The sequence below is a fragment of the Arvicola amphibius genome, chromosome 6 (assembly GCF_903992535.2).
Source record: "Arvicola amphibius chromosome 6, mArvAmp1.2, whole genome shotgun sequence".
Lineage (NCBI taxonomy): Eukaryota > Metazoa > Chordata > Mammalia > Rodentia > Cricetidae > Arvicola > Arvicola amphibius.
Window position 1 is genome coordinate 126,838,896 of NC_052052.2, and position 72,089 is coordinate 126,910,984.

The 72,089-nt window shown below is 38.4% G+C and overlaps 1 long non-coding RNA gene across 1 annotated transcript; it reads right to left on the bottom strand.

Annotated features, from left to right (window-relative positions):
- Positions 1–19,693: 19,693 nt before the first annotated feature.
- Positions 19,694–31,166, bottom strand: LOC119817933. Its single transcript, XR_005285966.1, has 3 exons — positions 31,091–31,166; positions 28,329–28,623; positions 19,694–20,438 (listed from the first exon to the last, which is right to left on the bottom strand). It is a non-coding gene; the product is annotated as an uncharacterized LOC119817933 (long non-coding RNA).
- Between the last annotated feature and the right edge of the window lie 40,923 nt (positions 31,167–72,089).

Below are 72,089 nucleotides of genomic sequence, written 5' to 3' on the forward strand. Positions count from 1 at the left end.
TAAGGGTTTCTTTAATTCCTTTTCAGTGATTCAAAACTTAGCTCTTTCCCTGAGGTAACAACCTTCTGTATTCCATTTCTTAACCTGTGTATATCCTTGAACACAGGATTTAGTTCTATTCCACTCTCTGGTACCCCTTTACTGAATATGTACATTTTGAATTTTTATTTGCTCAGCTTGATCCTTTTCATTATAAATCTTTATCAGAGTTAACACTAAAAACCACACAAGAAAGTCTATACTAGCTATTTTGAGATTTCTTCTACCAATGGAATTAATCTGAAACTCTCCAGTATAGCCTCAGGCAGACTCTTTCGACAGAGGCCAAAGCAGCCATATTCTTCACCAAAACTTCATCAGAATAATCTCCAGGTAAAGTATTAAATCCTTCTCCTCTGAAATTTTTAGACATAACCCCCCAATGTTCACCAAATCACACTCAGGACCACTGTCTTCCGTCTTCCTATTAATATAGCTCAATAGCAAAGGAGTTAAAGCATTCTACTGCTTTACTGATTCACTGTCCCAAGGTCCACATTCTTTCAAGCAAAAATGCATGGTCCGGCTTATCACAGCAACACCCCAGTCTGTGGTACCAATTTCTATCTTAGGGTTTATACTACTGTGAAGAAACACCATGATCACACCAGCTCGTATAAGGAAAATATTCAATTGTGGTGATTTGCTTTCAGTTTCTGAAAGTCAGTCCATAATTATTATTGGAGGGTTTATGTTGATATGCAGGCAGACATGGTGCTGGCTATATCTTGATCAGAGACTACAAAAAGTGGACTCTGGCATTGGGTGGCATCTTGAGCATAGGGAACGTCAAAGCCCTGCCCCCATAGTGTAACATTTCTTCCAATAAGGCCAGACCTACTGCACCAAAATCACACCTTCTAATAGTGAAACTCCAAATAGCATATAAGGAAAAATTTCATCTAAATTAACACACACACACACACACACACACACACACACTCCTTATTACTGAACAAAGCAATGTACATCATTACTTTTTTCTCAGGATGAGGGAAATTCTGTTTAGCTGTCAACTCTCACATTAAACAATCAATAAAAATGAGTCAACTTTTTCTTCTCAGTTTTTACTACTCTCATAACCCTAGCCATAGCAGTTGATATTTTACAATAATTCTTTTTGTCATGGTTTTATTTTTTTATCAAAGACCTTATTTGCCTTACCGCATTTAATCATAAATCTACCCTAAAAATTCACTGTTTCAATTTTGTGATTCAGAATAATGGAGCCCACAGTGATTTCATAACTCTTCCAGACTGCAGAATATTTTAAATAGCAGAAGCTATAGTTGTAGGCAAAGTGAACTTTACTCCAAAGCTTTGTTTGTAAGCAGTAATCCAGGCCATGTGTCTGTAACAGTACACTTATTTGGTGAGAATGTTGGAATGCTAGATTAGGAACCTAATTTATGTTAGACTTTCTCTGACCCCTATAGTCATTCAAAATAAACACAAAACCAGGCTGTTGAAAACACAGGAATCTCTCTTGGCATGTTTTTCCAGCATTTTTTTTATACTTTTGCATAGTATTGCTTTTCTTCATGTATACAGTTAACAATATGGATGGTTGACACTGCTGAATTCTTCTACAAATACATATAACCACTAAAGCACAAACATATGCATGTATGTATGTCCATGTCTAGTTTGTGTATTTTCAATAATACAGATGGTTGGAGTAACAACATACTTGTCAAAACATAGCTAAGTACCATATTTTGGATACAATTATAGTATTATTATCACTGACATGGGCGCAATGTATGAATGTCCCATAACTACTGCCTGTCAATGCCTACTTTTATCTCAACACCCAAATTAAATGGTACTGAACAGCTAGCTGCCTGTGGACTTGACCAAGAGCACGTTAATGCAGGACTTTGGTTGCCCAGATGATTATTTCTAATCATGGGTCAAAAATAGTAGCATGGCCTGGTTTGAAAGCAATTCTTCCCATGCAGGCTGGTGGCTCTGTAGTCTCTCCACAGATTCCCCCCTTCTGCAGAATATACACGGAGATGATGTCTCTTAATAATTCATGGGGACTAGAAAGAAGGAAGTTGACTGTAACAAGTAGCAATAATCTCAGACCCGTTACCACATTCTCCCTTCTCTTGTGGCAGAACATGCCCTCTGGAAACTTTCCTAAGCATCTTTTATCCTTGATAAAGTCCCCAGATGCTCAGCACAATGTCTTTGTGCTTAAGAAAAGAGAAACAATGGCAAGGTAAATAGTTGTTCTCCTGGAGCAATAGACCAATAAGGCAGCAAAGGTCAAGGCCTATGAAGAAACACGGTGGAAAAGTTCCCATGTCTATGCAAATTTCAATCTTTTATTTCTGTTTGAATATGTGGGTATATTGCATATGGTGCTGGCGAAAGCTAGTGAACATGTGGAAGGCAGAGGGCGACTTTCAGAAGTCCACTCTCTCCTTCCATCTTGTTGAGAAGAGTCCATTGTTTCCTCCCTGCTACATTACCTAGGGTAGATTGGCTATGAGTTTCCAGGCAGTTCTCCTGCTCCCACCCCCAACCTTGCCCAAGAAGTGCTAGAGTTACAGTTGTGTACTGACACATCCTACTTGTGTGTTCTAGGGGTCATGCTTAGGTTGTTATGCCTGTATGGCAAGTGCTTTTACCTGCAGACCCATCTTGCTGGCCTACTTCCCATTTCTTGCCTTGCCCTTTGCCTATTCCGATGCAATATTGAGGAACATCAAATCACTAGGGCAATGCTTTCAAACAGTTCAACTTGTGTTAAGAACCACTCTTCAAACAGCAAGCAATTCCACAATCCTGTTGCCTTTTAAGTTTTCTTTGAGGAAGAACCACATAGATGCATATGGCCCCAGCTCTCACCTTTGCCCTGGCATACCCTGGCTTTTAGGACTATCCTCTGTCTTGTGGATATACAATCTCATCTGCTTCAAGGAAAGACAATCTTCCTACAAATGATTAATTATGACTTCTGCCCACATTCCCTGGTTATGTTTCCATAGCAAACCTGGGGATGAACTGTTCTGAGCTTGTTTTATTTATTTTAATATTTTCTTTCACCATCTCCCTCTTCGAATCTGCTATTCCCACAAGCAGAGACTGCAGTTGTGCTCCCATCACAAGAAGTTTGTAAGTGAGCAGGAGCAGCAAGGTAAAGACCACAGAGTTTCGCTTATTTGCATATCTCTATCTGCACAGCGGAGGTTCTACAGGCTCTGATGGCAAAGTCATGGGCTATTGTCCATAGGAGATAGGTAAGGATTAGGTTTAATGCTTGAAAACCTTTACGAATGGAAAGAAAGCTGCATTCAAGACAGAAATAAAAGGGGCCAATCTCTGGCAAAAAAAAAAAAAAAAAAAAACCATAAAACAAGCCGAGGTCTGAGCCACTCTGAGCAGCATCTTTTGTTACTCAAGGATGGCCGCTTTGCTGGGGCCTTTGAGGACATAAATAATGACAGAGAAAGGGTTTGTGCCAACTGAGAAGCAAGGGAAAAAGTCACAATTTGATGTGCAACTACTTGATTCTCAGCCATGTGAAAATCCAGAGAGGTTTAGAGTTAATGAAGCACCTTGGTAGCACTGGGTGACTATTTACTGTTTTATGCAGAAGAACACACTACCGGAGCTGTCTGGTTTCCAGGAAAAGATAAAGCCATTCACATAATATACTCCTAGTGTCCCCAAATGGGCTTTCTGCCCTTGGTGTTGGCACCCCACTCAACCCCACTGACATTTTGGCAAGACTCACTGGTTTCTCTGTGTGCAAGGTTCACGATCACAAAGCCCAGAAAATTCCCATTCAGCTCACATATTTAGAGCAACAAATCATCTTTGTCAGTGCTTTTAACATGATAATTTCCAAGTTTCCATTAAGATACGCAAAAACATAATCTTGGTCAGGTTTCAGACCAAAGATCTAAATAACTGACATCACTTATCTTTGATAGACCTTTCTACAACAGATATGAAAATTATCCAAAACAGACTGAACATTTTAAATGATCAAGTTTATCCTTTTCTGTTTAACATAGAAAGAGAGCACTTGAAATCCATCCATCCATCCATTATTTCATAGTTATTCTTCTGCGATTCTCTTGCACGTATGATTAAAAAACTAGTAGGTAACTAATATTTGCAAATCTTCCGTAAAAATTACTTTGTTTTACTGCAAGACAATTTTTTTTTTACTTTTTCTTTTAATCCCTGAACCATGAAATGAGCCAGAAGCACTTTGTTGTCTCTTTATACATACCTAGGAGCTTTAGGAATGAGTTGCATCGATTTTTATGGCTCTTAAGGAGGCCACATAGTACAGCACTCATCTTCATATTAAGAAATTGACTTAGGTTTGATCTGTGCATCCAAGGAAGCAAAGGCCAATGGTCTTCTCTGTTAAATGTTTGTTGAGATTCTCCTTGTCTTAGAAGGCTCTGGTTTATTTGTTCAAAGTAAATTACAAAATGAAAAACATGAAGGATTGTGTGATTGTGTGGTTTTGTGTGTGTGTGTGTGTATTTTGTCTTTTGTCCTTCCTATATACCAGAGGGTAACATCAAGTGCCTTCGTCATCCCTCTCCATCTTTTTTTAAAATAATGTAGAAAGTTACATCCTCACTGATTCCAGATAGTAATTCTACTAGAGTAGCTAGGCAGCAAACACCCTTCCTTGATTCCCCAGTGCTGGAATAACTGGAATATGCCATCATTCTTGGCTTTTTGTTTTCATACTGGAGATCCAAACTGGTGCCTTTAGGCTTGCATAGCAAGGATATCACCAACTGAGCCATATCTGTAGGCCTCGAACCAGTAATGATATTGCATTTGACTCTTTTAAAAGTAGATAAACTAAGATGAACAAATGCTCTTAATCCCAAGAATTTGCCAATGACTATCTAAACGTTTTAACTCTGCTTTAGCTTCCTTGGTATAATATGATGGGGAGGGGATAACCAAGGACAAAAACCAGAATTGCCTTCTTGGAAAACTGGAATTAAAAAAAAAAATACTTAGGTGTCTTTTGAAGTAGGGACTCACTTTCTTCTGAAGCTAGCCTGAAACTCAGCAATCATCTTGCATCAGCCTCTTGTCTTCTGGGATGACAGGTGGGTGTCACTATGCCTGGCTGTGGAATGCGTGTTCCTTGATCAGGCAACAAAAGTCAGGTAGTGTACTACAGCAACAAATATATTCCAGCCCACTGACCTACAGTTAACACGAGATCTCAGGCTTATCATCCAGAGTAGACTGAGAAAAATAAAACTTCCAGTTGGTTAAAAGATTCTTTTCTTCCTTCTTCCACTACCTTTAAGATGGGTTTTATTATTGAATTAGAATGGGTTACCTCTTAGGCATGGTTTTACATAAAGTTCCTTCTTTGCATTAAATATTTAAAATTTGACTGTATGGAAATGCTGAATTTATGTCATCGTGAGATTTGCACAGATTTACTTTCACCAAAATGAAAAGACCATTGTCTTTGGAAGGTCAAAGGAGTCATTTGGATCTGAATAAAAATATTTCAGGAGGGCTGGGGATGTGACTTAGTGGTAGACCAGTTGCCCATAATACTGTCCTCTGTGTAATTCCATCACTGAAAGTAAACAACAACAATGACAAAAATGGAGAAGAAAGAGCAAAAAGGTCATAGAGGCAGTGAAGGAGGAAAAAATAGAAAATGATGTTTTTTTAAAAAAAAATTCATCTTATATTGTTTGGTTATTTAATATTTCCCTTTGGTATGTTCTATGGTCTATAAAAACATGTCACAACTGATCAAAATAAAGAGAATAAGTGTCAGTAGGGGGGCCTCATACACAAATGGATATATATCATCTCCAAGGTTTGGGGACCATTGTTGGAAAGGGAATAGAAAGATTATTAAGAGCCATAAATCAGGGAAGACCAGAGCAAAATAGCATCTTCTGGACATTGAAGGATCCCCGTACTCATGAGTGTCTGTACAGGATCAAGTCAGCTAACATTCTATCATGGAAGGGAGAGGGCCTTAAGACCCAACATCCTAAACTGAGGAACTGAATAGTTGATAGTTTCTGGGGAAGGGAAAGAATGTTTTCTTTAAGGGTATGGCCCTTAGTTGATCCATCATGATCCAGTGGCTGGCCCCACACCCAGGAGTATATGGTCATCACAGACTGGGCTCAATATATATGGATGCATAAATAGCACATTTACCTGTACACATAAACACACACATATATACGTGTATATATATATATATATACATACACTGTACACATAAACACATATATTCACATATACATACATGTGTATACAAGCTACAATAGTATACAATAATTTCTTAGTCATCTTTTCATGAGTGACATTTCAAAGCCAAGGGCTTTGATACAGATTTTTAAACTAAAAGACGAGGCCTTTTGGCATTATTACTTTGTGAATAAGTGGCTGTCCTTTGTTGTAGACTTTTGGTGTAGCTACCTCCCTTTTGGTTATGTATATGGGAATTAATTCCCTAGTTCAGAACAGTTTCCCACTGGCCAGGCCTTGTTCCTCTCTCCTAGGTAAGCGCAGAGATCTGCCTTCCTGCAATTATCTTTACCAGCAGGCATTTGGTCAGTGCTTAGGGTCCAGGCATAGAGCATCTGTCTCATTTAAGATACTCACAGATCTCCAAGGACATGGAATTACTACCTGCCCAAAGCTACTGCTCTGGTTTTATCCCACTTAAAGGATTCTTAACTCCTTACGCTCACTTTCACCTCAAATTACTGACGATTTTAGTTCAGGACTCTTAAGTACAGCAAAAGGGATAATTAACTACAACCCAGAGAAAGACCCAAAACACCCACATTCAGAACGACTGATAACAGCCTAGCCCCAAACTGATACTTTAGAGTCCTGGATCCCTTCTTTGCTGAGAGCAGTAAGTCTAAGTCCAGACCTCAGCCTGTAGAAACTACAGCACCTGGTGTGTATGCTATCAGATTCAGGAGCCATCAGCTTCTCCCTGTTTATGTAGGTTGCCTAGTTACCTGGAATCCTCCATGCATACTGGGAGAAAAAAAGCGGCTTGCTGGTTTAAACAATCCGAGCCCTATTAATAATTCTACGGAAAATAAACCTTTTAGCTCTTACTAACCACCTAAAAATGTAGCATAGCACACTAACCTTCCGCTCTAGAATTCCCTGATGATTTAATTCCTTTCTCAACTTTCTCCATTAAGGAGTTTAACAGACATGTACCAGCCACTCCCATGGAACTGTGTGTGTGTGTGTGTGTGTGTGTGTGTGTGTGTGTGTGTGTGTGAAAACTCTTATCTGATTTTTATGGGGCAAAAGAATTCTGGCCCTGCAACCTTCTAGGGCTGGGGATTTGCGGGTTTAAAGAATATATATGACTGAGAACATTTGTAATGGGTAGAACAATGTAGAGCAAGAGAGAGCAAGCGAAAACTGAGAGAAACGAAGAGAAAGAAGAAGAATGGAATATGGACAGACGATTCCTGTCGTGAGTAGATTCCTCATCCCTCAGATCTTTACCCTCAGATTTTTAGTCCCCATTTAGCTCATCCTGACATCTTTAACTGCACTTCGCAATGTATGCACATGCATACATATACATGTATACATACATACACACATACATACATCCATAAACACACACACACACACAAGAACATAGAGTTGTCCAGGATCAGGACAGGTAGTAAGCATATCTGGGAGGAGTTGGGGGAGAGCTAGGGGGTAAAGATGATCAAACTATATTCTATAAAATTCTCAAGGAAGTAATAAAAATGTTTGGACAAAAAGGAAAAAATGTTTTCCAGTTAAGAAAAAAATTTGATAAATATTAATAAAATGTTAAACAAAAGGAAAATATGCATAATTATATAACAGATGCAATCAGAGGAGAAAAATTAATAAATAAATAACAGGTCTAAAGACCTGCAGCATTCTTTGTCTAATTACATATATTAATATTTATTGGATTCTTTGTGTCATATACTTTACAAATTTCATCTCAATTAGTATTCTTAGCAATTCTATGAAGTAGACATTATTAGGCTGAATGTTAGAGCTAAGTGTGTGGAACACACAGAATATTTAAAGATAACATCAACTGTTGTTAAGTACGACAGGAAGCCGTGAGCTCAAGTCTCCAAAATCTCAGGACCTGCATTCACCATATTGCTAGCAGCCACCCATCTGAACCATGCCAGCAGAAATCCCTGTGCATCCAGATCAAAATATAGTTTCTCAGCATTGACATGATTTCTTAGGGGTGAATGCCCATTAGAAGTCTGTGTTGAGAAAGCCATGAACGTATCCTCTCTCCTATTTTATACTCACAAACACTTACGTTAAGAAGGCTAACTAACATTGCAGGGTTAAAATCTCTATTGGCTTTCGTCTCCAAGTACCTTCTCTTCAGAGTCAGGCTTCAGATACACGGTTTATCACAACAAGAAAAGTTGACAGTAAGGAAGTCATGTCATCCCATTTGTAACTTAGGAGGGCAAGTAAGGGACAGAGCAAGGCCACCCTAGAGAACTTCAGCAAGTCATTCCACTGCATTACATAAAGCCTCAAGAATGTTAAGAAACGTGCAAATGAGTTTTTAATTCTCTCAAACAACAGAACCGACCAAAGCAAAAGCGATTTTGTTAGAAGAAAGAACCAGTTGTTCAGTCTCGTCATGTTCTTGCACTTAATGACACAAAGACTGTATTCAGCGTGAATAGCACGTCCCCTTCTCTCACAGCAAGGGGTTATTGTATGGGATGTTTTAGTGACGTCCTTTCTCATAGGACTCTGTAAACAGTGCTGGCTCAAGAACATGGAAGCTTCAGTGCATGATAAGAATTTATCTGGTATTTTAGGAATTCAAATCATGTATTTGTATGTGTCAACAACATAAAGCCTTTTGCTCTTGTCCTCTACTGATCATGGATACCAGTGTTGCACCTCTGCATTTGGGTCAACAATGGCTCCTTCTCAGATATCTATTCCTCCCAGGAACTGTGCAGGACTCAGTTTCTCTCCAATTCTTGAAGTTCTCTGGTCTCTGAAGCCAGAGTCCTTTTTAGCTACACTCAAAAGTGTCCATGCTTTAAGCTTCTGGTCCCTGCTACTCATAAACGGCTCTTTCATGGAACTCTTCCCCTCTCACTGAGAAGAAGCGGCATCCTAAATATTTGAAGGAAAACCACATGCTCTGGATCTTGGCATCATTTTATTTGAGGGACCTGAAATGCTTGAAAGCAAATACTTAAAATCTTGCCTGACAGCAATGAACTGATAATAAGTGACAAGGTAAAGTAATAGTAGAGCAACAAGTGACGAAAGAAATGGACATTTTTGGATGGGCACCTTTTCTATTGGTCATCCTGCTGCCTTCTGAACACTAAATAGCTCAGCTCTGCTTCAGTGAGAAGTGTCCACTTTGGAGATATTGTCATCATTGTGCTGCTGAGAGTGGATAATAGTTTTACACTGAGTGCTTGCTTTTATTATTTTTTAAGCACTGTATCTGTGCATATTTGAAACATAAAATAAAAAAGTGTTACTTTACTAAGTCTTATTAGTTCTGAATCTCAGAGAGAAGGCATCTCATTTATTAACTTTCAGAAATACCTTCTGTAGATGAAATGTTTAGATCAGCGGTTCCAAACCTTCCTAATGCTATGACCTTTTAACACGATTCCTCATGTTGTAGTGACATCAACCATAATTTTTTTGTTACTTTTTGGAATTTTGCTACTGATAAGAATCATAATGTAATTATCAGATATGCAGGATATCTAATATTTGACCTCTGTGAGAGGGTTGTTCAACTCCCCAAAGGGGTTGAAACCCACAGGTTGAGAACCACTGGTTTAGATAAAAGTCTAACTCACAAATTCCAGTAGGAAAACTTTTTTAAACCACATTTTATATAAAGGTCAAATGTTATGTCCCAGGATATGGTGCCATTTTTTATATCTCTTTGACTGTGTCTGTAAATAAGCCTAGAGCTCTGTCTATGTACGGTCTGACCATTCTGCCTGGCAATGTAATGTGGTTTGCTTTGAACTTGATCTGGTTCCCACCACTGATTGTGACTTACTGGCTGGAATGAATGGATCAACTATGTATTGTGGCCTTGGTATCAACAACATATAAGGCACCATTTGTCTTAATTATATAATATTCTATTTCAATGGTTGACTAAAAGGTAAAGTATTTACATGAACTTGAACCTCTTAGCCATTTTAAGGAAAAACCTCAGATTATGAATTGTTAGATGTTTCAAAATAAGACCAAGTCTAGTACTGGAAACTTAACTAACTACTCAGTGCTAGCAAAATCATGGTTGTTGAAAGAAAATTTCCAACCAGAAGTTTGCTAAATCAGCATAATTTCCATAGATAACCATAGTCCTCACTCCTTCATCAAAGAATCATCTCTTCACAACAGAGAGAGAGACCATTTCAGAAAAAAACACAACCAATCAAATTACAGAGCTATGGAGTCCAGTCTCAGTGATATATTTACAAAACACTTACTAAATCTAAGTCTCAGGGGACATCATGGCAGAAAGATTGTTAGAACCATTGGATGAGGGAGTTAGATATGAGATTGCTTTTTCTTGTATTATCAGAAGCTACACTCATAAAACCTCACTAGCATTACTCTCTGGGCATAAGCTAAACAAGGATGACACCAGTAAACACGACAACCTGATTGGATAAAATCCATGAGACTACCAAACCTATTCAAAGAATTATGGGCAACTCAGGAGAACTGGGAACATTTGAACATTTGTCCTACTACCCACAGATAAGTGTATCCCTCACCCTTCATCAAAGAAGTATCATATGGATATATATATACATACAAATACACACATAAATATATTTATGCTATAAAATTGAAAAAGAGGCCATGAATTTGAAGGATAGTGACGAGGGGTATCTGGAGAGTTTGGAGGCAGGAAAGGGAAGGGTGAAATACTGTAATTTAATTATAATCTCAAAAATATTTTTAATCTACAAAAAGATGCTATAGCCTAAAAGTTTGTCATATAAACACATTTGACTAATTATGGAAAAGAAAATGAAAGTTAATTTATTTTAAATGCAAGGTTTGCTTGTGTATTTATTATTGTATTTAAGACTGGATCATAGACTCTCATAAATCTACCAAAGAAAGAAGAGGATCTCCCACCTACAAAGGATGCGGAAGTTCCCAAAGCCTTTGAAAATGAGAAATAGAACATTTTTCTGTTGGTAAATATTTAGCAGTTGACTGGGCACTGTCCAGCATCTTACCAACCAAACGCTTCCAAAGTCATGGAAGAACTCAACCTTGTTCCCTGTTCCATTTAGGCATTTGCTTTATGAAGCTAGGTCTTCATTCTGGGAAAAAAAAACAAAACAAAACAACAACAACAACAACAACAACAACAAAACCCAAAAAACAAATTGAAGAATTACTTCAGCATATTTTCTCACCAGAGGTAGAATTTTCCTGCACTCAACTGTTTTCTTCTTTCCACAAATGACTACTCTTTTGTAACCAAACTTTCGCTTTTTAATTTTTAAATAAAATTAACTTATGTTGTTCTTGCTTTACTTCACAATGCCAATTTACCAACATCTCACTATTCCTCTGAACCTGTTATTCTCTTTAAAGTAACACAATGCTTACTGGAAAGGCACTGTCTCTAGTAGGAATGCTAAAATGTAAAAGGACTATGTCAACAATGTGCATATAGAAGACAGTTGAAAACATTCTATAGGAAATGAAAAGCTCCTATGCCTAGCTGACCATGGAGAGAGTAAAACACCTCCACACACCATAGGAGAATGCAGAAATAGTAAACAACTTGGAAACATTCTTAGGATATGTGAGTCTGAACTTTAGTTATAACAAAGTAAATCATCTACACTAACTGCCTTTCTCTTCCTCTGACCAAATAACAGGCAAGAAGCGAGTTAAATGAGGATAGGTATATTTTGACTTGACAGCAGGCAGTTTATCACGTGGAGCTGGTGGGGAGTGTATAGCAGCTTCATGTTTACAGTTTGGCACACGTGGAATCAGAGGGAGGTATAGTTTAGTGCTCATTTTACTTCCAGGATGGCTGCCCATAGAGTGTTGTTGCCTACATTCAAGGAAGGATATGCTCTATTTGAATTAATTCTTTCTAAAACCATACTCAATTATAGACCCCACATGTATCTCACTAATGGTTCGAGCATTTCTTAAATGTATCAAATTGACAATCCCTGTTAACCATCACACCAGAAAATTTACTAATAACTACCTAGTGAACTTAAAAATGTTACAAGAATTACAAATATCTAATATTCCATTGGCTATTTCAGTCTACATTACTTTTTGATCAGTTGAACAGTAATAGTATTACAGCCACGGATTTAATCAATAACGTCATGTTTTCACATTAAGAAGTCTAGATAGGTAAGGTAAATAGTACATTATTAAGATATTAAATTGCATAGACAGAAAAATATGGTGTCAAATACATTAATTTTCTTATTTTTCTGCTGTTTCTATCCTGCTTGGGTGTACTACACACAGTTTGATAGCTTCTTATATAATGAATAATTAAAGCTTGCATTTCTCATTTAAAAATGTTTTCCATTTGTGAATATTTAGAATATATTCCATAATATGACATTTAATGTTAATACATATGTATAATGTTATTATCAAATTCACTCCCTATTTCCTCTTCTCCAATTTCTTCCTTATCCCCTCACTTTCCCCTTCCAAATTAATGTGCTTAATCTTATTTTTAATACTCATTGAAAGCCAATGCTTTGAAGTTGTTTCCTTTGCTTTATAGTGTCTAAATCTGTCAAATACAGTTCATCTTCAGTAAATATTTTAGTTTAGTTTAAAGGAAAGTAATTGATTCAAAAGAGGAATATAACATTTGTGAACCAACCTTGTGGAGGGAGCAATGAGCAACAGAAATTAGTTTCGATAAGACACTTTGAAATCATAGTTACAGTATATATTTAATTTCTAAAATTCAAATTCAGATAATTTTAAATGGAAACAGGCTAATACACATTGGATAAAAAATATCAACTTGGCTCCAGATTCATTATGCAACAATGGTTCTGAAAAAATATTCAGGGGAACGGCACAGGTTTCTAGACATTAAAAAGGGTCAATTTGATCAAAAAAGTCCTTATAATAAAGCAAGATGCTGATTGTCTTCATAAATTTTTAGTACAGTTTCACAGAAGATTTATTGTGTGTGAGACTGAATAAAAATGATAACTCAAACAATTTAGCTGTCTTACATTATAATAGACAGAAAATTCGTAAACTTTTCAACAATGACATAAATTTTTTCTTTTGAAAAATAATCCTTCTAAATATGTTTATGTCAGCATGTAACTGGTTTATTATTTTATTTTTATTATATTTATTTATTTATTGGTGGTTTTTTTGTGTGTGCATGTGTGTGTGTTCCGTTTTGTTGCCCAGAGGACAATTTTGGGTGTCAGCTCTCTCTTTCTCTTATGAGTGTCCAGGAAATGATCAAACATGGGTCTTCAGTCTCGGCAACAAGTGTTTTAGCCAATTTAACCATATTTCTGTCCATGGGATACTATTTTTTATTGTTAGACAGGGACTTTGACTTTTTTAGCTTATGACTTTGTCATAATCATGGCTTTCCTGGAACTTGCTTTGTAGATAATCAGGCTGGCTTCAGACTTACAGAGGTCTACCTACCTCTGCCACTTGAATGCTGTAATTAAATACATGTGCCATCACACCAGACTTAGAAATACTATATTTAAATAAACTAGTCGATAAATATTTTTAAATATGTCCATTTAATTTCTAATAAAATTATTGAGAAGCAGAGCCCATATCAATGTAAGTTTGGGGTAGATACAAAACCAGGCAGTTCTGTGATGCAAACATTTGGTAATTGCATTTTTATAGCTCTGAAAACCCCATTCATTTCTGGAGCTTTGATTTCTAAAGATGCCCAAATTGAAGTTAGAGGAGCAGTTGTAAGAACAGTCTCCGGAATTTCTCTGTGGCTATTTGGGAAAACTGGATCCATGTTTTTTCGTTTGTTTGTTTCTCTTTTCTTTTTCAATCTTCTTCTGTTTGTTTGGGACAGCTTGTAGCTCCAAATGGCTTCTTTTTTTGTAGCCCAGGATGATGTTGAATTCCAGATGTTCCTGTCATCGACTCCCAAGAGTTGGCATTACAGATGTATGTCACCACATCAACTGTCAACATCCATATTTATTGAACTTGTCATTAATCAACAAAATATATCTAAGAAAACAACTCTATAATATATAACTAAAATTATACTTTTAGTTATTTCATTCCTTCTGACCATCTTTATCAAAAATATAACTTTTCACCCAATTAGGAGACACATTGATTAGAATATATTCTGAATTCAAAAAAGGTTTTACGACTCAATTTGATTAAATCTATTTCCTCATTAAAGTTTGTTTGATTATTCATCTTTTTCTATTGTACTTTCTTGTGATGGTAATATTTCTGGACAGCATCATTAAAGTGGTCAGTGGGTCACCCTCTAGAGCCACACCAACAGGAAAAGAATCCTTAGGCTTGTGATCTTTTCTTGTGTGAGAACATGTTCACGTTCTTTAACTCTCTGCAAATTAAAATTTGTTTAGTTCAAAAATTAAAATAGCTTTTTTGATCCTGTTGTCATGCAGGTTAAAAGGTTAATACTTGTGAAAATCTTGTGTGCATGTGTGTGTGGGCATCTGTGACTCTGTTGTGTCTGTTTGTGTGTACAGGTGTATGTGGAGGCAAAAAGTCATTGTCACATATCTTTCTCTTTCTCTCTCTCTCCATATCTATCATCTATCTATCTATCTATCTATCTATCTATCTATCTAAATATATTTACATATATTTATCCCCATCCTCAACTCTCTCTTTAAACAAAGTATCTCACCGAACTTGAAGTTCACAAGTGCTTATTGGTTGGCTTGTTATTTGCTAAGCAGTAGGATATGCCAATCTTCTACTCACTGATGGTGGGATTACCGATGTGTATCTCTACCAGATGTTTGTGGGGTGTAGGGATCTAAACACAAATCCTAATGTTTGTGTGGCAGACTCAATCATCTCTCTATTGTTGTCCAAATCTGAAGACTTAGACAAGCTTGTCATATCATTTCCTTCATAGCATATGATGTATAGTACCTGACAAAAAACATGTCACCAAGATAACAGACAAACATGTTTTGGTACAGATGTAAAACAAACAATGTAAAGAAATAGGTTAATATAATAAGATGGATGAATCTTTTATATAAGAATTTAAGATAAGATTTAGAATAAAAGTACAACTATACAAAAAAGTAAACCATATTTTGTAGTAACAACAAGTACATTTTTAAAAAGAAATCTGCCAAGTTGCAGCCATTTTTAGAAAATCAGTCAGCATAAAAGTGGAGATAAAAGAACACCATGAATGGCTAGGAACATCCTACATGCCACATATCAATGTCAGTACCAAAATTCGCATCTCTGTGTGGGTACATGAGTATTTAACATACATATACATCAGAGAGAGAGAGAAAATATTGTTTAAATTATGCAATATTTTGCTACCCTACTCTGCACATATCTTAATTCTTTCTAAAATAAATTCTATTATTGAAATGTGTATATATGCTTATTTTCTCTGTGTTAGAATGTACACATGTTAGTGCAGGTCTGTGGAGTGCAGGAGAGGGGATTGGATTCTCTGGAAGAGTACCAGGAGATTGTCAGCTACCAGGGAGGGTGCTAGAAACTGAACTCTGGTACTACACAAGAGCACTCCATCCTCTTAACTTTAAAGCCAACTCTTCAGACTCTGGAAATTTTTATTAAAATTTTATTAAAATTTTTATTAAAAATTTCCACCTCCTCCCCGCCTCCCATTTCCCTCCTCCTTCCCCCCACTCCCCTCCCCCTCCCTCTCCAATCCAAAGAGAAGTAAGGGTTTTCTGCCCTGTGGGACATCCAAGGTCCTCCCCCCTCCATCCAGGTCTAGGAAGGTGAGCATCCAAACAGGCTAGGCCCCCCCAAAGCCAGTACATGCAGTAGCATCAAAACCCAGTGCTATTGTCCTTGGCTTCTCAGCAGCCCTCATTGTCTGCCCTGTTCTGGGAGTCCAGTTTTATCCCATGCTTTTTCAGTCCCAGTCCAGCTGGCCTTGGTGAGCTCCCATTAGATCAGCCCCACCATCTCAGTGGGTGGGTGCACCCCTCATGGTCCTGACTTCCTTGCTCATGTTCTCCCTCCTTCTGCTCCTCATTTAGACCTTGGGAGCTCAGTCCGGTGCTCCAGTGTGGGGCTCTGTCTCTATCTCCATCCATCGCCAGATGAAGGTTCTATGGTGATATGCAAGATATTCATCAGTATGGCTATAGGACAAGGCCATTTCAGGCTCCCTCTCTTCAGCTGCCCAAGAAACTAGCTGGGGACATCTCCCTGGACACCTGGGAACCCTTCTAGGGTCAAGTCTCTTGCCAACCCTAAAATGGCTCCCTTAATTAAGATATATACTTCCCTGCTCCCATATCCACCCTTCCTTTATCCCAACCATCCCATTCCCCCAAGCTCTCCCCCATCCTCCCCTTCACACTTTTTTCTCCCCATCTCCCCTTACCCCCATCTCACCCCACCCCCAAGTTCCCAAGTTTTGCCCGGCAATCTTGTCTACTTCCAATATCCAGGAGGATAACTATATGTTTTTCTTTGGGTTCACCTTCTTATTTAAAGGAAGAGACAAAAGGTATTTGTCATTTTTTTATAGTTAAGGAAATGTAACTTAGAACTGCTTTAATATCTCATCTTACACTGGTCAGAACAGATAAGATCAAGAAAGGAAATGACAGCAAATGCTGGGGAAGACATAGGGTAAAGGAAATTTTCAGCTTCTTTTTATGGACAAACTGATGCCATAACTCTGGAAATTAGTTTGGAGAACTCTTTAAAAGCTAAAAAATATATCTATTGCTCCTTGGCATCTACCCAAAGGACTTAGCCTCCACTCCACACATACTTGCTCATGCAGGTTCTTTCCATTTTATTCACATTAGTTAGTAAATGTAAACAACCTAAATGTTCTTTACCATCCAATGAGGCAATGAAGATGTGATACATATATACAATGGGATACTATTAAGCAATAAAGGAAAAGGAGATCATAAAATTTGGTGATACATGGGTGGCATAATTTTTTAAGAATTATATTTGTTGGAAGGTAATGCCAAATGAATGCAGGTATGCAAGAAGTTAAACTAGCTTATACACAATAGTGATTGATACAACTAAGATTTGTTATTAAACTTTTAATGCTCTATTTGATGCATGGAAATGGTGTGCTTTCATAATAATGTCCACAAGTTATGCTTCATTGCATGCATCACTGTGTTAAAATACATCAAAAATTGTTTTATTAGTTAATTAAAGAAAGATCAAGGAGTATAAACAACTTGTTCCAGATGGCAGTAGTAGTAAATTATGAATTCAAGAATTACTTTTGGGTTACTTTCATTAAGTTTGTGTTCTGGCTTGGATCTTAAATGTCAGAAAAGGCCCATGTGTCACTCGGGCCCAGGGTGGTGCCACTGGGAGGTAGTAGAACTTTATGGAAAACTTTAAGAGAAAACTGTCTCTCTTCCTATCTCTCCTGCCCTTTTTCTCTATCTTATCCCTCCCTTTCTGTCCCTCTCCACTCCCTCTCTCTCTACCTCTCCTCTTGTTTCTCTTTGAACCTCTCCCTGTCCCTTTCCCTCTCCCCTACCTCTCTCTTTCTTCTCTCCTCTCCCATGTTCCTCTCCATATTTCTTTCCCTCTCCACCTCCCCCCATCTCTCTCTGCTTTTCCCTTCTCTTCCCTCCCTCCCTCCTTCCTCCTCCATTTTCTCCAGGTCACCTCAGAGTTGGTTTCTTTATTAATGTACCACAGCACCACAGACCTGAAAGGTCTGAACATGTGAACAAAAATATATCCAATTCCTTACTCCAAGTTGATTTTCTCAGGGAACTTGTTGCTGAAACACAATCTGATTAGCAGACACTGCTACACAAACATTTCAGTGTTGCATAATAAGTTAAATTTAAAGCATATTTTTAAACTCAAATTTCATAAAGTGTGCGTGAAAACATCATGGACTTCTTCTTCATAAATAACAATGCAGTTTTTAATATTGTACGAAAAAAAATTTCCTTTTATTGAAAATAGATTTTTTTTCTCACATAATATATCCTGATTGTGCTTTCTCCTCCCTCTTCTCCCAGTTTCTCCCTCATCTCTGTTCCCATACAGATTTACTCCCTATCTGTCTCTCATTTGAAAACAAACAGGTTTCTAGAGGATAATATTAAAATAAAATAAACAAGGTAATACAAAGCTAACACATAAAATAGGGAAAATAAAGCACACATATATATGTGAATTTAAAGAAACTTTAAATGGAAGTATATACCTACCTAGGGTATATACCTTCCTGGGGTAGAAAGTCATTTGAATTTTATTATGCCTCAGTGTTACAAAGTAAAAATATGAAAACAAACTGAACCTTAATATACCACTGAACTTTGTCATCACAGGTTTGCTTTGCTTTTATGAAGCTTGTCAGTGTAGACACTTGCAGATCAAGGGTACCTATCACACTGTGACACTATCAAGACATTGGCTGGTACACTGAGCACATCAGTTCTCATTCTAAAATGATCTCAGTAAGATTTTTTTCCAATAATAAGTTTACACCTTCTTGGTGAGATACCATGTCCACAATTCCAATGACTCAATTAGGTACTTCTCTCTCATCTAAATATGTGATCAAATCCTATTCTATCCATCAACACCAGGCTTTGATTTCATAGCCTGCTATGAAAAACTGCTTAGTCCTGATTATAATGTTTTCTAAAATTCCTCTAGACTGAGAAAAGTCATATAGGTTTTTCACTTCAGAATGTTAATCTTTCCTCTAGTTCTTTCAAACCTATTTCTATTTTGAGTTTCAAAGGACATAGAGGCTAAATGATGTCTCTAAATGTCTTTTTGGCTAGAACTGTCCATGCCAGCTTTATATGTGGAACTACTTAATGCTCAAGAATCTTCGTATTATTTTGTACTGAGTCAGACCCAAGTAGAAAATAAGAATAACTAAGACAAACATCAATCTAGAGATGTGTTCATAAAATTAACACATCAATATCCTGTCTAAACTAAAAGGCAGATATTTTTGAGGAATGGAATTTTTAGAGAGAAATACCACTTGATTATCAATTTGGGGATTTCTGTTTGCTTGTAGAGGTCAACACATCCTTTATCTTTCCAGAAGTATTGAGACAGTGACACAGGAACTCAAAGTATGAGACTCAATGAATCAATATACAATATAAAATAACTCTCAAATTAAAAATTTCAGTTTTATATTTATTTCATCATTCAATAATATAGTTGATATTAACAAATTAGACTATGCGATTGACAGTATATAATGAAATTAAATATGTTAATGTTTCTCTCAGGGGTAATGTAATTATAATTTATAAACTAATGATACCAACTATGTATGTTTATTTTTAATTTATATGGAAAGATCAAGATGAGACTAATAAATAACCTTTAATATTATTTTAATGTAGTCATGAAAATGATGAAAAATCAGAAAGTTATAGTAGAAAAGGATCCCCTATGTCACTATATCACTATATATTACTATATCACAGTCTTTAAATGAACTCTGAAAATGCCTTGAAGCACTCACTACACACAATTCACTGTATTCAAGTATGACCATTATAAACAAGTCATTTTTCTTTTCAAGGGGCTTACAATGCTCTTGAGAAATATAAGTACTCATAAGCCCTCAAACTAAAATAGAATAAATTAACCCAATCTTTCTTGTTGTCTACAGAGCCAGACATAGAAAAGAGTGGTATCATTACTTTGTCTTAATAAACATCTGAAGAACAAAATTAAACTAACTCCATTGAAAAATAGAATATGATCAAGAACTTCAGAATCAAGCTTGAGGTTCTTTGTTAAACTCATGACCATAGAAGGAGAACAGTCCCCAAATTCAATGGTTCCACATTTTTCAAAGGGAACTGTGCACACAAGAGAATTTAAACCCTTAAGTCTTCCACATGTGACCACAGTCCCACTGCTGGAGACTGTCAGTGAACAACTTGAACACATCTGAATAGCTCTTAGGTTACGGGGAAGAAGCTGTCCTTGGATGTTCTTAGATTGAAGAGCTCACTTAACTTTAGGTTAGCTGTTGAGTCTAGGTCATGCTGAATCCAAAGTGTAAAATACTTGTGTGTGGTGAGGGTGGTCATTGTCTCCCAAAGTGAAGAGCCAACTCTGTCTGTTCTGAAGTGCAAGAGCTGAGAGAAAAGAAAGTAGACAAGCAGGTCTTATTATTATGGGGAAGCACAAAGAAAAGATTATTTTATTGTATTCATTTGTGTCACTTGGAGACAGATTTATCTCTGAATGAAAGTGGTCCTGGATCGAGTTTAGGAAATCCTCTAAGTACTTCATGATGGGCCTCATGAGAGGGGGCTAAGGGATGACTCTGCAGGAGAAACATCCCCTCAAATGTAAGTGGGTTTGTTATTTTCTGTGTTTTACTCAACAACCATTTGTATAATGATGCAGTGACTTCACAAAAGAGACAAAACAAAGCCCTGGGTATATTAAATCCGACCCAATCACCTTGTCTTTCAGGCATACACATGTGATGAAGGCATGTTAAGTGGGTGATTTCCTCTGCCTACATGCACCACATTATTAAAGAACAATAAGTTAAATATTTCTTCTCTTTATAATTGATTTGGAAACCTATTTGTAGTGTGTGTGTGTGTGTGTGTGTGTGTGTGTGTATAACAGTTTGGGAGAAATGAACGAAGTTATCCCAAATTGAATCATCTGTCAATACGTTAAAAGGAGTCATCCTTAAAGCAAACTGTATAATATATGGGACTTGCTCTCCAGTCTCAGTGCTGTACATGACAAATAAGCAAATTCTTGCATTTTGCTTTGCTTCCCTTTCAAAAATATTTTCTCACATTTCGAGTCATTTCCTTTATTTGCTTGTTTATTTCCTTAATTTATGTTCCCCCTTCCTGCTTCCCTCCCAGTTCCTCCCCCTTACTTCACCTTTCTACTCCTTGTGCACTCCTCCTCTGTTTCTTTTCAGAAGAGGGCAGGCGTCCCATGGATATCAGCCAACCACGGTATATGATGTGACAGTGAGACTAGTCACCTACCTCCTCTTCTACTAAGGCTGGTGGGAGAAATGTGTTCCAAAAGCAGGCAACAGAGTCAGAGACAGCCCTGATCCACTAGTAGGAATCCCACAAAAAGGCCAAAGATAGCAGATTATTGGAAGTCATTTCATTGGCTTTTTTTTTTTTTTTTTTTTTTTTTTTTTGCCAGCTGTGTTTGGTGCTATCCTGGGTCTCTAGGCTATCCTGCCTCTGGGTCCTGGCCATTCAGGCGGTAACAGAAGTGAGCTCCCTCTCATGGCATGGGTCTCAAGCTAGACAAGTCATTGGTTGGGAACTCTCACTATATCTGTGCCACCTCCACAACAGCTCATCTTGTAGGCAGGACAAATTGTACCTGGATGATTTTGTGGTTGGTTTGTTGTCCCAATTCCACACGGGAAGTCTTGCCGGGTTAGAGAAGATGGCCAGTTCTGGCTCTGAATCCCCCATTGCTAAGAGTCTTAGCAAGGGTCCCCTCATAGACGGCTGGCGGTTTTTATTGCACAGTTTTTATTGTTTCTAGCTCCTCCCAGAGATGTCCCCAGATTCCAGTTCTCTCCCAGTATTATATCCCTCCATTCTCCCCCAATCTCATCCAATTCTTTCAGTTTTGTAGACCTTTTCCAGTTTATGAGGCATCATGGAAGAAATCATCAAGATAATGTGTAAGAGTAGAAAGATAAACAATTTATTAGTCTTCTTTTCTGAATGTTTAATAGTTATTAAGTACTTATATTATTATGAGAGTTAGGTGTGTGTGTGTGTGTGTGGTGTGTGTGCTATCTTCCAGCAACCACCTGACCCACTCTACCCACCATTTTATAATTTGAAAATGACAACTGGCTGAACTGCTTTCATTGTCAAGCGATTAATAGCTTGAGATAGGATTTCAAAATTAAATAGAAAACATTTCAATGTGCTATAAGCATGCTTAGTGATCACTCGTCATCACAGTATACAAAGCTACAAAAGAGCCATCTCTCAGCCTGAGATAGAGGGCAAGTTGGAGAAAATCAAGCTTGTCATCTTCCTGACTTGTGGTGTGACAGAATCCCATTTGTCTTAACGTAGGATTTTTTCCTATACAGCACGTTGCTACAAGGCTATTTAAAGTTGTTCAATACATTAAGTCGTTTTCCCCCTCTTAACTTCTACAGCCTATTCATATCCAGGAAAGTGGAATGGCTAATGATCTGGGGCCTCGGGGTTTGCTTTCTAGTCAGAACCCTCAATAGCATGTCTTTAAATGTTACTCATCATTTAACGAAGAAAACAGCTAATAGTTATTAATTGCTGCGCACCGCGCCCCCGTGTCTGCGCTCCGTGCGCTTGAACCCAGTTACCGAGCTTCGGGCAAGGGGCTGGAGGTTAAAATACACAGACACACACAGACAGAAAGACAGCGACACGGGTCATCCTTGAGTTCCCCAAGAATGCCCCTTTATTGTGTTCAGGGGCAGATTATATAGATATAGCCATGCCCCAGCCAAACCCACCAGAAACCACTCTCCTGCCATCAGGAACTCCTGAAGGTCTTGTGCTCAGAGCAGCTGTAGGCACTCAGATCAGGGAATTACAGGAAATTCAGGATCTGGGGTCTCACTGCTCCCAACATCTCCCCCCTAAATTTTTTATAAAACAGTGTCTGATCTTCAGTATTCGGGGGGCTGAGGGGTCAGTATCTCCATGTAACATGTACTTCTGGCACTACTGTGGCATCCGCCAGGCCAGGCACTGACTGGGCTGAGGCAATGTGCCTTCCACCACAGCCACCTAGCAAAGCTATGCTCCAGCTGCCTTCTAGCCCCAGCTGCATTCGTTCTGGGTCCAAACTGGTGCATGAAGTGGAGCAGAACTCAGGGAAGCAAGCTTGCTGCTCTACAACCACTTAGGGGCCCCACTTAGGGAATTTGGGCATTTTCAATCTGTTTGGCTACTTCCTGCTGAGAGGGGATGCTGCATTCTTAGGGGTATTTACTACAATTTACTGCCATTTTCCAGTAGCGCTTGGACACAGTCATGGTTGTGCTGTGCTTCTGCGCCCTGAGGCCTGCGCTGGAAGTGGGCCTAACATTCTTGCCTGTCAGTCCTTGAGGCAGGTCCCGGGGTTTGCATGCCTCGCAGCCACTCAGTGCCCATTGCCTGGAGCCCCTTGGCCTTGGAGCCACAGCTGCTCACACTCCACTGCAACATTTCAGGAGGACTCGGGGATTCAAACCGCATGAATATTGAATAAATCCTTAGGCTCTCATTGTCTGTGGAGACAAAAACAGAACCTCCTTTCCAAAACATCAAATTCTTAAGCCCATATTTTAAAGTCAAGATACCTTTCTTAGCAGTTCCTAGAATCAAATGTCTTTCTCCAGTCCAGAACACAAAAGACAACACAATCAACATATCATACATCTGTACACATTTATCTTTTTTTTTTCATGGTTTATTTTTTTTTTATATTTAAAAATTTCCATCTCCTTCCCTCCTCCTACCCCCTCCCTCCCCTCCTCCTCCCCCTTCCCTCCCCTCCTTCTCCCCCTTCCCTCCCCTCCCCTTCACCCATACCTCCCCTCCCTCCTTCTCAAGGCCAAGGAGCCATCAGGGTTCCCCACTCTATGCTAAGACCAATGTCCTCCCAACTCCCCCCAGGTCCAGGAAGGTGATCGACCAAGCTGAGAAGGCTCCCACAGAGCCCGTCCATGCAGAAGAATCAGAGCCCAGAGCCATTGTCCTTTGCTTCTCAGTCAGCCCCCGCTGTTGGCCACATAAGCTATATACTTTTTTTCTATCTTTTCCCAATACATAAGTTGCCTCCGGCTGGGGACAACCTTGTTCGTTTACCCCCTTTCTTGGTTGGACTTCCTGGAACTAAACCCGAGCGAAGGACGTCAGGATTAACACATATACCCCAATCCACCCTCACCTTCTGAGGGTGACCTCTCAGCGTTCCCTAGTCCCGATATCTCGGCTGGGACCTCCAATTGCCGAAATCTCGGTGGAGACCTCCAATTGCTGCGCACCGCACTCTGTGTCTGCACTCCGTGTGCTTGAACCCAGTTAGCCAATTTCGGGCAAGGAGCAGGAGGTTAAATATACAAACATACAAACAGACAGACAGAAAGACAGCAACACGGGCCATCCTGAATTCCCCAAGAATGCCCCCTTTATTGTGTTCAGGGGCAAATTGTATAGAGATAGCCACGCCTCAGCCAAACCCACCAGAAACCACTCTCTTGCCATCAGGAACTCTTGAAAGTCTCGTGCTCAGAGCAGCTGTAGGCACTCAGATCAGGGGACTACAAGCAATTCAGGATCTGGGCTCTCACTAATCCCAACAATTAATGTCCTAATAACTTCAATGTATGCAATATTGTTCCAAAGTGTGAAGCTGAAGAGAGGCTGTCTGTGGAAACGTAATCACAGTGGAGGCTGAAGAATAAACCACCAGTTTCTCTCAGCCTTAAACTGTCAGGTTCCACCAAATAAATCTGAAACAATTAGGGAATAGTGTTGCTAGGAGAAACAGAAGCTTCACACCTCCAGAAGAGCTTACAAGAACTGTTGACTCTGAACGGTGCCTAAAGTCTGGCCAGCTTAGACCGTGAGTCCCCTCATTTACCCACCTAGAAGGGAGCATTTTGATTTCTCAAAGGAAGGTACAGTATTGTCGATCATGTTAAAGTACCTCAGGTATCCAAGAAGCTCCTTAAATTCTATCTATTATTTCTGGGGTCCCCTAGATATTTGTCTAAAGATGTTATTTATCTGTAATGCATTAGTTTTCTAATTATTGTTCTTCCAAGTAGGACATGAAATCTCATTTGTGGCAACATAGGATGCTCTATGGGGCATTGTATTAAGTGAAATGAGTCAGGCATGAAAAGATAAATTCCGCGTGGGATTGCTCACAGACGGAATCTGGAAAAGTGTACTTCAAAGAAGTAGAAATTGAGATTGGGAATAAGACTTCTCTGAGGCTGAGGAAAGGGCAGAGATGGGCAAAGAAGGAGTTTTGCCAGGTGCAATGCCTTAGTTTAGTAGAAGAACCAGTTCTGGCAAATTCCACAAGAGAGGTATGACTACAATGAGACTAGTACTCCTTAAATATGTGGAGTGAACAGCACACAGACGTCCTTGGGATACACGCTGGGGAAAGGTTTCTCAGATGTCACTTTCCTACTACACACTTGGACGACATTGTCTGGGGAAACATGGAAAGACCAGAATAGAGCAGCATGGTGGGAAGGAGGACTGTGCAACTCCTCTGGGCTCATCCAATCAGTCCACCATATTCACAGATTGTTTCCAGAGTTTTTTTTTTGCAATGGCTCCAAACTATCAGGGGAACATAATGTACTCTATAGAGTACTGTGTCAGCAGAATAAATAAGGTTAAATAATTTATTCTCAAGGAGTAAAATTTGACCTCTAACATGAGTCACATGAGAAGCCACCAAACTTCCTTAATGTGGAGGCCAGCAGGTGCAATGACACCACCACAAGGAGCAATCGGGTCAGTTTCAGAGAAGCTGAAGTCATGGGGGGAGAGGAGAGACTTCTCTTCAAGTGTACAGATGGCCATTGTGTTCACCATTTTGGCAGCAGTGGATGTGTTTAATGGCTTACTGGCCCTTTTAAGCAAACATCAAAGAATTAGAATCTATGTCAATTCTCTTAATGAATTAAATGTCCCTCTCTTAAAAGAGTGAATTTAGATGATAATCAGAAAGCCTCCAGATAGCTGAGATTTTTGACTCTTTATCTATTTCAACTCCGTGCTACTCATTTTATGGTGAAAAAAAAAATGGATGTTCACATCATACAAAAGTATATCTTTTCCGAAATGGAACAACTTAGATGTTTTCTTCATATGAGTTCTTCCAAGGCAAGGACCAGATGGGATTTGAATAAGAGAGCAGAGCAAACAGGAAATTGGGTGTCAGGGGAACAAAGGGTCAAGTAGAGAAAAGTTCAGAGAAATTGCTCGATGCTTCCACCCCAAAGCTTCGCATTGGGGCTTGATCACAACTGAGTCTTTTGAGATCTGCCTGTCACCAGACAGTACTAAGCACACTGTTTCTAAAGGAAATCTTTGTTCTAATTCCCTCCTGACAGGAAAAAGCTTCTGGGTTCACTCAACCCTATCTTCATCCTTTACAAAGGAAAAACTATAGAAAGAACGGTTGGATTCCCAGGGGCTCTCCTTATTTAACTACCTGTATCTAACCAGACAACTGCCTCAGACTCCCGCCTTTCACTTCCTACAGCACACCGCAGAAAGCTTGCTTCGATGCTTTTATTTTCTTCCCTTTGGGGTTCCTCAAAGTAGAGGTGTCCCAGAAAGGAATCCTTTGTAACTGGGTCACCTAAGTGATTGATAAAGGGGCCGAAACATTCCAAAGATAGAGTAACTATAGCTCCTTTTCCTCAACATGACAATAGTGCAAGATGTCTGACCCAGATTCAACTCATGGGAAGGTAGGACTGTCAACCTGCTATTAAAACAAAAAAAAATGGCCGTGTTTCATATGTTGATGCTCATAGCTGAGTGCCTCTCACACACATTACCCAAGTGAGTAGACTGCAACCATCCTGCTATAAAAGTAGTATTGCCTCTACATTATTTTACAAAAACGACCACTTATTTAATTTTGATAAAGTCCAAGAAACAGATTAGTTCTCAAAATTCAGAACCCTATCAATTTTCTTGGAAGTGCTCTGTAGTTGAATTTTTTGGAACTTTATTCACAATTTTCTGTTACTGATCATATTGTTATTTTACTAACAACAAAACTAAAGAAATCTCCCCAAGAGTATTTCTGTGTTTGAAATGAGAATGATTCCCTTCTATTCTAATGATCATAACATTCTCAGCTCATGTATATGAAGCAGGCTCACTAGCTGTGGGCAAGTGAAAGTGCCTCTGGCTCGTTTTAATAGAAAAGTGTTTACTGAAAAAGTAATTAGGCTTGTAGACTCTGCATAAAGATGGAGAATCAGAAAATGGACTAAGATTAAGAACTTTATAAAACCAAAAGGAAATAAAACAATTGCCTTTGAATAAAATGTCCAGATAGGAGGTCACTTTTGCCACAGACCTACCAACCCACACTGCTGGTCACTGATTCTTTTCCCGGGTACACATCTTCAGTTTTTCTTCCTGTTTGTATGACAATTGTCATGGACTACTCTGTGCAAACTTGTCACCTCATTATGGGTTCAGTGGTGCCTATATGTGAGAGTCCATCATGATTTAGCCTGTGGAGGGTTGACATTCTGTCATAGAAAGGAAGACTGAGGAGGGCATTGGGACACTCACCTAAGTGTCTGGCCATTCTTCCCCAGACACATGTATGCAATCTATCTATGAGCTAGAATATATAGGCTGGAGCAGGGTAGCTGAATGGGGCTCAATGTCTTGGGACGATGAGAAAATCATTGTCCACCCTAGGTGCAAAGCTTCCAGTCTGGCGGTTCTAGTGTCACCCATGATCTTGCCCTGAGACCTTCACCCATGCCTCTGTAAGTAGACAAAATAAACTCATTGCTTCCTCAGAGGTAGCTTTGATAGAATACTGTTTTGGTTTGTCCTTGAGACCTGATGGAGAAGGATAGATATTGCTTATGTTTCTCTCAAGGGGGAGAAAAGCTTCTCATAACAGCAACTGGCTCCAGATTAAAATTGCTAGGCCCAAATTCCAATTGGCCAGGGTGATGGGTGCATGCCTTGGTTGTATTCATTTCTCACACACAACCTTTTCTACAAGTCAGCTGCCATTGGGACAACTTACTTTAAATGATTTTCTTGAGAATAAAAAGCTGGCCCTTCCATAGTGGGGTGTGCCTACACAGAACATTTGCACATAGCTACATAAAACAGGGCAGTAACTGCAACACAATAAAGATACATGTGCTACAGCCAAAGAAAGATGGACACAGATCACTGCATGCCTCTCATCTGCAACAGAATTGACTCTAATTTTATTGTCCTGCAAGGTCCTAGGTTGCTTACCAGAACTGTTGAAGAGGCCTTGGTGTTTCTCTTAGACATGGGAGTTTTGCTTTTGTTTCTGTCTTTTTTGACTGCAAGGATACATGTGGCGGGGAGCAGGTGACTTTCTTCAGTCAGATGAATCCCTAGATGATGAGAGAAAAGGCAGGGCTTGCAAGATCTGTTCCAGGCTGGCAGTGGCTTCGACATTCTAAGACTTTCTGTTGTTTTCTGGAGAGAAGAGAAGGCTTCAGGAGCTTCAAAGAGTTTCTCAGCTTTGGTTTGGCCCGCAGCTCACAGCAGCTGTGGAGGAAAACTTTTGCAGGAGAAGAAGAAGAAGAAGAAGAAAAAAAAAAAGGTCAGGAGGTTGTAACATAGTTTTGTTTCCACAAAAGTGAACAACCACAAAGTATAAATATACAAAAAGTGAAAATATGAAAAACATATTAGCTGTATTTGAAGAAAAGGACACTGGGTCCACAATCCCAATTATTACATGCTCTGGGGATAGTGAATGTAATTGTTCATTTTTTCATTTTTCAATGCTCTAGGCTGCAATTTAGTTTTTATCTGAAAAAAAAATACACTGCTTTTATATTTCTTCTCTCTCTTGGCCTGAATAATGGAGTGGGAGACTCCTAATGTTAACAGGTTAGTGAAACAAAATCAGTTTGGGGAAGAAAAACTGTTTTCATTTTAATTTTAATCCTTTACCATTTTTAAAATAAAGGGTAGGCTTTGTCTGTCTGGGTTTTCTCTTCTTATTTATTCCTTGGTATAAAGAGATCTGTAGGCCTGCAACATGCTCAGCAGGTAAAGCTCTTAACACAAAATCGGAAGAGCTGAGTGCCATCTCTCTGGCTCACGTGGTAGGAGGAGAAACCTAGACTCAGTAACTTGTCTCCGACCTCTGCACATATTCACTTGCACACACACTCAAATAAATGCAATAAAAAGTAAAGGTATTTCCCCAAAGCTAGTAAAACATGTCTTTCTTCTCACTAGAAATTGCAACTGAAAAACATGTGGGTTTTGACAAAAAGCATTCGATGAAGTTCGAGTTATTATTAAACAGGTACTAGTTTCGGTTGGTTTTCTTCTGTGTGTGGGTTTGTGTATGTGTGTACCTAGAGTTGACATTCTTTCTCAGTTTTTGTTCTTTTTAAGTGATTTTTGCTATCAATTACTGGGAAATAGCACTAGAGGTCTATATTAATTACAAGATTGCTTTCCTGTCCTCTGTGCGTATTCAAATCACCGAAAGAGAAGAGTTATAACAAAGTTGATGCCTGGGCCAGCCTCCAGAAGGCCGTAAGCGGTCTGTTTAAATGTGGAAACCCACCTTAGTTATTTTAAGTCTCAGCTGAACCAAATGGAATAACAAGTTACATGTTTTTATCTCAGGAGCTGGCACCATTTCCTTGTGGTTGAACATCAGACTAGCTAATGATAATTTGGTCAGGTCACATGGGAAGACTTGAGTTGATGTGTTTCCACCTTTGCTTAGTGGAGCAGATGCCCCCCTGGCCTTAACACAGGAGCCCAGTAGGAATGCAACAATAGAAATACAGTCTTCACCTTCCCTGGAGTCCAACTCATTCTCCTCCCTTCCTAGTCTTAAATGGTGGTATTGATACCTCTCACTTGAAAACATGAGTATTTTAGACTCTCACCAACCTGGCTCTCCCTCTGTTGCCCACTCTACATTGCATTAGCCATCAAAGAACACAGGAACAACCATCCTGTTCCCTTACCCATTTCTGGAAACACTGCAAGTACTTCATAGATTGCAAGAGTGTGCTGTTTATTGAGATTCACTTTCAGGAACAGAAAACTCTTGGTTTAAAGAGTACCTAGAAATCCCACAAGGAGCCCAGCAATGGACCAACCCTAACAGCACAGAGCCACGATCTGATGATGAGTGTTTTATCACGGGAACCTCAAACTAATTCTACACCTGGCCTGCAGACATCCCAGTAAAATCTGACCATCAACCATGACAGAAGCTGCTTTCAGAGAAATCGAAAATGTTTCTGTGAGGGATTTCCTGTTTGGAAGAAAAACATTAAATACATTTCATAAATATTTCTATGAGGTGTAAAGTGATGGAAAGAAAATAAATTGGAAATACAAGAACGTTGATTGGGACTCAAAAGAGAACTTAATAATCATCAATCAGATCACCTTAATAAAGTAGCATCTCTACATTTATCTAGAATGATGACTGCTCCCTTTAGAAGCTATCTGTAGATGTACCTGAAATGATGGACACCCAATATAGATGCTATCAGTGGGACTAAAGGAAGCAGTGAATAGGTTATAATTGATCATGTATCTTAAAATGAAAATTCTCTTTAATTATAACCTCATCATGGTGTAAGTCTTTGTAGCAAGATTAGAAAAAAATTAACTAGACATTGTATTTGGTTAGCTTAATTTTCCAAAGCAACTCATCATATCTCTCATAGCTTATACAAAGGAGCTTTCACAGTAAGAGGACTGCCAAAATAAAGTAGGGACCTATGATATATAGATAGATTTATAGCTGAAATAAGGAAAGGGAGACAGAAACACGGGGAGGGGGGAGGGAGGAGAATAGAGATAAAGACAGAGAGACAGAAAGAACCAGCGGTGAGGTTTTGTGAGAACGCTCTGTCTAATAGGGGTAAAGCCTATTCACCTTTCTCTGAATGTAACCGTAAGTCAAAACACACACGTAACAGTGATTTGACTCCAGGAAGAAGGCAGGGTTGAAAGACAAAGACCAGGATTCAAAAACTCACCAATTGAAGGTAAGTTCACCACTATTTCCAGTGAAATTACATTTCTAGAATTCCAGAATGTCTCAGAAAGGATTACTGGTACACACAGGAGTTGAGAAATAGCCTAATTCTGGCTAAAAAAAAATGCTGAATGGGTAGTTGAGTGTTCAAAGGTTATAGGTCCCTTGGCCTCATCTTTTCTCTGCATTCTGATGTCTCCACATCTTACCAATCCTCCCGCTGTGGTATCATTTATTTTTCCTCCTTCCCTCACTGTGCTTTCTTGTTGTGTGAGTATGGTCATTGAAAATCTAGAACAGAACAGAATATATTAAGTCTCAGAATTCTGACCAAAAGACTAAACGAAAAAAGTTAAAACTAAAAAAGAAAAAAGAAGAAGGGGAGGAGGTGGGAGAGACTGATGGAAGGGGCAAACATTGAGAAGACGAAGATGCAGGAAATGGAAGAACAATTTGTTTAGTTGCATATGAGCTGTGCACACATACTCTCTGCCTTGCTGACACCCTCAACCTAGAAGGCAAGTCTAGACTCTGGCAACTGAAATAAGCGACAGAGCACACATAACCCACGTCCCACATAGCTGCATATGGCTCTTGTAAAACAGATTGGGAACAAACTACAAAGTGTTTGAGAGTCAACTTAAGCCCAGAAGTGTGATGGAAATATGTGAGCTGAAAGAGTTCAGCCAATTACCAAAGTACAAATAACATTCTTTATAGGATTTTAGAACACTTGGAGACCAAATAGAACAGTCAAAAATACATGCATGTGAACACAAGTAATTCTACTTCCATAGACCTTTGGATGTACTAATTTTGAATAGGATAAGAGAAGAACTAATTGCTGCCACTTAGATGATGTGCTTTTGGAATTGTCAGAAACATTAGTTACAAGCCCTCTACAGGAAAACAAAGATGATAGAAATATGCTTGGAAGGAAGGTAAAGGTAGCAACAGAAGATAGAAAGGAGTACAAGGAAATTACTAAAATAATGTGGTTTGGTATAACATTAGGATTAATAGCAAAATGACTGGGGCTGAAGGAAGGGTCAGAAAGTTGAAAATGCAGGAATAAATTCTCTTCATTTCACATAGCAGTTAGCATCTGGAATTGACCAGAAGAGCAGTACCAGGCGGTCTAATACATGTATCATCAGAATACCAGAATAAGGTGTGGTGGCCCAACACTATTTACAAAATTAACTTTAAACTTCTCAAATTTGCTGTAGGCTCCTCTACATCCTCAGAGAAGGGGCCAAATGACAAACACAGAAAACAAGCCACAGAGATTGTCCTACCACGTTAAAGTTACAGCTTCTATGAACACAGAGAAAAGCTGCTTTCATTTAGATTGTCTCCTGTGGGTTGCCATAACTATAGCTTAAGCTTAGTACAGTATAAAAATCTGAGAGGCTGGGCTTCTCACTTCATATGTCTCAATCCAGACTTCTCTTAGACTTCTACAGCAGCATTCACATCCACGTTTCTGGCTATGTCAAGTCCAAGAAAGATTTACCAAAAGGCACAAAAGGAAAGCTTGTTTGAGCTTTGATGAGTTTTAGAATATGTTTCTGTCTACACTCCCTTAATTTACCCACTCGGTGCACCGTTTATAATTGCTTCCAATGAGCGAGAAAGAAGTCCCTACTCCACTCCACATCACCCAAAATGAAGTCTCATTTTCTTAGAGTAATTTCCAAGCAATCACATTTAAGACTAACACGTTTTGAAAAAGAATCACAAAATATTAAAAGTGATTTTAGCAGTTTTAAACATCACCATAGGTGGCTGAAACAATAAGTCATTACTTCGTGTTTGCAGGTTATGCAAAGGACTCTTGTTCACTTATTTTGCTACCCACTCTTACTCCTCTCATTATTGATATGTATACAAAAACCAGCAGAACTTTTAATCATGTCCAAGATAATCATCATTATCCACACTTAGGAACTCAATGAATTTGGAAGTAGGGATGTAGTTCAGTTGGTAGGATGCTTGCCTAGCTGACTCCATGCTCTGCATTCCATTCTCAGAACCACATAAAGCAGGTGTAGTGATGTGTTCCAATCAGTTACCCTTGCACTTTGGAGGTGGGAGTAGAAGGATCTGAGATTTCATGTCACTCAGGGTCACCCTGGCCTAGCGAGTGAGACTGGGGCCATCCTGGAATACATGAAATCCTCCTAATAAAAGTAAAAGGAAAGGAAAAATAAAAGAAAATCAAAAAGTGTCCTTAAATATATATATTTTTTCCAGATTTAGTCATAGTTTTGAATAATCATGTTATCAATGACCCATAATTGATGAGAATGGAGTTTCATATTACACATATGTACTCTTGCTATGATAAATATTTAATCTATTAGATTGGTAAAGGTTTATTGTCTGTTTCTCAGGATCTAGCTTTGAAAATAAGGCAGGCCATGAGTTAGATAAAGGGTTCCGTCTTCCCTATTTGGATACTTGAATAATTTGAGCAGCATAAGAAGCACAGAAGATCTATATTGATATTTCCTTAATTATTCTATGATTTTATTTTACTATTGAAACTCTTTGCCAAAGAACAAGGACACATAAGGGAAAGTTCAGGGCTACTGCAAAATTAATGTTCTAGGATTTTTTGCTTTTATGCCTGATAGATTTTATGTCAATTTGACATTTGCCAGAGTCATTTTTGGTAAAGGAAATCTCCATTGAGAAAATTCCCTGGCCAGATTGGTCTGTTGGACAAGTGTGTGGTGCCTTTTACTGATTGGTGATTGATAGGGTGGAGCCATCCCAACAGGGGATTGTATAGACCCCCTGGTGGGTGTTCCTGCATAAGAGAGGAGGCTGAGAGAGTCACGGAAGCAAGCAAGTAATCAGTGTTCCCCCTTGGCCTTTGCTTCAGTTTGTACATCCAGGTTTTGATCCTGACTCCCTGGGACAATAGTTTCATACCAGCATACCATAAAAGGTGAAATAAATCCTTTCCTCTCCAAATTGCTTTTGGTCTTGGTGTTTTGTCACAGCAATAGAAATCCTAACTAAGACATCAATTAAGTGACTTTAACAGCATTATGGATTAAATATGAAAATCCTAGCTACCTGAGCATGATACTCAGTGTGAATGTTTTCTTAGAAACAATTTTTGCAAATTTCCTACCTACAAGCAACTATGCCAGATTTACAAAACGGCTGAAAGGCACATGTTAAATGCAGTCTTCTTTTGAATGCTGATTTGGACTCTGCAGCTTGAAGTTAATAATTACACCTTTTATCTTCTAAAGCAACTATTTAACTTTAGGGGCTTGAATTGCCTGATTAGCACAGTTTGGCTTTTTCCAGGTGGTTTTTTGAATGCAACAATTAACATCATATCTGAAAAATGAAATTCACTTGTTAAAAAGAAATTCGTTTTATTTATCTATTTGTATATCATTTTGGTCTACTGGAAATGTAGCATTTGCCATTCAGTTTTTGGTTTAGGTATGTGGGTACAATTTATTCATGCTTAGTGCATGTGAGTTAGTAACTAGATAATGCTGATTCATATTCATCCAACTGGATTGGATTTAGAACCATCATGGAAGCATAGTTCAGAATGCATCTATAAAAGTATTTCCAAAAAGTTTAACTGAGGTTGAAGACTCACGCACATGGGTGGCACCCTGCTATGGATGGGGTCTTGGATGAAGTAAGAAAAAGAAAACAAACTGACCAACTGCTTCATGCTCATGTTCTTGAAGCACCGTCTTCCTAGTTCTTTGGATTGTAGCCTCAAAGTGCAACTGAAAACAATCCTATCCTTCTTTAAGTTGACTCCTGGCAGCTATTTTGTCATAGCAACAAGAAGAGTAATTAATGCTCTAGGCAGCATCTCCAGTCTTGAATTTATCTAGAATGATGGCTGCTCCCTTTAGAAACTATCTCTAGATGTATCTGGAGTGATGGGTGTGTGATACAGATAGCATCAGTGGGACTAAAGGAAGCAGCGAATAGGCAATTATTTATCATGTATCTTAAAAAGAAAATTCACTTTAAATATAACCTCATCATGGTGTATATCTTTTTACCAAGATTAGAAAACATATCAACTAGACACTGATGCATTGTATTTAATTAGCTTAATTCAAATCAACTCATCATATCTCTCATAGCTTTCATAGTCAATAGGACTGCCAAAATTAAGTAGTGACCAATGATATATAAATAGATTTATAGCTGAAGTAAAGAAAAGAAGACAGACATAAAGAGAGCGGGGGATAAAGATAAAGACAGAGAGACAGAGAGAACCAGTGGTTGGGTGACATGAGAATGCTCTGTCTAATAGGGATAAAGCCTATTTACTTTTCTGTGCATGTAGTCATAAATCAAAATACACACGGAGCCGTGACTTGACTCCAGGAAGAAGGCAGGATCTGAAAGACAAAGAGGAGGGTTCAAAGTCTCACCAACTAAACATAAATTCACCATTATTCCCACCGGAATTTTGTTTCTAGAACTATAGGCTTCTCATTCTAGCTCCAGCTTGCTTAGAACTCACTACAAAGCCCAGGCTGGCTCCAAACTCAGTCCAGTTCTACTGCTACAGTGTCACATTTTGGGTGGTTTACTGACTTGAGTAAGTGTAATAGGCTTGTTTTATTAGTCTTTTGACTCCTTCTTCTTCCCCCGTTCACACATTTCTCTTTTTTTTTATTAAATATTTCCACCTCCTCCCCTCCTCCCATTTTCCTCCTCCTCCCCCTACTCCCCCTCCCCCTCCCTCTCCACTCCAAAAAGCAGTCAGGGTTCCCTGCCCTGTTAGAAGTCCAAGGTCCTCCCCTCTCCATCCAGGTCTAGGTAGGAAGGTGAGCATCCAAACAGACTAGGGTCCAACAAAGCCAGTACATGCAGTAGGATCAAAACCCAGTGCCATTGTCCTTGGCTTCTCAGTCAGCCCTCATTGTCAGTCACATTCAGAGAGTCTGGTTTGATCACATGCTCCATCAGTCCCAGTCCAGCTGGCCTTGGTGAGCTCCCATTAGATCAGCCCCACCGTCTCAGTGGGTGGATGCACCCACCCCTCATGGTCCTGACTTCCTTGCTCATGTTCTCCCTCCTTCTGCTCCTCATTTAGACCCTGGGTGCTCAATCCAGTGCTCCAGTGTGGGTCTCTGTCTCTATCTCCATCCATCGCCAGATGAAGATTCTATGGTGATATGCAAGATACTCATCACTGTGGCTATAGGATAGGGCCAGTTCAGGCGCCCTCTCCTCAGCTGCCCAAGGAACAAGCACACATATCTCTTTTAATGTACCTTGGCCCATACACTCAGTTTCTCAGAAGAGTCTCACCCAGGGTGAGTTAAGTGTACTTACTTCTCAAATAATTCTAGGCTATGTCTTTGGAATTTGTTGTATTCGGGATAAATGAATTTATTTTTTCTCTTTTTTGTTTTTTGAAGTTGTAATTTAATTACAGCATTTTCCTCTCCCTTTCCTTCTTTCAAGTCCTCCCATATAACCCTGTTTGTGGAAAATTTTCACAGAGGATGGGGCAATTCTGTCATCTCAATTCAATGGGAAGTTTATGCCAACGTGAGTCCAAGAATGTGGCTGGCCCTCACTTTACATAAACACATCAAGCTAATTAAAGCTGGTGGAAAAAAAAAAAAAAAACACCTCATTGGAATCCAGAAATCATAACCTCTCAGTTTGTTTTGAGACATTTTTTCCTCACATTGCATAAATAGCTATCATTTTTTTAAATTTTTGCATTCTTCCCAGAACCCAGGAGAGGATAGTGCCATTGTAATTATAGTGCATTCTTTTGAGATTCATAACGAGGTATTATTTTGCTAATGGAATATTCAAGTAGTCTGTAGTAATTTATCAAATAATTTTCTCAGTGTGACTCTTTTTTATTCTTAGGTAAATTGGGGTGTGTGTGTGTGTGTGTGTGTGTGTGTGTGTGTGCGTGTGCGTAAGAGGGGTTAGCAAGGTTTTATTTTAATTCCACCTCTCTTCATAATATAGCCACCACACTGATGCCTTAGTGGTGTGTCCACTCCATCCCTGTAGTGTTTTCCTTAGTGGACTCTCTATTCCAATTTTTATATAACTATTTTTTGACCAATTGCTTTTCACTGTTGTTGAAAAAAAAATCAGCATTTTTCCTTTTTTTTTTTTTTTTTTTTTTTTTTTTTGGCTTATTGTCACAGAGAAGCTGCAGGCTAAGTGCCAACAATGTAGCATAAGACCTTCTCTTGTAAAGATGAGGCCAGAGAAGGTTGCTTCCCTCCGGAGCCAGTACTTGCCATGAACCTTCTTACCAGCTGTGGTTAATCTTTGAAGAGACAGCTCTGTTTACTAACACTGTCGTCACTGCTGCCTTTATAATAGAAGTTTTGTAGAAGAGAAAGTATCTGTATTTTATCTGTATTTTACATACTTCATCTACATGAAAATAAAAATGCTGTGGGCAAAAATACCTTTCATGTGACGTGTTGTCTCGCAAACATGAGGACTTGAGTTCAATCCTGAACTCCAGAAACTACATTAAAAAAATTTAATAAAAGGCCACATGTGGTTCAGTAGAGGTGGAGGAATGCAGGCAGTTCAAGGGCTTGCTGACCAGCCACTAGTGACTATACAGGTGAGTTCCAGATCAAGTGACCCTTTTTCAAAAAAGGTGGAGTGTTCCTGAGATACACCATGCAAGGCTGTCCTCTATTCTCCATGCAAGTAGACATAAACATATAAGCATACATCAACACACACACACACACACACACACACACACACACACACACACCCCTTTACTTCTAACCAGGCCTGGTAGTATTAGCCTATATTACCAACTATTTAGGAAGTTGAGGCAGGAGAATTACAAGTTTAAAAGTAGCCTGGGCTCTAGAGTGAGTTACAGCCTAAGCGAATTAGGAAGATTCTATTTCTTTATTGAAAAAAATAAAAAGAGGTAGTGACTGATGTTGCTTGGTGATATAATACTTGTCTAGCTTATGAATTAGCTCATTAGCCTTTACTGCCATATTTCCTGTGGAAAGAGTGGCCTTGCTATCATGATCTCACCCTCCTGTAGAAGCAGACTGTGGTTTATATTCAGGGGCTGTTAATAGTAACAACTCTCAGTCGCAGGCTGCTCTCGGAGTGCGAGCATGGATGCTCCTGGATCTGTCACCTTTGCTTTAGGAACCGTCGGACAGTTCTATTCTCCCAAGACCACAGCAGCTCCTACATGTGTCTGATTAGAATACTAACAGTTTCCATTTTATTACTTCATGGATATTTTTTGAGCCTCAATATAACTTAGTTAAGTAACCTGCAAAAAAGTTTTACAGTCTTTGGAGAGTCCCCAGAACAAAGGAGGGAGTGTTCCTTCTCTGCATAAAATATATTATTCTGCAGATTTTGTGTGGTCCTTTTGTTGTCATGGAAAGGCTCAGTACCAAAAAGTATGTCCTAGGAACTTTCCGCAATTACTCCTTGCAACTTCTCACCAGAAGCTATATGACCTTCTCATGACCTCAAGTAATTTTTTAAAAGAGAAAATCATGAGGATTTTAGGAGTCATGGGGAGACATAAATTTTTAACAATTGCTGGACCAACACTCATGGCTACTATTAAAAATGTGTGTGTGTAATTCTTCGTAAATATATACATCCAAACTGCTCAGGATGTATAAAGTTACTTGTATGTAGTTGACTTCAGGGCTCACCACCTGGTGTTGGATAACCAATTTTGTGGTCCAAAGTAAAGAAATAGAAATCATAAACTTGAGTGAGGGCATAGGAGTACATGGGAAGGGTCGGGGGAGTAAAGGGAAAAAAGAACACAGTGTACTTATATAATAATTTTAAAAAGTTATAAAATTAAAGGACATGTATTTGGGGACAAGCCTGTTCCTTTGGAGGGTCACCTGGGAGAGAAGTGGTGGCGTGGTGACATGATCAGACTAGCCAAGAAGATACATAGAAGCATTTGAAGTTTTCCTCAAAAAAAAAAAAAACATACAAGAAACTAGATTTGTAATATCTAAAAACCATCTCCATTAATTTTATAAATTAATATGAAAAAATACAAATTCTGCTTGGGGAAGTAACCCCTCACCCATATTTCTCTAAGTAAGCCCAATAAAACTGGATAGCTCACCAGCAAGACTTCAGTGGTATCTTATGTTGGTCTGTCATGGAATCCCTATCTGGGGTGAGAAGACCTGTGTTGCATCTCCCCCAGAAGGATCTTGTCACACAACAGTGACACTTCACACTAAGACACATAAAGAGGACCTACCTCTTCATGGGCAAATGTTAGATGTTGTTAAAAGCTGTTTGGTCAGTATTACTGTTAATTATTTCTTTAAGTGATTAATGTAAGAAGTCATTCTGATGCTGGTTTTCCTGTAAATAAGCAAACTGTTGTGGGCTGGAAGAGTAATTAATTCCCTAATTAGAAGCTTGTTTCCTGGCTGACTTGAACAAATGCGCTGCCAATTAAACAGCCACCTGAACAACCCCTGTGCCAACTCTGGCCATTTTAAACTAGGTGAGTTTTGTGGTGCTTCGAATAAGAAACTTCCCCCCTTGGCTCTTGTATACAAACTTTTGCTTCCTGGTTGGAGGAACTGTCTGAGAAGATTCTGGAACCTTGTTGGAGGAAGCAGTCAAGAGAGGTGAGCTTTGAGAGATTATCGCCTTGCTCACTTCCCCTTCACCGGCTCTTGTTCCTGTGTGCAGGAGGAAATATAATCAGCCAGCTTCCTGATTCTGTCACCATGTTGCCACACCGTTTCAGTCATGACTCTCTTTGGAACAGAAAGTCTAAATAAACCCTTTCTTCCTTAAGCTCTTTTTGATCTTGGTATTCTATCAGAGAAGTAGAACAGTAACTAATACGAATGCCCTAAGACAAACTCCCCACTGTTCTCAGCTGATTGTGAGTTATCTTCCTAGGCAGGACTTTCAAGCAGTTTGTACTGTCCCTTCTGAGATTATAAACCTGGAGTGAACTCTAGATGATCGAGAAACTATTCCCATCTTGACCTGAGGGGGATTACCTCCTCTGATGGTGAAGTAGTGTTGTAATTGGCACAGACACAACCCTCTGTGAATGTAAAGTGTCCTGTGACCAAACATCCCTTCTCTGGCTAGGAGTCAGGTGTCTGTTAGAAGAACTATCCCTTTGCTTGTCTCTCCTAATGTTGTAACTAGACCTAATAATGTCTCAAATTAAACTGGCACTCACCAAGAAGCTTTACTCCTACTAGCAAGATTTACAATGCTGTGCACATTCCTGAAAGAGAAAATTAATCATCAATTGTGGCGCACCACGCCCGTCTGCGCTCTATGTGCACAGTTCGTGAACCGGGCAAGGGGCTGGAGATTGAAACACACAAAGACTCACAGACAGAGACACAGGTCATCCTTGATGCCAGAATGCCCCAAGAATGCCCCTTTTATTGTGTTCAGGGGCAGCTTATATAGAGATCCTTAACTGATAGCCATGCCCCAGCCAAACCCACCAGACACCACTTCCCTGCCATCAGGAACTTCTGAGGGTCCCGTGCTCAGAGCAGCTGTAGGCACACAGATCGGGGAAAACAAGCTGTTTACAAGAAATTCAGGATCTGGGGGTTCACAGCTCCCAACAATCAATCTTTTCCATTTGTGAACTGTGTGAGCTACAGTAATGACCTGTCTAATAAGATATGCCCGTTGCTTCCATAGTGACATGAATGTTGTGAAAACAAGGACCTGCTTTCGGATTGGATCTAAGGTCTGCTCTTTGTGATGGAACCTGTACCGGACAATGTTTACAGGGAAAAGAACATGAAGCTAAATTTGTCATAAGCCCTAGAGGAGAACCTTATCACTATTGGATCATTCTGCAAATTGGACAATTATTGCCCTACGTATATATCAGTGTATCTCTCAGAACTCTAGTGAGAAAAGTTCTTCTTACACTAGAGGACAATTAATAATACATAGACTTTTAAATGGCAACTACTTTGAGTATTAGATGCTAGGGCATTCTCAGTCCTGAGTAGAAGGTTCATATCACATTCCTCCCCTTAAGGCTCAGACGTCATTTAGAGGAGTAGTAAAAATGTTGTAAGAGCAGAACTAGGAGATGACTTCAAGAAGCCAGAGTTTCTCAGACATAGTGGGACACTTGTGCACATAAACTCACAACAACTGTGTCAGCATGCATGCACCCACACAAATCAAACCAGGCAAAAGCCTGCTATGCAGGAAGGGAAGTAAACACAAAAATCTAACCTCTGGTTGAGGAACTATTGGAATTTGATAGTTGGGAAGAAAGACTTGAGTCAGTTTTCTTTAAGGTCGTGACCCCAGGTAAGTCAACCATAGTCCAGGGCTGGTCCAACACCCAAGAGTAGTGCAATACAAATGGAACCCAAAGGCAAAAAACGATAACAGGATTCAAAGTTGGGTGAGTATCTTCCTGAGGCTGGATTTGGGAGGAATAGGAGAGGGTGAATATATACACATAATTAATTCTCAAAGAATTAATAAAAGTGTTATTTTTTATAATCGTTTCTCTTAAGTGATATTTTTGCCTAATTTCAGCAGAGTAGGCTGAGCTGCTAACACAAAGAAAGAAGCAAAAGACACAGGAGACCAGGGAAGAAGTGCGGGCACAGCAGGAGCCCCTGAGCAGTCAACAGGCCATGCTGTAATACTCACAAGGTGGCCAGCTGCTTGACAGCTTAAGGAAAGAGCAGCTGGATCATTTGAGGAGCTGGGGCTGAAGACAGATAAAAGCTGTAAAGAGCCAGAGAAGGAATTGTCAGCCCTGGGAACTGGGAGAGTTGCAGAATGCTGTGAAGATTAAAGAACTGAGGGACCTGTTACCTCAGCCTGCCGATAAGTTCTGTGTCAAGTGACCAAACTTGTAAGAATTGAGTACTCTTACTGCTGCCAACCAATTCTCTTGTCTCAACTCTTACACATTCTGTCACTTGTCACATTGCTCTACTGCTCACGAAACTATAAGTACATTTAACTTTGAAGAACACATCACATTCAAACCTATCAATCCACAAAGTGATTTATGATGTTACCTTGGTCCCAAATGTTGGAGGACGAGGGTCACTTGGTCATCCTTCATTTTTCCCTATATGACTTTTTGGAGACTTGGCTGACTTCCCACTACCTAAGAATCATTAACATAGAAAGTGGAATCCCTCAGAAATGTTTTAGGGCCAAAATTAAAATTTTAACCAATTAATAGAACTGTTTTTCAGGTTAGTTTTCTCTCCTTCTCTTGTCAAAGATGACATTATTTCATGAATAGGGAATACTTATGTCCATTTTCTCAAGGAAAGAATTTTTAATAGTCTCAGATACTGTGACAATGTTTATCCACGATAATAGTTGGAGCTCTCCTCCAATGTCTCTGTCACAGACCAGTATTGAGCAGGCCTAATTCCCAACCTTCCCATTGCCCTAGAATTTTTCACTAGTCTATATTCTAAGTGAAAACACGTGACATTGGAGTGATTAAGCCCCTTCCAAACATGCCCAGATAAACATTTCATAGTTCAGTCCTCTCTGGACTCTATTCCAGTGAGATTTTCCATTCACTGTAGGTGTTGAACTTCACATTAGCATTAACGCTCTAGGAAAGACTCAGGAAGAGAAAACAGTACCCATGGCTTGTGCCATTCTTATTTCAGACCCCGGGGAGAGGAATTGGGGAAACTGATTGTAGGGACATTCCTTAATTTTGTCACAAATCCTTTTCTGCCTTCCAGCCTTCAATATCAATATGTCACACTGAATTATTTCATTAAGTACTTCATTGCCTATGTAACCTGTTTGTCTTTGAAGACAAACTTTAGATCTGCCTGAATATGACTGCAAGCTTTGCCCTCAAAGGTCACCTGCTAGCTCTTAACTGGGAAGCTATATGCATTTTTACCTCTCCCCCTCATAAATATATATTGCAATTGCCACTGTTATTAAAGAAAAATTATCCTTTGGTCCTTAGCGATCCACCATGCTCTACCCTCCCTTCATTCTGAAGCTGACCTTGCTCTCACGGAAAGACAAGAAGACAACCTTAAGTGACAATGAGACAAATTTCATTTTGTTGGGAACTGCCTTTTCAATTATTTCTCTCTTCTCGATTTCTCCTTGCTGACCTGGTCCAAGCTGTTGCTTTGACAGGGGTCTCTAACCTCTAAATTAAAATATGTAAATTGTTATGCTTCCTGCACCAGGACCAGTAGAGTCTATGCATTGTAATTGCAAAAAGATCATTCCATTCCGTTTCCTACAGGGAAAATATCATTGCCTACTTCTGCCATTTCCTATTATAAGAAAAATGATACCCTGCAGACTGCTTTAGTACTAGCAATATATTTATGCATCCGTATATTTCTATTTCAGAAATGAAAGATGGTTAGTTCCTGTGGCCCATCTCGTGCCACAAGGAAAATATGTACAGCTACAACCACTTACTCTCAAAGACTTGTGGGTATATTTTAAAAGTCTCATTCTTGAAATGGAGTCTAGTTAATTTGAAGCATAACTAGACTTTCATTGACTTAGCTTTTACTTAACAGACAGCAGGTAAAGATCACAGCCTATTCATTCCACTTTCCTTCTGTTCCTCCTTGAGTTAATTCTCAGGACTAAACTGTATCTTTCTGAGCCACCTGGCTCAAGCTGTACTATTCCAGACAATAAACAAGTTATCTTCAAAATCATCTTAAGTACCTTGCTCCACGTGGGGATACAATATTTTCTCCATCATCTCAAAACGATATGTTCCTTAATCCCCCCCAAAATTTGCTTTATAAATATCCATTGTGAGGACAAATCAACTCCTTAAGGCTTATCTCTAATGCTTGTGATTGTTCTCAGAGATAAATGAGTGATTATGAGTTGTTCAAATTCCAAATTCTGTGCTCAAGCTATTTTATGGGAATCAGCTTTCAACAAAAGAGTTGGAAGCCGGCGGTGGTGGCACATGCCTTTAATCCCAGCACTCGGGAGGCAGAGGCAGGTGGATCTCTGTGAGTTCGAGACCAGCCTGGTCTACAAGAGCTAGTTCCAGGACAGGCTCTAAAGCTGCAGAGAAACCCTGTCTCGAGAAAAAAAAAAAAGAGATGGAAACGACAGATAAAAAATGTTGTTAAATCGATGGTTGTTGCTTTGGGATACGTTTTCTATTCTCTGTAATTTTTGTCCAAATCTAGTGGATTTAAACTAGTCTTTGTTAAACTATGTATGCATATACATATGTGTGTGTGCATATACATTTGTGTGTACATATACATATGTGTGTGCATACACATGTGTGTGCATATACATATGTGTGTGTGCATGTCTGCAGAAAGCAGAGAAGAGTTTCAGTTGTTACTCCTTCTCAGGCACCATTCACTGTTGTGGATTATTCTTTTAGCTGGCCCAAGAAGTGTTACTTTTGCTTCTGCTGCAGAAGATTACTTTAACTGTGAAAAGGTGTGTTATATTTGTTGATTCTTCACTAGCTCTATGATGTAAAGATGTTTCATTGTGTAACGACGTGTTGCATTTGTTTCAGCTTGACTACTTTAGGCACATGATTGATTTAATAAAATGATGAATGGCCAATAGCTAGGCAGAGAAAGGATAGGCAGGGCTGATGGGCAGAGACAATAAATAGGAGCAATCTAGGCTTGAGAAAAGAGAAATGAGAGAAGAACATAGGAGAACATGAAGAATATAACTGGGGTGAGAAGCTAGGCAGCCACCAGCCAGTCAGACATGAGAAGCAGTGAAAGAAAGATGTATATATGGAAAGAAAAGTAAACAGTTCTGAGGCAAATGTAGATAAAGAGAAACAGGTTAAATTAATTTAAAAGTGCTAGTCAGAAACGAGCCTAAGCAAGGCTAATCATTCAAAGCTAATAATAAGCCTCCATGTCATTATTTGGGAGCTGGTTGGTGGACCAAAAGAAAAGGTATGGTACATTTTGGCATTCCAATGTAGTGACTAAATTTCTACATAGGGCTTGACATAGCAGAAAAAGAAAGAAAGAAAGAAAGAAAGAAAGAAAGAAAGAAAGAAAGAAAGAAAGAAAGAAAGAAAGAAAGGAAGGAAGGAAGGAAGGAAGGAAGGAAAGGAAGGAAGGAAGGAAGAAAGGAAGGAAGAAAGAAAGACTTAACAGTCAGCCCTGAGCAGATAATATGTGAAGAAGAAACAAAAAGCTAAGTGAAAACACCTACCATAGTCCTGAGCACCAACTTCCTATGGCTGGCAGGGTTGACTGCAGTCCCTGGTCAAATGCACCTCCAGACTGGAACCGCAGACTTAAAGCTTAGCTCTCATAGGCCTCAAGAGGCGATAGAGTCGGCCACTGAAGCCGAGGTGGAAGAACCAGTGGTAGCTTTGCTGTTTAAGATTCAAGGCCAGATTGATCTACAGAGCTAGAGTTCCAGGACAGCCAGGGATAAAAAGAGAAACCCTGTCTTGGAAAGAAAAAAGGTTTTTCTCATGCAGCAAAAAAAGCTGGAGATACATAGTAAATCAGGTTCAGATGAGAAACAAAAACCTCTAAACAAGATACTGAGTGTTTAAAATGTACATAGGCTTAAGAAACAATAGAAAACTGAAACAGTTGTAGAAAAAAGTAAATAGTGAGTAAATTATATAAAAAATAAGCCACTTAGAGATAGGGAATACACAGAGAGTCTGGATCCTGTATGGCAGCATGTTGTCTTTGAATTTTTTGATTCCTCATAACCAAATAACAGCTTCCGGGAGACATGGGATTGTGAAAGGGACTGCTGAATTAAGCTAAACAATATACTTTAAGAATGCCTTAACTTTAAAATTGAAGTTAAAAAAATGTACTGCTTTGGGGAAAAGGTCATGGTTTTGTTTCCACAGGAATTGAAAGGCTGTGGGTTCATTCAAGACTGATAAAGATTAGATTTCAGGGGGAAGACCCCTGAAAATCTTGAGTAAAGGTATAAAGAAATAAACATAGATAAACTGCAAGATATGTGATATATATTTTACCTGCTCAAACATAAAACAAAAGATCATCTTTAGTTTGCTTGTGTACAATGCATAGTCTGTACTTTTGTTAATGTAGATTTGAGTAATGTTAATTTGAAAGTTTGTATGTTGTCAGAGCAAGGGGACCACACACTAATGAAAACAGGTAGCCCAGGAGTTGCAGCCTCTCACAGTGCCTCTACAGCAATTTCCTCAGAATCCTGCATCCAGAGAATTTCAAAGCTGTTTTCTGGGATGGTCCAACCTCACAGATTACTCTAGCCAGAACTTCAGATAAAACTTGCACTTTCCCATTGCACAGAGACTGAACAACAAATGTTGTAACTAGTTTTCCAAGGACTTGACCATTATTTAAAATATTCTTAGGTGCTTGGATATGATATGATGAGGCATATTTGTCTATAGTTTCTCCCTCCTAGAAAACATATCGTTACTGGATAATGGTTGAGGAGGTCGACCATAAAAAGGAGGTTGAGCATTAAAAGAAAGAAGGATCCGAAAACTGGGGACAAAGTAAATTCAGTACAGCAGCAAATGACTGGAATGTGTGAGCACAATCAAGTGCTGATTAGGCGAAGTACAGAAACTTATTTATGAACTATCAAAAGTGACAAGGCAGTAAAAGGAGCAACCATATCATGTAACGCAATGAACTCAGAGTAAGGTATGTGATTTCTTTACTGAATGAAACAGTTATAGAGAACGAAACAGTTACAGAGGAGCTAAATGCTGCCATATGAGGTGTTTCCTACAAGGAATAGCAAAGAATGATCCTACTAGACTGCACAGCATCCAGAAAACATCATCTCAGTGTACAGGAGTGCACTGTGTCAAAGCAGAAAACCTACTCTGGTCACTTAAGTTCTTAATAAGATGAAAGCATGCATACCTATGGGGAGAAGCTTGTTCCTGCCTCAAGTTGATGTGCCATCCTTTGTTCGTGCCTACAGGAGACCTTCCCCTTTCAGAATGGAGACAGAGAAGGAATGGGTGGGAAAAGGGGTAGACACTAGGTCGGGAAAGGGAACAGGAGAAGAGGGAGGGAAAACTGTGGTCAGTATGTAAAATAAGTGGAAAATTTTAATAAAAAAGACATGCATACCAAATAAACCTTGCTTGAGAGAGGTAAACGAAAATGGTAAAAAAAAAAAAAAAAAAAAAAAAAAAAACTTGGGAGGAAGTGTGAGGATAAAGAGGTAGTCTGGTTCTTTTGAAGAATCTGTTTTCCGTACTTGGATAGTGCTGACTTGAAGCATTTTACTTGGTTGTTCAGACTGATTGGGTGAAAAAGGAGAATTCTATCAACACAATGTGTCCTTTATAACTCTTAAGAGTCTAAACTTACAAAACTATTTCTTTGAAGAAAAAAGTATATTTATTTTCCCATTGAATCACATCTTCTTTTGAACTGTTTTACTTAAAGGAGCACTTTAAACACTAGAGTGAATTCTACATTGCTAGAAATGAAGAGTTCTAATTGTGATTCATGGTGCAATAGTGTAAGTATGCATATAGTACCACGATCACACGGATTGCTTAGTTTGGGGGAAGAATCCAGGCTAATTATGGGGATGTCAATACTAAAAGACAGTTATGGAGAAAAACTATTTAGATTTGAAGAATCCTGTAAAAGTTACTATTTTTAGAATACATGAAAGAGTCCCTAAAGAGAAAGAAATTCTGCTATTTTAGTACAGAATAATGATACCAGTATTTTAAAAGCATACATCCTACTGAATTTACTTATTTATTTTTATCGGTAGAGTTTGTCAAGGTCCATATGTGGTTGTCAGAGCATAATTTTCAGGAGTGTGTTCCTTTCTTCCATTGTTAGTCCAAAGATTGAACTCAGGTTTTCAGGTTTGGCAGCAATTGCCTTTGTTTACTGAGATATCCAGAAATCTCTTCTTCCTATTAAAGCAGGCATCATCTTAAGCAGCTATGAAATTTTCAGCAGTCTAAGAGTGCACGGGCACTGTCTGGTGACAGTTTCGCACAGGTGAGGTGCTAGGACTCTAAAGCACAATTATTAGTGGACAAAGGGTTTCACCAGGAAAGCACGGAGGAAGGTTGGCATGCAAAGGCAGCATCTACCACTTGGAGGGGCATTGCTGTCTAAATAATATCAGCATGATTGGGATTCAGTGTCTTTCTAAAAACAATTCACCAGGAGGATAGATGTACAGGTACTTGGAATTTATAGGCTCTAATATTTTCCCATAAGAAAAATGAAGGTTATAAAAACTTTTAAAAGTGCAATTTTGCTTTTAGTGTTATACCTGTCAAGAGAGGCTATATTGTTTAATGAACAGGCTAAGTTGCTCTAACTGAGATCGCCAATGCAAGGTTTTAATAAGATTGAGGTTTATTTCTCTATGACACACTGGCTGGAGGGAAGTGAATCTAAACTGAAAGCTTTACCACAGTGGAAACAGGAAGGCAAGACGAGGACTCAGACCTTTCCTAGAGGTATCCAGTTCTTCTCGCCACAACAAGAGCCTACTCACATGGTACCCTAAGTCACAGGCCAAGGCCAAAAATACATGTAGTTCCTGTCTTTGTAGTTACACACTCGGAAAAACTAAGAAATTTGCTCAGGTATGAAAAGAATCAAATTGGGAGCTAGAGAGCCAGCACTTTCTTCCACTTGACATCTCTGATGGTTAATCTTGGCTGTCCACTCCACTGCACCTATAGTCACCAGAAAGCTAGATGTAAGTCGTTCCTGTAAGAAACTGTCTTAAGCTCTTTTTGATGGAAAACCCACCCTAAATTTGGGTCACACCTTATGGTGGCAGCCCAAATAAAAGGACATGGAAAAAGGAATCTGCTTTTTGTCTGTTTGCCCTCATTCTCACTGGCACGTCTGTCCTGTGGCTATGACCTATAATAACTTCCAGTTCTTCAGGATTCCAACATACACTGAAGGCCAGCTGCTCTCCATGAATCCTCTGGGTCTTTAGTGCCAGGTTCAGGCTGCTGAGACATTCAGTCTCACAGACTTAACTACCAGATTCTTGGCTTTTTCACTGCAAAACAGCCCTTTTTATACTGGGACTGCATCTTCTTTGCAAGTCCAATCCAATAACCCTACCTCTACATATGCATATATATATATATATGTATATATATATATATATATATATATATATATATTCATTGTGTTAGCTCTTTTTCTTTAAATAACCATGACTAGTACACCATTCAACTGCACACAAAATTATATTTATTTATATAATACAACATGATGTTTTCAAATAAGTGCACAATGTATAATAACTAAATCAGGACAGTCAACATCTCAACTGTTTTTCATGAAATTTTAAATGAATGTCATACCATTTATATGACATTTATTTAAAACACCAAAAAATAGTATTGGTTTGATTTAAAGTCAAATTAAGTTCTTTTTTTAATAGTGTATGCTCTTACTTTAAAAAACAATATGTATGCATGTGTGCATGTGTGTGTGTGTGTGTGTGTGTGTGTGTGTGTAAGAGAGAGAGACATGAGTGTGTGTTTGTGAGCTTGTGTGTGAGTACAGGCTTTTGAGGGCAATCTATGGATGTTACAGGAAAACCTCAGGGTCCTCAGACACTGGTACCCTTCTCTCATGTTGGAGACAGTATATCTTTGTTCCATGTAGTTTAGTCAAGTTTAGCTGACCCTTGAGTTCTAGAGGATTCGTCAGTCCTCACCCTCCACCTAACAACAGGAGCCCTGGCTATGTGTGCCAATGCCGAGAACATGTGGATTCTGGAGATCTGTACTCAGGCCTTCTTTGTGTGGCAAGCACTTTCTTGCTAACACATCATTCCAGTCCTTCTTTGAACTTTTAATGTATTGTTTTACTTTGTTTTTACTAAGAACCATTTATTAAAGATAATAATCACATTTTTCTACTCAAGAAGAAAGCATATTTTCAGTTTGGGGGTGGTGAGGAGAAAATATCTTGTAATATAAGATCCTTCTCCAGTTAAGGAGGAAAGAAAATAAGCAATAAAACTTGCTAGATATTTGAAAATAACTCCATATACATAGTCATTCAAATATATAACGAGGGAGAAATTCCCAATATTCTGTCACCTGTTATTGGCCATGGAGTGTCTCGTGTAATTTCCTTTTTTCTTTTGCAAGTCAACTGTGTCGTTCTTGTGGGGAGTACTTAACATGTGTTTGCTTTCCTAACACTCTAACTAGATTGTCAACCTCTGGCATTGTACGACATCACTGTTGATATTCCAGAGAATCTAGCAAAACCATCGCCACTTAATTAATTCAGAGCAAGGGTAATAATAATTAAATATCACGATCCATTTTAAGAAGGGTAGCAGTAAGTAATTTTTCCTTCCTTTACCAGAACATGTTTAAATTAGGTATGTTCATTTTCTCATTTGTCAGCCAGACTGAATTGAGAATTCTGCTCACTACATTTGAGTCATTACCTAAATATTATGCACTGTCCTGCCACAGGCTTTCAGATATGCTTATTTATATGCAGCCTTTAGGCTTCCCATAACTATTATAGACATGATATGACCTAGAGATGCTCAGGTTTTCTCTCAGGGATGAAGATGCTTGCCTCATCTAGGTAGAATTAAGGGCAGCAATTTATTTAAGCTTTGATGTAGAATAGCTAACACGCATGCATGGAAGCTGTTGATATCAGAATCCAAGTAAAGACAAACTCAGAAAATAATAAAGATAAAAGCATAATATAAAATAAATCAAATTTCAATCTGAAATGCCCTATATAACTTCAATTAGCTCATTTTTCTAGTGCTTATTTCTCTAAATCATTCATGGCTACCAGTGGTGTGTCTTAGTAACACAATACCCTTCTTGCATCCCATTTTGTCTACCCATATGTTCAATCCATCCCTTTGAAGTAATTAACATAATCACTAACATTATAAGATCATTTTCCTCACTCCAAATAAATGACCATCCAACTGGTGCCTATTCTCTACATTTGGAAATGCTCAAATAGTTCATTATCACCCAAGTGACTATGAGGAAATGCTGTGCATGAGATGAAAGGAATAAGGACTCAAGGCCCCCCACCATGAAGATGAAACTCATGAATTAATTCCCTCTAAAGTATCTACATGTAAGAAAAGTTGTGAAATGCAGTGAAAATACAATCAAATGAAAAAGGAAATCTGAAGGTCATGAGAGTTCTCTCTCAACAATAAGAACTGATATTTATTTTAGCAGGTATTAAAAATATTACTGTGGTTTATATCTTTTATATAAATACATTTAAATAGTATTTTATAGTATATTTTATGGAAATGATATGTATGCTATAAGCTTCCATGTATCAAATAATTTTATTCATCAATAAAAATCATGAAATATAATACTTACATAAATTACAAGGCAATTTTAATTTTAGTGAGATGATGTTTGATTATAGTTTTGTTCTCAATAAACAATTTTAAAATCACTCTCAAATTAAATATCCACCCAATGGATATATTGACAAATGTTTAACATTTCTTATTTCATGAAATTAAAAAGAATATTAAGTATTTTATGAATATTCATTAAATTTTCTTTAAAATTCTTGTTAACCAATGGTTTTATTTATTCTAAAATATGAAGCAATATTATATGTAGTAAATTAGATAACATAAACAATGTATTATTAATGTTTTAAAGATATAAATAAATTTGAATACTGGCAAACCTATTTGTATATCAATACACAGAGGGTTGGAAATGTCAGTTAAACAAAACTTATTTTTTGGATCATGACCATAAAGGTTTTGAAATCTCTTAGGACACATCTCTTTAGACATATCCAGGAGGTCTTCCCAGAGAGGTTTAACTGAGGTGGGAAGAACTACTCTAATGAAGATGGCACTATCCCCTAGAAGAAGAAGTAAATGAACCAACTCCTAGAATTCCTTTCTGCTTCTTGATTGGCCCATATGTGCAAACTCTGCCAGTCACATGGGTTAGACCACTCCTGACACCCTTCCTTCCCACCCATGGTTTCCTCAAACCATGAACCAACTTCCATCTATTCTCCATCAATTTGCTTTATGTCAGGAATTTGGTCTCAATCATGAGTAAAGTAACAAATGTGGAAAGTGTTTATTTGTAGTGTATTATTTTTGATGTATAACCATATTTTTGTCTGAAGCACCTGTTGTCTCCATTTTGTGCCTAGCACCTCGGTTTTCTGAAATGATACATACTGGCTTAAACTCAATTAATATTTGAAAACTACACAAATCAAGAGTGACTTAAAGCATTTTACAATCACGTCCAGTATATACTCTCACAGCCAGGTTTTTCTCTGTTGAGGTCACTCTTAGACCTACTTCAAAATATTATCAGAGTCCTGCTTCACTTTGGCCAACCTAAATTTCCTAGGTGATTTTTTAAACCACAGTTTGACATCTATGTTCTAATTTTATTAGAGTATAAGTTATTAAATTATTGATAGGTGCTGCTGTGTACCATCAAGGCAGAGTTTAACCTAAAAATAAAATTGATGGTGATGACTTTTTTAATAGAAGGCTCAGAAAGATTTGAGGTCTTGATAAATGGAGGATTTTTCTGCCTACTCTGATTCCTCCTAGTATCTTTCTCTCTCTCTCTCTCTCTCTCTATATATATATATATATATATATATATATAGAGAGAGAGAGAGAGAGAGAAACACTATATATATATAGTGTCATTATATATACTATATACCATAGACTATAATATATATAACAAAATTGTCTAGATCACAAAAAGAATCCATATTTAGCTACTGATTCATATCACCGACAGATGGCAGTCATGCAGGAAAACAGAACAGAAACACATTATTTAAATTATAATACACCACAGTTCATAGCCCATGCATGTGCCAATATGTTTGACACAATTACTCCATGTAAATAAGCAGCATGGAAAGCAATACTATACAAATGCAGAAAAGTAAATACTTCCTATTGTCCTTTCATCTCACAAAGCACAGAAATGACCATGCTTGGCAGGAAGGGAAAATCTGTTTATTTAAGAGGCCATTTAATAACATTCAGTGGTATTGACTGTTACCCTGCTAGTATTCGTCACTTCACAGAGTATCTGTCTGATCAATGCAGATGCCATCTGTATATCTAAAGCCATTTGAACATATGTATCTCTTGGACAAAGGGAATCAGAGAAATTTCCAGTAATCTAGAAACTCACCCCAGTCATGTTTGTCTTAGGATAATAAAAATCCTAGAAATAGTATCTGGAAGCCAGCTTGGATTCAGAGGTACAAGGTCTCTTCCAAGGGTTAGTGAGAAATAGAATTCTATTTTTATTTTTATTTTTGGGTGGTTTAATTGCTTTGGTTCCTTTTGCTTTTTCCTCTGTATTTTCAGGAGTTGTTTTAGTGCTGAGAACAAAGCTACTACTCTCTGGTCTTGCATATTTTGACAAGAGCCCTTCCTCTTGAAAGTTTTTTGTGTAAGATGCCCAAGGAGTATATATACTCTAGTATAATAATGTCCATCCCAATGTCCTTCCCTTTTCCAAGACAGTTAATTTCTTGAAAGTTTAGGATTGACAGTATCATAATTGCATTAGTAAAAATCTATGGCTATGCTCTCTGAAGAGAAATTTAATTATAAAGAAATCACATTTGATTTAATATTACCTATAAGTGATACAGAAATCTTTTGCATTTGCCAAATATTACCAGTCTTTACCAGAAAGAGACTTAGTGGTTTCCTCCTGTTTGAACTCACATATTTCTAGCTGACAGAGAAGTGACTTGTGGGATATGCTGTCTAGGTTTTGTTAAATTGCCATCTTTCTTCCTCTTGAGACTCATAGAGAATTTATTTTCTCTGTTCGTCCAGGTTACATCCTGCAAATGAGCCTTCCTACACTGTCAGCTCACTCATTACAGATTTTTCAGCTTTCCTCTCCATTCATTTGAAAACATGAACTGCTTCTTACCATCTCGTTAGGCATGAAATCCAAGGCACTTAGCTTCTCCTGTGAAACAAAAGACAGAAACATGCTCAGGCCACTGTTTCCAAATTGGCTATCTCTCAAGTCCACCATGGGTAAAACACTAAGGATCTGCAGACAGGTAAGGCCGAAACCAATTTCATTAATTTCTGATAGCTTTTATCTGGTGGAACACCCACTCCTGCCCTCACAGCAAAACATATCCATCCCAATGCCCTTATTGTTCAAAAGGCTAAAGTAGAGTTCCCATGGTAACTCCCAGTGCCAAGAGAGCTGGATTAAGGTGAATAATACATGGCCTGTTCACTGGGAATTCACCAACAGGCAGATGAAATTTTTAACCCATTCACATCTGATTTTGGTTTAAAGTCATCCTTCCCTCCAAAGAACTGAGCCTGAATATGAGCCCAATTAAATAAGTTTTCAGATATCCTATCAGTGTACAAGTTGAAATTGTATGATAAAGCACTGTTCTGACCCTATACCATGATAGAATTATCTCTTAAGGGCTAGCAAGATGGAGTGGCTCATCAGATAAAAGAAGGAGCTGCTGCCAAGCGTGATGACCTGAGCACTAACACCAGAACACAAATAGAAGAGAACTGATTCATACATGATGTGTTCTGACTTCCACATGTATGTCATGGCATGGGCACTGCCACATACACTCATACATAAAATAACACATGTACACCTCACTCTTACTAGTGATGTCTGCTTATTCCTCCACATTATTTCTCTGTATGAAGCATAGTGGTCCCTTATTTATCTAAGGTTTTGTGAGCCTCGGGCAGGAACAGAGTGCAGCCAGGATAGTTATGTCCCAAGTTGTCTCCTTACTCCACCACTGGCTGGCAATGCCTGCTTTTCTCCACTCAAAGTCCAACTGCCCTTTAGCCACTTTTTCTCCATCTTTATGTTTCTCTAGTTTACCCATTCTGTCTCAACTCTGAAAATTCCTCTTGTGGTTTAGATGTTAAGTGTGTCCTCTACAGATTCATGGGTTTTACTCCTGGTCCTTGGATGATGGTGCTGTTTAGAGAGGTGGCAGAGCCTTCGGAAAGCTGACCTCACTAGAAGAAGCTGGCACAGGGGTGGGAATAGGATCTGGGGGATAAGTCTTGAGCTTTACGACCCGACTAGCTCTCTCTTCTTACCCTGTGGAGATGTGAGCAGGCAGCCTTACACTCTTCCACCGCAGCTCTGACCTGCTGTCCTCAGGCAACCATCTCCCCCGGGACTGACCCAAACCCTAACCCTGAAGCAATAGGTCCAAAAATATCTTTTCTTTTCTTCCTAAAACTGTTCCCTCCACTCAGGAATTTGATCACATAAATGAGAAACAAACTTACAGACGTCCCATTTTAACTGTTTATTATTTTAGAATACCATCGTATTTCTCCTTGTCAGGATTTGCCTGTATGGACAGAATTTGGTTTTAGAATACTATATAATGACTAACTTTCTATGGCATGAGCAATGATCAAGGTCAAGGGGACAAAGTAGAAATCTTAAGTAATTTTATCGTAGATTAATATCTGTTATAAAGAAGCAGTTTCACAGAGCTGACAAAACAGTCAGTTGGTGAAAATTAGCACTTATCAATCAACACATTGTTAAACTTTTGGAATGAAGACAACAAAATGAGAGCAAACACATATAACTTCAGTGCATCAGAAATGTTATATACTGTGTACTTTCTAATCATTATAACATACATATGAATTAGAGTTAGAAAAATCATGGTAAATATTCAAAAGGCAACCTCACTCTGAAATACTGTTTGCCCATCCATGTTACTGCTAGCCAAGCAATTCATACGTGTAAAAAAATTATTTTCTATCCAAAAGATTTGAGAAACAAATCAGGATCACAAGGAATTACAATAACTCAAACACTCAAACCGTTGTTACATTCTCCCCTTGGGGCAACTTTAGCTACACCAAGCACTAAACTAGTTTGTTGTTGTGGGTTCTCAACTCAGTCCTCAAGTACCTGGGGTTCTCAGTGATGGTGAGATTCATACCATACAAGCTAAAAAAAAAAAAAAAAAATCAGTCACTCCTCAAGTTGTATCATACATAATATCTTCTCTGTCCATGCACATTGACACTCATTTTTCTATGGAAGAAAAACACAGAGAATGCACGGTATCTCAGCAAAGCACAGGTTCTGAGCAGAGACGTACAGCAGCCATTTCAGGCAACAGGTAGAAATGAAAGACGGAGGATGTCTTTCCATTTTTTATTATATGGTTTTTATTGTCCAATGCTTTGCCAAGCATAAGGGGTCTCAGAACTCCCTGCCCATACCAGCACAGCTGACCACTGACCCTCATCCATTCCTCTGCTGAAGGTCATGGATAGGAGGGCGCACTGTAGCTCAGGTTCCAATAGCTTTTCTCATACCATCTTTTCCTCCTTAACCTAGAGTTCCCTCGGGGTCTACTCATTTACATCAGCACACCGTGTCCCATTTCCAACAGGGGAAATTCCTCTTGCCTCCTTCTCAGTTCCATGACATCATTTATCCATCTGCTGGCCCCTTTCTACGCTGCCTCACAGCTTTATTCCTAGGAGTGGGCAGATAGACATGAGATCCAGTTCCCGCCTACCTTCCCTTAACTGCAAGTGAGCAACCCATTGCAGATGGCAGAGCCAGCGTCTTTGCAAACTCCCCAGAGATGGGAGGTTGATACAGCACTCTCTTTTTCACTTTTCTCTTGAGGACTCGTGTTCCTTTCTCTTGGCACTCACACTTACAATTAGTTCCTCTAAATCTGTGTGCTTCTTTCCCTGAAGATTCTCATTCCTATTTTCTCATTTTCATCTGATGTCTCATTTGTCTTCTCCTTCCCGTTCTTCATGGCCAACTAAAATTCACTAAAAGCCTGAGAGAGGTTGGGAAGGAATTCTAGGCACAAGAAACAGAAAGAAAGAAAGAAAGAAATAAAGAAAGAAAGAAAGAAAGGAAGGAAGGAAGGAAGGAAGGAAGAAAGAAAGAAAGAAAGAAAGAAAGAAAGAAAGAAAGAAAGAAAGGAAAAGCAGAGTTAAGCATGGCTTAACACCATGGTCCAGCAGTAGCAGAAAAAAAGCAGCACGCTGTTGAAATGGCGACTTCCTGGGCCACGGTGCCAACGCTAACCTTACTAGGTAAGCCACAGCCTCATGGCGATACACAGATTAATAGAGACGGGTTAATTTAAGATATGAGTTAGCCAGAATTATGCTTAAGCTATTGGCCTAACAGTATTGCGAATAATATGGTTTCTGTGTGATTATTTTGGGAGTCTGGGTGGCCAGGAAACAACAAGTGGCCTCCTCCTACATCTTCCCACCCCTCTTCCATTTTCTGATAATTAATCACATTCTTCACATTTGTTCTTCCCTAGTAACATGATATAAAATGTGATAGTAAGAAATACATTTCATGGCCTTGGGAGCTTATACGTTAATAAACCTAGTTTATGAAAGAATGAGTTTACTAGAAAAAGCTATGCCACGCTTGAGCACACTAAACAAAATGTATGATTGATACCGCTATAAATTTAGTAACATATTTAAATTTATGCATAGGAATATTATAGGCTAACACAACTGAGCAGGAGGGTTTGAGAACTTATGTACATTCAGTATATAATATTTCCTAAGAATTAGCCTTGTTTACAATGTGTTAAAGCACTGGCTCTACCCAGACTACTGTGTGGGTACTGCATAAGAAACCAGGAATACAGATTTAGTGCACGGCCTCCCTCCATTATCTCCAGTTCTCATATTAGCAATCCCCAATTCTCATCTTAGCAGTTCCTAATCACTACCTAACATTTTTCCATTTGTTCTCAGAAGCAGCTTTCACTTTTCTTCAAACTCAAGTCTAAGCTGCTTCCAATAGCTAAGAGAATGGATCGTGTGAAAAGTCTTTTTCCTATTCCTGCAAAAGCAACATAAACACCACTGCTGACAGATGAACTGGCCCAAAATGTGGCACCTATATATCAACAGAATGTTATTCTCCCATGAAAAACAATGAAATCCCATCACTTGCAGGAAATTACGGGATGCTCAAAGACAGTGTTATGTGAAATAAGTCAGGCACAGAAAGACAAATACCATGTGTTCTCATTATATTCAAAGGTTAAAATCATTGAACTCACAATGTTTTCTACAGTAGCTTAACAGCAAGCAAAGGATGGGAAGGAGGAAGTAGGTAAACAGAAATAATGGTTCAATCGTACAGTCCCAGTAAGGGGAATAATTTTTAATTTTCTACAAATAGTAGAGTACCTATGATGAATAACTGAGTATTTCAAAACAGCTACTACATTGAACCTTGGATATTCCCAACACAGATAAAGACTAAATGTTTGAGACAATTGACATATTTACCTCAATCTGATCATTGCCCATTTAAAATTAATAATTTATTTTTTACATTGCTCTTATTTAACTTGATCTACACATTACATACTTCAACTCTCATGCTCACCCTATAAATATATCAATTATTATGGATCAATGAAACATTGATTGAATAAACTTACAAGGTATAGCTATTAAATAATGATGAAGTAGCCAGGCATAGTGGCACATGTCTTTAATCCCAGCACTTGGGAGGCAGAGGTAGGTGGACCTTTCTGAGTTCAAGGCTATCTTAGTTTGCAAAGCAAGTTCCAAGATAGCTGGAGCTGTTAAACAGAGAAACTATTTCTCGGAAAAAAGCCACCTACTTTCTCTCTTTATCTCTGTTCAGATTTCCTTCGGGCTTTATTCTACTAAGCCACTGGTCAAAATCTTTGAGTAATAACCAATGGTAATAAAACCTTTTCATAGCATTCAGAGGGGAATCTCACATCAGACACATGAGAGAAAATCCAGGAGCTGCACAAGTAAAAGAAATATTCTTCAAGGAGAAAAACTTCATTTCTACTCAAATGGTGTATATTTAAGTTACTTTTAGCTTAATGCTTAGAACAAACAGGAATTAATCTTCATAGGAAATAAAACTATAAAATTTAAAAAATATAGTGTGTATGTACAGGTTGTAAATGACAGAAAGAGAGAGAGAGAGAGAGAGAGAGAGAGAGAGAGAGAGAGAGAGATAGTCCCATCTAATTCCATATTACTTACATTTGCTGTGACATTTACCTGGACTTCCTAATGGCATTTATACTTAACAATTTATTCTTCACACGTCTCCTGCAATGTTATTCTGAAAAAAAATGCTCTTAGTAAATATTGGCCAAGGATAAGGGATAATGATATGTCAAGGAAGCTAATATTGGCTTTGACTTTAGCAAATCTTCTTCCATTCTATATGTAAAAATTTCAGCAACCATTAACATTCACATGTGAGCTCTAATACATGAGTCATGAGCAATCCTAGGAATGATTTCAGAGCAATGAGAGAAATCTGGGTAATATTCTTAACTGTTATAAAACATGACTTCTTAAAATGGCATAAGTATGTTTCACTTACCCTAGAGATCCCAGTAAATGGCCTTAAAAGTTATGGGACTAGAATGAGGAGGGAGTGGATAAATAATAGTAAGGATGCCTAAGAAAAATAACCACAGGGATTCTTTATTCATAAGGAATAATACTATTAATTATTTACCTAAAATGTAGAATACATGTGAGTCTGTAAATAAATATATATGTATAATTTAGATGAAAGTATCTCATCTGGGCTGACAATTCTCCCAGCAAGAGCCAAAGACCACCTAACAAAAACCCCAACACCAGGCATTCTTCTTTTAAGTTGTTTGTCAGAGTTGTTCAAGAGACTCCCAAAGCTTACAGGTTATTTCTATTGACACTGGTTGTCACTCAAACGTGGAATGTAAGTCCCTACTGATGAAGAAGACACCATGCACTTCACACACAGGGCCCAGAGACCTCTCGGCTGGACCTGCCATGGATGCCTACTCCCTGAGGACTAGTTATCATGGTACCAGAAAGAGCTATGCAAGCTTCCAAAGGAGGAAATCAACCAAAAGTTCTCCCCAGTTATGACGTATGAACCGCAGCAAGCACCAGCTGAGCATGATATCCCTAAGGGTATGGTATTGGCATGCACCTCTTGGTAGTAGCCAAAACTCTCTAATTGGACTTAAGATCCACTCAACAAGGAAGAAATCATTCCTAATACTGGGGACCTAGCTAACTATACAAGGTTATAAAGTCTTAGAGGAGAACCTACAATGTCCAGTTTACTAAACCAACAGAAACCCTAAATTTATCCTAAGTATTTGCACTTATACCTTACCCTTCATTAAGGAAACAGCTCTTCATAACAGATATAGACAATTACCTAACACTACAACTGTTTAAAGGCAGAATTAAGCATCCTGGGCCTAATGGATACACCTCTAAGACACCCCCAAAACTAAGGCATAAGGACCACTGTAGAAGAGAAGAAGAAAAAAATTGTATAAAATAGAGGAGCAGATAATTTGGTGTGAGACTCTTTCTGAGAATAATTTCAGAAGCGACACCCATAAAATCTCATTACATGAAGTAGATATGAACTGGATGAGGACAACACCCATAGGCATGTCCAAATGGATCTGGGAAGGAGAAAGACTATGATGCTCAACTCTACACAAAGAAAAGCAAAGAAGGAATTCTGAGAGTGGCAGGAATAGTCTTCCCCTGGGAAGAGTACACCCATTGGTTATTCAATACCAAATGGTCACTCTAAAGTCATATGTTTAAGTGACATTTTACAGACTAAGCAGGCATATTTAGGAATATATGTGTATATGTGTGTATATATGTATATATGCATATATATGTGTATATATAATGAAAAAAAGATGGGTTTGAAAGAGAACAAAGAGTGGTATATAAAAGGGTCTGAAGGAAGAAACAGAGGGAGAAATGATGTAATTATATTATAACCTCAAATAAAAAATTAGAAATGAAAAATGTTTTTAAACCAATACTTAATAAATAAATAATTTTTTAAAAGTTTTAAACTATTTTCATAGGTTGCAGAAAGTCCCAAAGGCTGTACATGGGTTTCACACAAAAATGAAAAAAAATGTATTGAATGTGCCTTGTTGGTATTTTATGTCCTTAGAAAATGAACAAGAACCAGGTGGTGGTGGTGGCACACACTTTTAATCCCAGCACTAGGGAGGCAGAGGCAGAGCCAGAGGCAGTGGCAGAAGCAGAGATATCTCTGTGAGTTTCTCTGTGGTCTACAGAGCAAGTCTCAAGATAGCCAAGGCCACGCAGTACAACTCTGTCTTGAACAACAACAACAATAATAAAGGAAGGAAGGAAGGAAGGAAGGAAGGAAGGAAGGAAGGAAGGAAGGAAGGAAGACGAAAGAAAGAGAAATAAAGAAAGGGGAAAGGAAAGGAAGGAAGGAAGGAAGGAAGGAAGGAAGGGTGGGAGGATAGAAAATGAACAAGTTAGGAATTTTCCCTCGCTTGTAAACCTCACAGCTTAGTGGAGAATACAGATAAGTAAATGGAAAACTATAGCACCATGTATAAGCATTTCCTAAGTCATGATTTTAAATGTGTTGAATCAATATCACTCAAAGAGATCCTTAAAAATATATATTTTCACATTCTTCTTTTGGCATCCCGAATGAAAACCATGTTTTTGAATGATAATCCATGGCAAAGTAAGGGATCAATCTCATTTCCCAGAGGAAATATATCTCATAAAGTGGCGGGGCATTATCAAAGGCCAGATATAGGAGATGGTTGTTGGGGTGAGTCTAGAGGTCAGTAATGGTGGAGAGAAAAGCAGAGACGAATGGTACAATTAAGAGTAGAAGAGAGAATAACATCTCAAACATGGGTATGAATGTATTCTAGCACCACAGATGTGGTGAAGAGAAATCCAATGGTGGACATGATTAAGAGGCAGGCATGAAGCTAGAGACATAAGCTCTTGTCTGTGCAGAAATTTCCATGGCCTGTGAAGGAATTTACACCATGTCTAACAGCAGGTGGAAGTGATGGGGTATTTGACGCCCAGGAAGCACTGGATCAGTGTGGCCACTATATGTGTGTTTCTGATTCATATCATAGTATATACACTATTAACACTTGTCCAAGCACACAGCAAAGAATGAAGAAATCCAGTCCCTAGCTATTTATGATTTCAATTTTTACAGTTTCTGTTTTCCCCAGTCAATTTCATCTGAAAGTAAAAAATTGGAAGTTCCAGTCATAAATAACATGTGTTTTAAACAGAATGTCACAATTTTGAACGGCAAGATAAAGTTCTATGCCAGCCCTTTCTCTTCTTCCAGGACATTTCTGATATCTTGATCTTCTTCTTTCATGTCTCATACACTTACCATCCTTAGTCTCTTAGTAGCTATCCCAGTGTCCATAACAATGTGTACATGTCCTGGTGGGGATGATCAAATAACTCTGTGTAGCTTCCAAACACTATATGATTATATATATATATATATATATATATATATATATATATACACACACACACACACACACACACACACACACACACACACACACATATATATATATATATATATATATATATATATATATATTGCTCACATCAGTCACACTGGTTCATCTAAATATTGCATCAATTCCCATCATCATAGAAGCTGGGTGTGTACAGTACAGCTAATAAAAATAAATATTTAATCTTCGTTTTTCAACTCCATGTACTGTTTACAATTAGGTTGCCTGTGGGGCTCACAGCCACAGTTTATACATCTGCAACATAACTTCTGCTCCTCATCTCTGAGAACATAAAAAGCAGCAAGAGTCAGAGGACCAGAGAGTCTGTTGTGAGATTATGTCTTCTTACTATAATAGGGAAACTACATCCACAAAATCATAGCAACATGGCTGCCTAAACAAGACCTGAAAAATTCCCACAGATTATATCCCGGTATAGAGGAGGGACATCCAATCTACAAGTAATTATTATAACCCTTCCCTTAGAAGATGAGCTACAAGCAACAAAGAACTTCTGAGAGAAGAAAAATTAATGTCCTCTAGAGATGAACCTCCTAATAGGCTATCCAATAGCAAATGACCATCTCTAGGAATACATCTGAAGATGGATGCTTAAAAGAAATCTCACACGAGCTCAGAATTGAGAATAATAGATAGTTATTTATTTAAGGGTAGACTCACAAGTCAATATCCTCTGCTGGAACAGAGAACAGCAACCGAATCCTGCAGCCAGAAAAGAAGCTGGATGTATGTTTTACATTGGCATAAACAGTATAAGAGGCCACACTCCAGTGTGCAATTCCTACAGCACACATATATGCAGGTAACACTAAAGAGACTCAGCACGCTTTGTATATGTTCATTTTTTTAGATGCATGCGTAAGAAGAATGGATAAAGAAGATAACAACATGAATTTGGGAGGAATTAGGATTAGGAGTAGGAAGGAGAAGAGGAGGTATAAATGATGTAATTATATTTTTATTTTAAAAAGATGTCAAAGGGAGTTTTGGCTTTTGAGTTCCAGTGCCTGAGTACTCCTAAAACATTATAGTTCTTTTAATTTGAATTCATTCTGTGATGTGTCTGTGTGTGTGTGTGTGTGTGTGTGTGTGTGTGTGTGTGTGTGTGTGTGTTTATGTATGTATGGAGAGAGATATATTTGTGTATAGTTTGACATATGATATTAGTCTTAATGTTAGTAAATAAGAAAACAAAATTAGAATAAAAACGTATATTTTCCTATAGCTTTCTACACTTGCCTTAACCAACTTCATGAATTTTATGACAATTGAGGTTATCAGTCCTCAATTAGGTTATCAAACTAAACTTTGTGAATTTTTGCTAGTGAACAAATTCGGAGCTTGTGGGAAGACACAAGCATAGGCTGTATTTCTCGTTTAGTTTGCTCATACATGGAGACTCTTCTTTCGTGGTTTAGCTGTCTATGAATTGCCTGTGCTTCAAACAATTAAACTAAATTCATTGATTCCCAGCACTGGAGTTAGACACAATTATTTCTTTCATCTGTTATTAGTAACCTATCATAAACTTTTGCTAATGTCTCCTCAGAAAAAGCCACACAATACCAGGTTTCAATGAAAATAAGTTTTAGATAAAACTGTGTTATAAATATAAAATATGTAAACTAACATCTATGTGCACTGAAGCAGTAAATAGTGAATATTACTTCTTCTGTAAACTTGACAAAATCCCTTTCTGCCTTAGCAAGCATCATAATCACTGCCTTACACAAAGTTTCACTTGTGATGGCTGCAGCAGTGCTGTGGAGTCAGGAAATGAAGACTCACAGTCAGCATCATTACTGAAGGATCAGTAATGGGGCATATGACTCAACCAAAAACACTGCTCTAGGACTCCCCGAATCTCAACGTTCTGTCCATACAAGTGTTGCTAAATATTTCAGTCAAGTTACATCTTAGGAGCATTTTCCTTTTTCGATTTGTACATGCGTACCAGAGTCGTGCCTGTGTGTAGGTTTGTGGACCATAGGTGGTAGTGGGCCACCACGTGGGTGTTGAGAACGGAACCCCCTACAAGTACAAGTGTTCTTAACCACTAAGACATAGCCCCTTCTAGGACGATTTCCATCTTACCTAATCAGTCAGAGTAGAGTGATCAATATTGAACACTAATTTCACCGAACAAACCTCTGTCTAACATCCATTATGCTAATTGACCCCACCCAGCTGTTAAGATGCAGCGAGAGAAAGGGCTTGGGAACTACCCATTTTCACAAGGGGTCAGGCATAGCCTCTGAAATGTGGATTCCTGATTACAGAAGCTGACGGTCCTCAAGCCCAAGCTTCAACTAACTAGCACCTGCATGGCATTGCCCTTTCTATGTCAGCGCTGAACTGAAATTACTGTGGGCTCTGCCGAAGTTTGCCCAGCCGGTTTGAATGCAGTCAGGGCAATATTTTAATAAGTTCTCACACCATGAATTTCTGGATGTCTGACTTAATTAAACTCAAATATCTAAGATCTGGAGTGTTGTCAGCTTGTAGAAGCCGCTGACCATTACTGAACCTACCTGGGTTTTCTCTTAGACCTCTCATCATGCCCATTCTGCACCTTGTGCGATTCAGCAGTCAAGGATGTAAAATCATGGGACTGCATTTCACAACTGAAATGGAATCTTACTTTAACAAATTGAGTTTCTATCAATAATCTCAAATTGTCTTGTTTAATAAGAAAGCTGATATAATAGCCAGTGTGTTTTATATTTACTCTTTCAGAGAGGGGGGAGTCTTTACAAGGAAGCAAATGTAAAAGCTACACTAATTCTGTTACTATGCAAAAGTCCACACATATCTCTTTTTCCTACAAGGGAACAGCAAATGCATTAATTCCACAGTAACTGGAAAATGCATGCCAGGAACACACTCGGGCTATGGCAGTCTCATTGTAGTTAACTTTATTCTCCAAGATAAGTAATCTCTCAATAACATTTGCAAGAATGGATTAAAACACACTCCTTGCTAAAAATCAAGGTCTTTATGTAATTGATGTGCTAATAGACCTGTAATTATTTGAGGCTGTGATTCCTCATAGAGAGAAAGTCCAGGAATGGATAAAGTATAAATAAAGTACCTCTTTTACAAAGGGAGCTGAGATAATTGCCAAGAGACAGTCTGTTTATCGGTTGAGAGAGATTTTCATCCTTCATTAATATGTAGTTCAGTTGGACATCAGAGAAACTAACCCCCATGGGAATGCTCTCTACATCTCCCATTATCTCATTTTCCATACTCTTGTTCTGACCTACATTTTATATCTGCACTCACAGAGAGACCTGGCTTTTTACATATGTGCTTTCTAAACAACAGGCTAGCTGTGAGCCTGTATTACCAAAGCTCCACGCAGCCTGACCGATGTTAGTTTGGACAAATGTATGCACCAATAAACTATCACTTTAAAAGGTTCCAGACTAAATATTTTAGAAACAGACAAAATAAATATACCAAAGTGTTAACCTGTGAATTTTCCATTCTGAGCCATGGAGTGCTCACTATGTGAGGCTTCCAATTGAGTTTATTCATTTTTAATGTCTTCAGGCAGCTTAAAGAGCAGTCCTGTCTGCAAGTGCTGCTGGCTGACTGTAGATGCCTCTTGAGCTCCCTACTGATAATTTTCCCACAGAAAATTTAGAGTGAAGCCTTAAGACCACTAGTAATGAAGCAGAGATCCCTTTCTTCTTCCCTGGTCAGATGTAATCCAGGTAGCCAGTTGGACAGGGTTTTCATTTGGGAAATTGTTACTATGTTTATTCATGCACTTTATTAATGATGTTTCCGTAATTATAGTAAGAACTATGATGGCTTTATCTTTTAATTCCATCCTTATTATAACGTAAAACAAATTTCTGATGTGGTCTGTTATAGTGGATTAGTAGCAAGAAAACACAGTTATTGGAGTACTAGGTAAGTTGCTTTCAGATGGCATGATAATATATAACATGACTTATCGGTAGTTTCTTTATGGGTAGCTCTGTGTGGTGTCTCACCTATATCATATTATTTGATAGCCACAATACATAAATACTGTGGCACTTCTATTAGTCACAGTGCATTCTTTTATTCTACCCATTTTAAAGGTTGAGTATACTAAGGAAGGGAAAAATTAGCTCTAGTAAGGTACCATACCAACTAAGCATAAGATTCTAGACAACTGTTTAACATGGACATAGGTGAGTATTACCTGTGCTAAGTTGAAAGAACTAGAGCAGGGAAGAGGTTATCGTCTTAGTGAAATATTTCTTTTCATGTTAATAGAATTTTGTTCTAGAGAAGTCATGGTCTACATGTCTCGTACATCCTTGTTGAAGACATTAAATTTATGTGAAGTCATCTTTGACATCCATAATAGTGACACTCTCGTGTCTGTGAAAAAAAATCATACATAAAAATAGAGCAGACCATATTAGGACAAAGTGAAATTGCTAGTAATTAGAATAGTATGTTAAGCACACATCTGTGTCTTCATTACAAGAATCCATCCCACAGTTTCTACTGACACAGTGAGGAAATTAATTGTGTAAACTGCAAATAGAAATTATGTCTTTTATTAATGTGATTTCTTTCTTTTATACTTCTTTAATATTATAGTTGAAGATTCATACATGTATAAATAAATTACACATTTACACACAGTCTTGAATTTTCAAAACCACTCAGTTTCATCCTTGCTAAGTAACATTACTTATTAACATTTAATATTCTCATACATGTGTAAAAACATAAATAGAAGCATTTCAAGATTACACACCATTTATCTTCTAAATAAAATTTGTCTCTGATTTTTGAAACTTGATGTCACCAAGACATTACCACCAAATTCAACTTTTCTATTTTTCTTTAAGGCAAAAGTAGAGATAAAAGCTTCCTTATTTTGTCAGTCCAACAAAAACTTCAGTTAGAATCCCTGGCTCTTGCTTAAAATATATTTCAAATCTTATTTGAACTTGGCAGTAAGTGAGAGAGCTCCCCCTCAATCTTAGAGCAAATGTGGAATAAAAAATACCACAGGAAAAAAATTAACTCTGGTCACTGTTTCCATGGTTTCCTTCTGAAAACTAAATCAATAGGTAGAAACAATTTGAGGTATGTCTTTCACCTGCATGCCTCTTCTATGCTTCCTTCTTACTGAAGAGTCAAATGGCTAACTTCCAAGGAGTCCTGGTTTGCGGTTAAAAAAAATTCAGAGGAACTTGTCTGAGTCCCTAGGTTAGTGGTCAGTCTGAAAGATTCAAGTACTACAATAGAATCACTCACTTTGATGCTTAATCTGTACCGGTTTGGATTTAAGATATGTGTTAATATATGGCTGCTCTTCCTGAAGACCTGGTTTGGTTCCCATCACGCATGCCAAGATTTGTAATAATCTGTAGCTCTTGTTGCAAAGATCCAATACCTCATCTGGCCCCTGTGGTATTGCACATCTGTGGTGTACATACATGATAAAGAAATCTTTTTTTTAAAAAAAAAAGTCTAGACAGCTTTAATGCTACCAAATAATTTGTCATAGATTTGAAATGGTACATTGAACAGCCCCCGTGGTTAATGGATGGCCTTAGGTACTGTGTGAGTTGAAAATTCAGGACAAGTCCCTGTGGATTCTTCCTTTTCAGTCAGGCAAAAAGTCTAAAATCTATTCAGACCAGTTGCTGAGCTGTCAAAAGAGCTTGACTTGAAAATAGGTAGGTTCCTGGCCAGGAAAGCTGTAGTTGGGAATGCCGGAAAGGTCTTTGAGGATGTGAGATGGGAAAACCTGAATTGAATTGACTCACATTCTGGCTAACGTTGAAAAACACTACCTATAAAAAGAGACACCTACTACCTAGTTTGCGTTATTGCCCCACTGGTATAACCTCTCTAGCAAGAAGACCTACCACCAACACCTTTGCAGGGCCTGGGGACTGAATATATATACAAATAAATCAGTTTATCAAACTGACAAATAGATGACGAGCTCCTCCTACGGAAAATAGTCCTTCATTTTAACAGTATACATGCAAAGTTTCTGTTTTATTCCAATGAATTCCAGAAGCATGGGAAAAATCACTTATTCAAAAAATATATAAATATACTTCAAAAAAATCACTGCATTCTTGTTCTAGTAGGGTTCTTCTACTCTAATGAAACACCATGACTAAAAGTAAGTTGGGAAAGAAATGATTTATTTGGCTTACCTTTCAATACATTGTAGTCCACCACTGAAGGAAGTTGGAATAGTAACTTAATCAGGGCTGGAATCTGGAGACAGGAGCCAGTGCAGCTGTAATGGATCAGGGCTACTAAACGTCTTATTTCACATTGGCTTTCTCAGCCTGCTTTCTTAAGTACCCAGGACCATCAGCCAAGGAATATGACACCACCTATGGTCCTCCCATATCAATCACTAATTAAGAAAATGCCCTGTATTCAGAACTTATTGAATCATTTTCTCAATTGAGTTTCACTCCTTTCAGATAACTCTAGCTTGTATCAAGCTGGCATAAAACAAGTCAGCACAACCATATTGCTATTTACACATTTATAAATGTTCTTTGGCGAGTCTGTTAATGTTAGAGTTAGTAGCAAACTTACAAAATGTGTAGGTCATTATGTTTTATGAAGTGCTAATTTAATTGAATTATATTGTTATGCTATATTGTCTTAGTTACTTCTCTGTTGCTCTGAAAAACACTATGACCAAACTCCTGTATAAATAAAGGAGTTATTGAAACTTGCTTACAGTTTCATATGGTTAGAGTCCATTGACGATCATGGCTTGGAGGATGGCACCAGGGAAGAAGGCATGGTGTTGGTTCTGGTGCTGGAACAGTAGCTGAGAACTTACATCCGATCCACAAACATAAGGTATCGAAAAGAACTATAACTAGGAATGGCATGGACTTTTGAAATCTCAAAGTACACCCTAACTGACACACATCCTCCAATACAGCCACCTAATCCTTCCTAAACCTCTCCATGTACTGTGGAACAAGCGTTCATATACATGAGCCTAGAGCAGCCATTCTCATTCAGGATGTATTAATTTAGATTTTCTACATGTTATATTCTAGGGATGGTAATAAGAAACATATTAAAGAACACAAATGTGAAATATATTTTTATTAAAGGTATGAGTTAAATGTGAAAATGATATCTTAGTCATATTTTAAAATGAGGAGCGGATGGAGAGAGATCATGAGAAAGAAAGTCAGGACCATGAGGGATGCGTTCACCCACTGAGACAGCAGGACAGAACTAATGGGAGACCACCAAGTCCACTTGGAATGGGACTGATGGAACATGCGACCAAATCGGACTCTCTGAGGGAGGCTGATGGTGGAGGCTGACCGAGGAGCCAAGGACAATGGCGATGGGCTTGGTCTCTACGACATGGACGGGCTCTGTGTGAGCCTTGTCAGTTTGGTTGCAAACCTTCCTGGACCTGGGGGGAGTTGGGAGGACCTTGGACTCAACATAGTGTAGAGAACCCTGATGGCTGTTTGGCCTCAAGAGGGAGGGAGTGGGGGTGTGGGTGGAGGGGAGGGGAGGGAAGGGGGAGGAGGAGGGGAGGAGATGGCAATTTTTAATAAAAAATAAATAAACTGGAAAAAAAATATTTTTCTTCTCAAATGCTCAAAATATATATACAGTGTAAAAATTCAAATTAGACAAAAAGAATATCAAATTAAATAAAATATTTTGAATAAATGTGACTTACAATTTTAAGAATTTAAGAATTTATATTGTATAAACAATTCATGCTTTATCTTTCATCACTAAACAGCTATGCTTTATGTCTTTTGGTCCATGTTTTGTGTATTCAAGTGTGTATGTATGCATATATATGTATACATACATACACATATATATGTATATATATGCATATGTATATATATGTACTCCTTTGCATGAAGGGTGGATTTTTCCGGGACTCTTCATCACATACTAAAATCTACAGATGCTCAAGATTCTGCTATTAAATAGTATAATATTTTATATAATCTTCATGCATTTTTCTATTCACTCTAAATTCTAGATTTCTAATGATGCCTAAAGAAATGTGAATAGTATTTAGTGGCTGTATTTAATTGTTTAGGGAATAATGAGAAGGAAATCATCTGTATATAATATTTTTCAAGTATATACTGTTTTCTGAGGTATGCCTTCTGAAATGGGAGACCAGCTGCAGAGAGGGGAGAGAGGGGAAAAATGGAGTGGAGAGACAGGAAGGAGAGACTTTTTTTAAGTCACATAAATATTTAAATCTGTAAAATACACCCTAGCCTTCATGTATATATTCTGAGGCCAATGCCCTAATTCTTGTGTTCTGTTTTGTCTACCAACTGGGACAAAAGGAGAAACAAGTAAATGGACGCGATGCGGTCTTGTTCCCATTTGAGAACTGTCCTTTCTGAGGCAAGAACACTGTGTGTGTATTCACTGAGCATTTAAAATGATTCATATGTATTTTGGAAGGAGACCATTGCTTCCAGTTTCTGCTCTAAAGCTCTCCACATTTTTGAAGCAGATCTGTTTCCAGTCCTGGCAGCAGCCCATCTGTAGCCCTTCCCAGCATGTGGACCTTGTTGTTTCTACATTAAATACCAGATGTGGAAAAGTGTCCTTCTGGGTGTGTTGGATTACTTGCTGACCTGAGAGAGGATGTGCATTAAAACCTGAGCACAGAAGATGTCTTGTATTTGCCATAGGCTTTAGCATTCCGTGTGACTATGAAACAAAGGCTTTCTAATGTGTGAGAGTTAAAGGAAGCCTCAAAAGGTCAGACGAGAAATGAACTTGTCAGTCACTACTCCTTCCCTTCACAATGGAATATATGTGCATTCAACTTGTGTCAACGGCAAACTCTTTACGGACATATACTTACTTTCTCTTTTACTACTGGTCGCTTTCCCTCATTTTCATGTGCTCTCCTCTCTGGCCAAAGAGAAATGTTTCCAGTCTCAACTCTACTTCTTTGCTTCTACATTTGATGATCTTAAATCATTAATCTCTGATTGCATCCCTTTTTCTTGACCCTTTCTGATTGATTTGTCCATTTATAACTCAAACCAGATATCAGTTTTCACTACTTTTGATCTAGAATCCTTTATGGCCACTCCTATAGTACCTAAGGCTCTGCCCACCATAGTGTTGACCACACTGGGTTATGATTTTCTACCGGCTTCATGAGAAGACTCATAATCATGACCATTGTAAGAGCTGGTCTTACAATGTTGTAAGCTGTCGTTCTGATACATCAAGCATGATGTCCCCAACAAATAGGCATAACATGAATTAAATAAAAGACTAAACTATTAAATAACTGATTTTTTAAAACCCATAATACTGTCACCAATATACATCTGTCACAAGCTCCATTCTGTTCATTTATTTATTTGTTACCAGAGACTAAAATGCACTTCTTATAGGGTTTTCATCTATTTCTGATCAAATCACAGCTGATCCTGGGAGTGTCTGTCTAGATAGAACACACCTTTTACATGGAATCAATGAATACACTCTTTTTAATATATACTA